The 72,089-nt window shown below is 36.1% G+C and overlaps 1 pseudogene; it reads left to right on the forward strand.

Moving 5' to 3' along the window:
• Positions 1–24,081: 24,081 nt before the first annotated feature.
• LOC136124318 (polyadenylate-binding protein 4 pseudogene) lies at positions 24,082–26,065 on the forward strand (annotated as a pseudogene).
• Positions 26,066–72,089: the final 46,024 nt, after the last annotated feature.

The raw sequence follows: 72,089 nt of genomic DNA on the forward strand, positions 1-72,089 counted from the left end.
TTTCTGACTGGCTCTTCCCCTGCAACCAATGACTTTAGGTGAGTCACTAGAATCTCTAGATTATGATGTCCTCAATTTTGCACAATGGGAAGAGCTTATTTAATTTTTGGAAGGGTTTAAAGTGATACAGAGGGTCAAAACAACATTTGGCATATATTTTGCCTTTAATAAAATTAGTGGAAATCATAATTGGATACCATACTTGCCACATAATTCTAAAGAGAAGAGAAACAAGAACTTGGTTCTAAAAAGAAACCAAGAACTTGCCTCTCAGTCAAGGCAACTTTTAAGCTGTTTTTACCCCCTTTTCTATTCTAGTGGCTGCTGAACTAATTCCTGACAAGGTTGATTTATAAATTCCTTTTTTTTCTTTGTTCATTTTCAGATAGACTAAAAAAGAGCAACAGAAAAATGTAATTACCAGGAAAGGAGGAAAAAAAAATTGGAGTTTGGTAAAGCAAAGGAACTCTACACAATTTATTTCTGTGATTCAAAGCCAAAACAGTGTTTTGCACATAGTCAGTTCACAATTAAATTTTGTTAAACTGAAAACAGACAAAAACTCTTGATGCCTCTACTTTAATAGGTATAGTGGGTTTCAAAAAGGCTTTATTTATTTTCTGGACAAATGGAAAAGCTTCAGGAATCATAGTTGATAATCAAATGTCAAAGTGCTCTAAATAACTTCTATTTGTTCTGCTACTTTTAAATAACACAGGAAGGAAAACAAGATTCAGAGAAATAATGTTTAAGTGGAACAAAAAAAGCACAGGACTCATCTGAAAGTTGACACATTTCCCATAATATTGACTATAGTGATAGGTAATTATTTTGAGCTAACATTATGGATACTAGAAAATACAATATGATGTTGGTAAAATACATAAAATATAATAACAGTGCTAATAATTATAATAATTATAACATTTCTGGAGTTAACCCATGGTTATGTATCAGGTACTGTTCAATATATTTCCATATATTATTTATCCTCATGAATACTGCAATAAACAACATGTGTTGTTCTTTTCCATTAAAGGTGAGGAAACTAAAGCACATGGAGGTTGGGTAATTGGCCCAAAGTTATGCTGCTCTTACATAGGAGAACTAGAATTTGAACCCAGGCAGTCTGACTCCAGGATATATAACTGTAATCACTATGTTGCAAAAATGTGAAAGCATTTTTATGTTCGTCTTAGAGTTTGCAACTAATTTTAAAAAAGACAATAAGGCAATTGACAAATATCCTTATTAATGGTTGATCCAAATTAATTTTAGCTACTCACCACAAGATAAACCTCACCATCGTTGTACACACCCCCAACCCCATACACACACATCAAACAACCTGATCCACACAACCTTAGCATTCGGAAACATTTAAAACATATCTCTTTATGACTGAAAAATAAGGTCCCTGCTCAAACCATTTTTATTGTCAACAGAAAAAAACATAAACCTTCGGGTAGTAATAACATTGCCTAGTTAACTTTTGTGTTAATCATACACTGGCTGCACTCTGAGCTTTTCTACAACAAACTTTATACCATAAAATTCTACCCCTAGAAGCTCTTAAATACTTAAGAGGGACGTTTGAACAAGGAGCTTAAGTGATGTCTAATGAAATGAATATGTACTTATGTTCTCGCATCTTCCCATTTAAGGTAACTTACATCAAAATGTCCATTACAGAAACTGCATTCCTATATTAATCTCACTATTTATTAAATGTGTTACTTTAGCTTAGATTCTAAATAGTTTATGTCTAAATTCCATCATTTTAAAAAGGAACTTAATTATCTTTGCAGTGTTATTGGTAGAACAAGTAACTTTGAAATGTATAATGTTTAGCTGAGTATGTGGTACACTAGAAGTGCTCAATAAGCATTGATGATAATAAGGCTGGTACTTTAGGGGAAGATAGAAACGTTTTTCAAGAAAGATATTCTAAAATGAACAAGGTATTTTAGCTGGGGTCTATCAAGCAAGACATCTTATAAAGGAAAAGAGCAATACAGTTGGAGTGAGAAAATACAGACTCTTTTCCTGGCTTTCAAGTGACCTTGGAAAGGTCTTTTACAGATCACACTGCAGAAGGATTCTGGTCCTGGCTAGCTCCCTGACACCCTCTCTCTCCATTCTCCATGTCCTCACTACCCTTCAGCTGACTTAAAAAAAATAGCTTTATTAAGGTATAATTAATATAAGAAAAACTACACATATTTACTTGGGTGACTTTTGTCTGTTCTGAAACCTATTTAGTACTTTACTCTTTAGAGCATTTACCTGGAAAAATCCCCTAAACCTACCCACCCAGATCTTCAGCTTGACTTCTCTTCATTCAAGTTCTCATCTTAAATAGCACCTTTTCATGGGAAGTCTTCACTGGCTACCCTTTATAAATCTGACTCAGCCCCCAACCTTATTGGCTTCTTAACAATCATTATTAACTGAAATTATCTTACGCATCACTTTGTTTACATGCTGTTGACTGTTTATCCCTGATAGAATGATGTCTCTGTGAAAGCACAGGCCTTGTCCACCTTTTTCAATGCATTATATCTGACACAAAGTAGATTCTCAATAAATATAGGTTGAATAGAAAAAAAAACACTACCCTATCATTCTGAGACAGTTATTACAAGGATAAATAAGATAACAGGCATGAACACATCTCCTGAACTGTAAGGTACATTACAAATTACTGTTATAAGCCACATCTTAACACGTTTATGCGACTTGCCCCAAGTTAATAAGAGCTATTATGTAAAACTAGTCTGAACCTAGACAGTCTGACTCAAAGGCCTGTAATCGTAATCACTTAGCAGCATTTCATGTGCAACTACAGAAACTAGGTAAGATAATGATGGCCAACCACTTCAAACAAAAAAATTTTCTTCATTAGCTCAAAGACATTTCAGCCTATCAGGACTTCCAGTAGGGTCCAACACGAGCTGGGAAGCTTTGTAACTCATTTTAACAACTTGGTATGGAGTATTTAACTTTTTGTTAATATCTAAGCTCTTTTGGATTGCCGAAGGCTGGTTGGGATCATTACAGTGAACAGTTCTTCCCTTTTTACCTTCCTTTGCCATGACTAAGGACATGTCAAGTAAGGACTCATTGGTGAAAAGAGAAGCAGGGAACTAGCTGCATGAAGCCTATAACTTTCAACCCGCTTTTCCATGACCTCCAGAGAGAAATGTGGCTATATCGAGTCTGATTTCAGTATGAAAACATATTTGCCTGGCGTGAACTCTCTTGGGATTTAATTCACAGCTGTTAGAAAGAAAATGACTTAAGCGAAGCCATATGTGCTTATTTTATAATTGTTTCAGGCACTGCTTGACAGAATTCAGGTTTTTTTAACCTTAAAATATTTTTTTTATATAACTAGCTTATATGGATACCAGTGCTAGAGTCTTTTTCATGATATAAGCAGGACATTAAGTGAGTATGACTTTTTCCTTTTCTTCTGTCAACGTCATTTTATGCTCATTTGGTTGTCTCTGTAGTTCTTACATAATGTTGAGTAAGTATGTCTCTTAGAGCAAACTTATATTTTGGTTTCTTCATCAGTTGCTTTATACAGTTTGCCAGGGAGCTATAGCTCTGAATTACTAATATTCCATCTAGAAAATAATGATGATCTATTAGGGGAGTTAAACACTAACAAAATTCAAAGGTTTACTTTTGGTCAAATATGTTAGCTAATGAAATGATAAGAACTGCATTATAAGAAAATCCTGATAAATATCTTCAAAAATGAAAGATTCAGGCATTAGGTAACAACTTTGCTCACTTTTTAAGAGGAGTACTGGCAAACTAGAAACATCAGAATGCTCAGAGAGCTTAAAAGTATATAGCACTAAGGAAACAGGATGTTTAAACTAGAACAGAGGAGATTACAAAAAGACTTATTATTGCTATCAAATATTGGAAGTGCCATGGGAACATGTATTGCTAATAACACCTTCTTTGAACCACTCTTTGGAGAGCAAGTGTTGTGTTAGTAGGTGGTGAGTTTTCCATAATTGGAAACATTTAAGTGTGAGATAGAAGACTGCTTACTGGAGATGTTACAGGTAAAAACTGATTTTTCAGATTGGCACATAAAGTTTAGAATTTTTTCAAGTCCGGTGCGTTTGAGGAATGAATAATTATTCTCAGGATCAGACCCCTAGATGTCAGAAGACCTGAGATGTATAACTAGTTCTCTCACAGACCTTTGGGGGTTATTGGCCCCATGACTTAAGCACAGTTTCATTATGTTTAGTAACTCTTTTATGTACATGCAAGCACTCAGGTGGGACTGTACTTTGGAGTATGTTTCTTGAAAATTTTAAGTTTTCCTCAATTACTTGGGACCAGCCAGGGCTGACAGTATCCAGCAGGCTGCCCCAAATCAGTGCTAGGACCTGTGTGAGTCCTACCTTCTAAGCCACTTCTGGATAATCTCTGAACTCTACCTCCATGCAAAAGGTTGACCAGATGCCCCAATAAGCTCCAAAACTGACACATATGCAGTATCTAAGGGCCCCATCTTTGAGTCCAAGCCTGGCAAGTTGATTGCTCCCACTGACCAGCATGCCATTTCTTTCCACAGATTGTATTAGATTGGGCTTTCCAAACAGTGCTAACATGCTGATTTTGAGTCATCTTTGCTCATGTTAGACACAGAGTGAGTTCAGGATTACCAATGCTCCACTGTCAAATGTTGGACTTAAGCCATGTGTGTGACTTCATGTGTAAGTTCTCATACATCTGTGTACCAAGCTTGATGAAGCCTCTAGTGTACAGCAACTGAAAGCAGCAGGGCAAGCAGCAGGGAACATTTACCTTATGTACTTCCTGTCACTGGGACTCATGGTGGTCACCTATACATTCTCTGTGATGTATTCTCTGATAGTGGCAGAACCTATTTCTTACAAGGACTTCCATGATTTTTGCTCCTCAAAGACAATGAGACCTTTCATGTGATGTCTTCTCTGCATCCGATCAATGCAGTGACATTGTGCTTCCCTAGGTCAGTCGCAAGCCACTCTGGATAAAGAACAGACTTTCCTTGTGTGAATGAAACCACCTATTGCTCTGCCCATGGACTCTTTCTCTATTCTTCCACTGTTGGTTGAGTGTGAAAAGCAGGGGTATGGGCAATATTGAAATAAATTACCTTCTAAGGAAGCAGTGGTCAAGACCTAAAGAGTTCAAGAGGATACATTATTGGGAGATGTGTTTTTCTATGTTTACACTGTATACATTTCTGAATGGTAAATTTAACATGACCATACAGTGAACTACTGTTTAAATTTTTCTGGTTAATCTGGATAACTCTTGCATTCATGATCATGGTCAATAATGCAGAGTAATAACCTTTGAGAGATTCGATGGAAGTCAGTATTCATGGGTAACACAATGGATAACCCAGAGTTATAAGAAATGAGGTAATTAGCATAAAATACATGGTATTAGGGAACTTCAGAGATAAGAAGTTCCATGCTATCTCAATACAAACTGGTCTGTAAAGCCATGGCATTGTGAGTAATAATTTGGTACATTTTTCTCAAGTTGGGAGATGTGAAATTAGCCGGGAACAGTATATGTCACAATATAGAACATGAAAGAGAATTTATAGGATTGAAGAGAAAGAGGTGGTGCTTGGGCACTAGGTAGAATCATCATGTCCACTGACCGGACAGTAATAAAAATGTGAGGAGCTCTTCTCCATTCAATTTTCTACATTTTTGTCAATAAATTACTACTCTTAGGGTTCCTTGAATCTTCTAATAAATGTTTAATTGAATTGTTTATATAGATGGGCATCTTACAAAATATTTGCTCAGGGCCCCACACACCCTAGCCGTGGCACTGCTCATCTATTTTAGAAATTGTCCTATATTCTATAAAAAAGTTCCTTTTAACTCTAAAAGGCATGATTTTATATTACCATTTTATTATCTATTCCATAAATATATTTGTGCATCATTTTTAGCAAACTTAATAAGAATAAGAAAGCTTAAATAGAATAAGCTTGATGTACAAATAAGGTGAGATATTATATGATGGGCAAGACCAAAAAACTGGGTCAGATTTGAGTACTGGTGAAAATAACAGTTGGGTCTTTTCTGAGTCTATTAATTAATTTTATAATTCACTAACAAACAAGTTATACAAAGAATTTCCGTATAAATTCAAGATCACAGTTAAGTGATAGTACAAATGGAAGTGACTTCTAAGTTTCTGATTGGTTCCCCATGGTTAAGTTTGAGAATTCACCGAGCATATAGAATCTGTTTACTGTGTTAGGTGACCCCATGATCCTGGGAGATCTTATTTTTATACACTTTAACCTAGAGTCTGCGGAGGGAAGAATGTCTTTGCTGAAGGGCTTTCCTCACTACCATAACCATAGCCAGACAGTCAGTTGATTTATTGGTGCACAATTCAACCCACTGGGTGGTTCCTCAGGCAGGTCTGGCTATAGCCTACCCTGTAGATGGTGACTCTTCTACTACACAGGTCCCTTTCATTTGCATATGTGTCCAATATAAGTGCCCCTTAAATTAAAAAACAAACCCAAGAACAATTAAAATATCAAGGTATATGTCAAAATTAAAACTGCCCAACTTTTTAGGGATTCCTAACACATGAAACAAGTTAGCCCCACACCTTCATCAGGGACTGATGGGTTTGATTAGTATTTAATGTGAGGACTCCTGATACTACAGTGTTTTTATCCTTGAAACATTGAGCATAATGTGATTCAAGGGCAGAAGTGTCCATAAGTGTTGTCATTAAGTCTAGAGCAGGAGCTGGGTAACTCAGATATTTGTAGGAGTAAAGTTAGTAAAGTAGCTTAAAAGATACAACAAAACTTATATGCCAGCTTTCATACTGAAATGGGAGGAACCAGAGATTCAGAGATTGCACAGCATAGTGGATGCATATGTGTTTTGGTGTCAGACAACTTGACTTTTAAAACTCATTTGTTATTTACTCGTGTCATATTGAGCAGAACTGCTGTGTATGTTTGTGCAGCTTGTATACAGCCCAAGTTCTCTCAGCCGGTAAGATTCAGCCAATGATCTACTTGCCAGGAGATGCTCAGAGCTGCTTCTACCTGGAAGTAAGGAAGCTTTTTTCTCATTCCCACAAAGGTATTTTGTGTCCTGAGGATGCTAGTTAACATCTCTGAGACTCAATTTCTTCATCTTAAACATGTACATAATACTACTATATTTACGTTGCGGAGTTGTTGTGATGATTACAGAGAATGTGTGTGGAGAGCCTCCCACGATACAGGCACCTAAGTAGCGCCTGTTAGAGTAATAGGACTATTGTTTATGCTCAGCTCTGTGTATGTATGGAAAATTATATGCATCATATGATGTATTCTGGGAGATTATGAATTATCTGTGGAAAAGATAATGTGCACATGAACCATATTGAGTAGGAGAGGGTCAGGGTGGCCAAGAGAATAAAGTTTCATGGCAGAGGCTGGGGCATTTTACTGTGTAATTTACAAATTATATCTCCTTAAAGAAATGTTTTTAAGAAGTCTTTTGTTTTAGAAAAATGTAGATTCTTTATGACTAGTAATAGGCAAAGTATCCTTGAAAAGAAGCCTGAGATGAAATATATCAACATGTTAATAGCATAGAAGGAGCACAGTGAGTGGACTAAAGTTAACAGAGTTCTTGATTTAGACCCTTTCTCTGCTGTTTATCAGCTTCATGCTCTTTAACAAGTTATTCTCTGAGCTCCCGTTTTCTCAGTAAAAGTAGACAATATAATAGAACCTATCTTAACACTTTTGCTGTGAGAATTAACTGAGATCATGAATTAAATAACTATAAACTATGAATAGTATCATTATCATCACTGAGCAGGAGCACCAAAGGTAATTGACTTCATCCATTTCTGAATTTTCAGTTTTTCTGTAGTGAGTATGACTTACATTTATAACAGAAAATTATAAACTTAAGTATAAAAACATTCCAGTAAAAGGAAAACTGTGATTGTATGTAAGAAAGAAGATACATTTCATAATCAAAAGCAATGAAACTTTCTCTGGGTATATCAAATGGAGTAGAGAGAAGTGCTTTCTTATGCATACCTTTTTTCAAGTGGAGACTTCTATGGAACCATCTTCTAGTAGATTACAGATCATAAATATTAGACTTTCATAACCCATCTATATAATAATTTGTAAAAGTTTTACACAAAAACAATTCTTTCTAAGGTGTTTGAAGTAATGCTTTCATAATTAGAATAAAAAATAAAGCAATAGGGATTCTTAACCTAAATTCTCCTTTACCCAAAGGAAAATGTTGATGATGAAAAGTAGAATGGGAATTTTCTTCCATTTCTTCATAAAGCATTTTTTTCAATCAACAAATTAACATTCTAATAAGAAATATATAGTTGGTCTTTATCCCCATTTTGGGCACAGAGCTCTTAAAACTCTTGGAATTTCCTAACTGATGACAGCGATAAAGGTATTTTTTGTTATGCTAATACAGTGACTTAGAAGATTTCCAAAAGTCAGATATCTACTGCTTTGAAAAAAAATTGTCTTCTTTGGTGTGATAAGGAAAGTGCTTTAACTTATATTTGTTAGCAGAAGATTTTGCCTCTTACTATATTTTGGTGAGAAGAAGTTTTTAGAGCAATTAATAATGCATTAACTGACACGTTATCATTGCTTTTTTTAAATCAAATGTCTCACCACACCACTTTGTAATTTTACTCTCAGCCATCTGCCAAGCTAGGTACTTTAACCACGTTTTGTTTTACATATGTGGCCTACTTTGAAAGTTTCAGCATTTTTCTGGCTTTGTTTTCAACAGACACCAAATTCAAATAACTGAATGTGTGAATGTTCCACATTTTTATACAAGTATAAGCATCACAGAAAATATACATACTATTATTACTTGAGAAATATTTCTTGTTAAGCTGTATTTAGTTAAGTGCTTACTTTGATAAAGTAATCTGAATATTTCTCTTTTGGTTAAAAGAATACTTCTGATGGCTGGAAAAGAAAAAGCCTTTAAGATTTTCCTTGACTTTTGGTTATTCTCAGACTTAGTGAAAAAATAATTTTTTCTGCACCCATTGCTGGTAGACCAGTCCCACAGATATGGCTTCAGGCAGTGAAGAAGATAAAGTTCTATATCTTCATGTCCACATGGTAGACATGAATGGAATAATCCATATTAAATGGATTGTATATGTGACAAAGAAAGCTTCCTAACATTTACTGAGCACAGTAGTAGGCTGAAAAATGCCCCCAGTCCACCAAAGATATGACCATGTCCTAATCCCTGGAGCCTGTAAACGTTACCTCATTTGGCAAAAGGGTCTTTTCAGATATGATTAAGAATCTTGAGGGACTTCCCTGGTGGCGCAGTGGTTAAGAATCCACCTGCCAATGCGGGGGACATGGGTTCTAGTCCTGGTCCGGGAAGATCCCACATGCTGCGGAGCAACTAAGCCCATGCGCCACAACTACTGAGCCTGCACTCTAGAGCCTGTGAGCCACAACTATTGAGCCTGCATGCCACAATTACTGAAGCCCACGCTCCTAGAACCCGTGCTCCACAACAAGAGAAGCCATCGCAGTGAGAAGCCCGTGCACTGCAATGAAGAGTAGCCCCCGCTCGCCGCAACTAGAAGAAAGCCTGCGCGCAGCAACGAAGACTCAACGCAGCCAAAAATAAATAAATAAATTAATTAATTATAAAAAAATGAATCTTGAGATGAGATCATCCTGGATTATCTGGGTGGACCTTAAATGCTATCAAAAGTGTCATAAGAGAGAGAAAGGAGAAGACTCACAAGAGAAGGCTTTGTGAAGATAAAGGCAGAGATTGGAGTGATGTGGATGCCAGCAAAAGAAGGTTGGGAACCACCAGAAGCTGGAAGAGGCAAGGAACACATTCTTGATTTTGGCCCATTGAAAATGTTGAACTTTTGGCCTCCAGAAATGTGAGAAAATAAACTTCTCTTGTTTTAAGCCACAAAGTTTGTGGTAATGTTAAGCAGCCACAGGAAACTAATACAGCAGCCGACTATGTTCAAGGCCTAAATATGTGGTAGGTGTTTTTGTTATGTTATCCTACTTACTTATTCTTCAGGATTATCTATAGTTTTGATGCCAAAAGCTCAGCCTCGGTGCAGCGGTGCCAAATTGAATCTCAGAGACAAAGTTTGGGGTGAAGTAGAAGAGAATAGCTTTATTGGTTTGCCAGAGAAAGGGAGACACAGCAGGCTCCTGCCCTGAAAAACTGTATGTTCCAACCAGGGAGGATTTGATGAGGAGTTTTATAGCAATAGTTCAAGGGTGGGGTTGCTGACAAGATTAGGGTGTGTGCAGGGCCTGTATTCTTCTAATCTGGTCTCAGGTGGTCTTCTTGATGAGCTTCTCTAGTTCCTTTAATGTAGCCTCAGGTGGTCTTTCTCTGGTATGAAGAATGTTGACATCTTAAAGAGTTTAAAGACATTGTTATATGTATCCCTTGAGGTGGAACCAGGACCTGCCCCAGGGCTGCAGTATGGTTTCTTGGCTGCTCCTCCCTTGTCTTTGCATCCCTTCCCTTCCTGGATTAGCAACTGTTTGAATCTGCCCTTTGGAACTCAGGGAAGTTCATGGAAGCCAGAGTCTGTTTCCTACAAGAAAACGGGACAGAAAGGCTTTTGTGCCCAGGAGCCCCATAGGGTCCTGCTTGGTTTCAGTTTGAGAAAGATTATATTTATCTTAATTGTACAGAGGAGGAAAAAGAGTGAATTTACCCAATGTCCCACAACTGCAGTGCATCAGGGTCAAGATACAAGAGTTTCTCTAAGTGGTCCCAAAATTTATGGTGCATTTACCTACTCATGTTTGCTTACTAATATATTATTCCTTTAAATATCACCCTAAGCGCTGGTGGCCTCTCATTTAAAGATCCCTTTGGTAGTAATGAAAAGAAGAGACAACCCGTATCTTAGATAAAGCTTTCATAGGTACTTGCTATGGAAAGGATAGTCACCATATATCTCTGGTATTTTTCTACTCTTTTTTCATCATAATAGTTATTTTCACACAAACCTAGCTAGCTAAAGATAGACCTGTTAGGTAGACTTTAAAATTGGTTTTGATCCCAAGAGTCTTGACAGCTGGAGTTTCTCTTCATGAAAATCATAGCTTTGCTCTTAAGACAGAGTTTGAGAAAGCCTGTTATTCAAGAAAATGATAGATTTTCATTTATGTTACCTAAGAAAAGAATAAAATCAAGGTGAGAGTGTTAAGCAGTGTGCACACATTAAATATATTCATTATAAAGTGACTACGTGTATGCATTTATGACTCAAATGGTTTCCTGTTTTAATTTAAATTGACAGAAAAATGTACTGTGTTTCTCTTCCCCATCTTGTTTTATTTCACCTGTAACATGCTAACAAAACACATTCTAGCTTAAATCTGATTTTGTTATTCATATCATATAAAATTAGTGTACAGGTGACCAAGGTTGTTGGTAAATTATAAATCAGTCCTCAAACTGCATTCTCCTTGTTCACTGGTCTACCTTCCTGCTGTTAGATTCAGTCTTGCTTTAGTTCTCAGGTCAGAATGGATTGTAGGGAGGAAGTACTATGTTTTGTGATCTAAAGAGTAATCTTTAGCAAAATCAGATAGAATCAATAAGTCGGATACACCCAGTATAGGTATCTGCAGCAATGACCACAGAAGTTCTTTCATTGTAGGTATTATCCAAAGTATTAATTGGAATATAATGAACCCATTCAAAAGAATGTAAAGAAAATGATTGTTTTATTATGTAAAATTTGTTTTGTATGGTTTTATTCACATGAACATAAATTTTTCCATGAGTTCATGGCTCATTGTTATTCAAGACACAGTGATTCTCCTTAACCTATTAGGTTGAGTCATAATCCTTACTCTGGATGAGGCTGGACCTCCACTTTTCTTGGGCTGCATCCACTGAACTGACCCTTCTTTCCTGAGTCCTGTGAAATCTGATCACATGTCATTTGCTATTGGGATATTATTTCCTCATTTCATGACTTGAATTATGATTTCAGTTAGTCCTTTTATGTACGTTCTTTACATGTTCAAGGTTCACTGTGTGTTCAGCCTTTGGAGTAATTTGGCTGATCTCCTTATGCTGTACACAAAGCTGGTGCCTTCTCTTCTGGGTAAGTCAGGAATGTCTTTTGTCAATCTGCTTGGCTTTGCAGCTTTCTCTCTATCTGGAGCACCCTGGCCTGCTCCATCAGTGTCCTGTGCTCTGCTGTGGCAATAACAATTATAGAGTATTTTCCTCTTGGCAGAAAGAGTTACTTTTTAACTAAAAATGGATTCTACCATGAAAACTGCCATGACACTTGCTGACAACATCACTTTGGCGGCAGTATCTTTTTATCTATGAGGTTAATTTCTATACAGTAAAATACACATATCTTAAGTTCAGTTTGACAAATGTTGACATCAAGGTATAGAATATTTTTATCCCCTAATATAGGTCCCTCATGCCCTTTTCTATCAACCCATCCCCCGTCCCCAGGCAATTACTATTGTAATTTTATCACATTGATTAGTGTTGCCTGAGTGTGAACTTTGTATAAATAGAATCATACATCATACATTATTAATACCTCATATATGCATCATGAATCTTTTGTGCCCGGCTTATTTTGCTCAACGTCATGTTTTTGACATTTATACATATGTTTACACTCATCAATACATGATTTTTGTTAACGGCTGAATGGTCTTCTATTTCATGAATATACTATAATGTATCATCTGTCAATTCTGCTATTGATAGATCTTTGGACTCTTTTCAGTTTGGGGCTATTCTGAATAAAATTAGTTTGAAAATTCTTACACAGGAATATACCTAAAAATGGAATTGTTGAGTTACAGAGCAGGTGTTTCTTTAACTTAATTAGAAATTGCAACATCAGTATTTTAAGAGCAGTTGTTAATATATTTTACGGCCACTCTGGACAGGCAATAAAAGTTCAAACCCCTGTAATAACACAAAATCAACAAATTGACTTATTTCTAAGTTTTTGAAATTGAATGTTTTACTCATTTATTTATTTGATAAACTTTTAACACATTATTGACTGGGGGAGTTTTGCAGAAACTAACGCCCTAACGCCTGTGGCCCTAATACGTCTCCAGTCAAAAATGTGTTGATTGAGAAAGAAAAGCAGGATTGTCATATGCGTAACCCTAGAAACTCAGGTTGCCTCGTAACAGATGGACCACAAGCAAGGATGCTTTTCTTTCTTTTTTTTTTTGGTGGTATGCGGGCCTCTCACTGTTGTGGCCTCTCCCGTTGCGGAGCACAGGCTCCGGACGCGCAGGCTCAGAGGCCATGGCTCACGGGCCCAGCCGCTCCAAGGCATGTGGGATCTTCCCAGACCGGGGCACGAACCCACGTCCCCTGCATCAGCAGGCGGACTCTCAACCACTGCGCCACCGGGGAAGCCCAAGGATGCTTTTCTTAATGGGAGGAATTGCACCCAACCTTACCTTCAGATGGGTGCAACTCCCTTCCTCTCTCTAGCATATGCGTTCTCAATTGTGGTGACATCACCCCTAAGGGCGAGTAAATTGGTTCTTGAGAGGGTGGGTGGTGAAAAAAACTTATCCTTTTAAAGTATACAGCAGAGATATGCATACAGAACATAGACAGAATTATAGTATATCTGTGGTATTTCTATATATTATATACAGGTATCTACAAAAGGCTCCCTATAGGGGGCAATAGTGGAAAAAAATGGTTCAGGAATATTGATTTAGTAGCTTAAATACGATTTCTTAGACCTTGCATTGGTATTTATATTTAGATTCTCTAGTGCCTAGGTTCTTTTGTACCTCACTTCCAAGGCTATTCACAAACTTGCACTATAAGAAGGTACATAACAGAGGACAGGGACCTTCCCTGGAGCACCATTGCATGGTATCACCTCCACCTTCATCTAGTTCTCACCTGGTTTCTCTTTGTCATGATGAGAGAACTTTGATGAAATATATGTCTATATTTGATAACCTGGGGGTTTTTATGTTTTCCCTACAAAGGGTGGTCTTAACCAATACCATGAGACCTGGTGTTATTAGCCTTTACCCACCTTGTCAGAATGTCTAAGTTGTATTCTATCTTGTATTCCATGTAAAACAATCCATACTAATTTGCTTGTTTGTAAAAATCTTCTTTGCCAAGAACCTGTTGAGAAATCCAGTCTTGTTCTTGTCAATTCTTCCCCTAAAACTAGTAGTCTGACCCCTGATCCCAAGTCCAGTGCTTCTAGTCATGGTTCTTCTTGAGCATACCTAACGAGACCTATTTTGCTGTCTGGGCATCCAGGCCTTTCCTGCTTTGCTCTACTGACTTAGAATATTGAGATTCTTTGATACTTCATGTTATTCCCCATTTTCAAATATTTACCTTAAGAAAGAACAGAGATTTCTATGCCTTTTACAACAAGCCATGCCAACACAAATTGACCTCCCTTGACACCAAATATGTAAGTCTAGCATCATGTCCCCATTTTTCTCCAGACTACTCTGTCTTGCTGCAAATATACTGCAATGTCTAGTAGTCAATTCCTCAATTCTGACAAGAGTAATTCTATAAAAATGGAAGAAGCCGATTTAATGCCTCTTTATCTTATCTGTGGCACATAACCTGGTTGAGAAATTTGCTCTGGTACCTTTCCATGGGTTTATCAATAAAGAATGACAGGTATTCTTTGCCTTTTTCCCTAGGGACTCTTTTTCCCTTATTCTCATTGAATAGATAATAGGCTTAGGGAAATAAATGCTGGACTGTCTGAGACTGGTTGAATTCTAGGTTTTGAAAAAAAGAGAGATGTGACTCCGAGAACATATCTATTCCCTAAATCTTGTAAATTGGGTGCTTTGAGGTTTGAAACAAACCTGCACTCCCCACTTCCACTCTGACCCAGAGGTGGTAGGAGTGTTTAAAGGAATATTTGGATTATTGGAGACTGAAATTTAAGTTGTAGAACCTTGGGAATCACAACAATGAAAAAGCTGGGATTTGCCCAGAGCATCAGCACTGTAATGACTTTGAATGGTCCATGCAGCCTCAGACAATGAACATCTTTGTGGAGACCATGACATAGAGATCTGTGGTCTTTTTTCAAGCTTTCCAAAGTTATTAAGTATGGAATCCTGCGTGACTCTACGGAAGGGAAAGGGTCTCCTACAAAATGACTGACTGAATTTCTCATTAAACATTCAAGGAGATGACAGAGATAAGGAAGTCCAAAGCCAAGTTGAACTCCATTTGGAACATGGGGAGAGAGAGTTCATGCACTTAAGCGTTGAGAATCAAATTTATACTTATTTTACATTTAACAGTACTGCCTCTGTTAGATTTTGACCATATGCTTTTAAATAGACCATCCATCTCAAATTTGTATCACTTTATCTTTTTTTTCTTCATGGCATTTAATACTATCTGGTGTAATAGTATGTTTGTTTACTGCTTTTCTCTACTAGTTTTAAGCTCCATAAAGGATGAAGCTTTGTCTTTCTTATTCGCTGCTCTATACCCCATACTTGAAATATGCCTGGCATATAGTAGGCACTCAATAAATATTTAATGATTGAATGAATAGTATTCAGAAGTTCTCATAGTAAGTAGGAAGAGATAGTGAAGAAGTGAAAATATTTAATCTTAAAATATTGACAAGATGCAGCTCTCTATGAAATGAAAAGGATTTCCTACCTTAAAAATAGTGCTATATCATCATTTTGTATTTTGCTTTAATACTCTCTTCAGTTTATTTAATACCTTTGATTTCCTTTTATGGCTTATTTTTGTTCAGAAGATGATCCCCCTAGATTGTATCAGCAATTGGGGATGTGTATGATTTTATTAGCTTACTTTATTTCTTTGACAATCTTAGACTTCCAGTCAGAGTGATCTTATGTCCCTCTTTGCATATTGCTAATATACCTTGCTATTTTTTAGTATAGCTTAAAATGCATATTTTATATTCTCCCTGTTTCTGATTTTCCAAAGTAATAATAGATCATTTTTATATGGTAGATGTTTAATATTCTTTACCTCTATAGTCTGTGTGGTATATTTACATTGATATCAGCATGGAATTTTTAAAGTACTTTGAAGCATAGAATTCATGTTAAAGGGATTACGACAACTCTCTTTGTTTATCTAGAGTCAAAAAATAAATGTGAGGTGGGGGAAAAATTGTGAGAATTTAAGAGAAGGAGAGTCCAACCTATCGGGAGCCAAATTCCAACATATTCTTACCAGCAGTGCATACAGTCTGAAGAAAAGAGAAAATTATTGAACTATAGGACTTTTCTTTACCATGAAATCTCACCAGGTCACATGTCTCTCCAACAGGATACATTTTCTTTTATTAGTTATCTAGTGCTTAGTAACAAATCTTCCAAGTATGAATGTCTTAATCCAACTATAATAATTTGATATCTTTCACAGTTTCTCTGGATCAGGAATTTGAAGGATTTGGCTGGGAATTTTTGGCTCAGTGTCTCTCCTGAGGTTGCATGCAGCCAGATATGGGCTGGGCTGCAGCCACCTGAAAGTTTCATTAGAGCTGAAGGATCCACTTTTAGGTGATTCTGTTATAAAGCTGGCATATTGGTACTGGGTATTATGAAGAGGCTTTACTTTTCACATGGGCCTCGCTATGGGGCTGCTTGAATATCTTGACATCATGATGGGTTTTCTGCAGAGTTGAGCAATCCAAGAAAACCAAAGCAGAAATTGCAATGCCTTTTATGGCCTAGCCTTGGAAATCACACTTCTACCATGTTTCTTGGCCAGTCCAGATTCAATATGGAAAGAAACTAGATAAAAATATGAATACAAGGAAACAGTAAGTATTGGAGTCCATCTTGTGGGCTGACTTCTACAACTTTCATACTTAAAACTGTCTCTAGACAGAATTAGAAAGAGAGAAAGCAGAAACTTATTTCCCCAGTTGTGAATGTCCACTTTATTAGTCTCTCTTAACAGTATTTTTCTGCTCTCTGAACTGCTAATCAAAATCTACAACATCCAGCCCTATGGTACCTTAGGGAGAATTCAAATGATATTCAAGTAGAGATGAAGGAGACCTAAATAGAATACACTGAAAGTAGTTTTTTCTTTTCTTTCTTTCTTCCTTTTTTAAATTTAATTTTATTTCTTTTTCAAATATTAAGCTTGGTAAAATTGACCTGTTCTCATTTAATATTAGAAAGGAGAAAAAAATAACAGAGTAATAATTGTACCACATTTCCTTAGTCCATTTTCTCTTCTCTCTTAAACTATCATTTTCTGGCTTCTTTCTCCTCAAATCGCTAAGCCTCCTTCTCTCCTCTCACTGTCAGATGATGACCTTGCCTCTTAACTCGTTAGCATTTAGACCCACTTTTAAATTAACTTTCCTACACATGTGTTGTGTACTCTGCCTCACTTCTATCATTAGGAAAAAATTGTGCTTTTAGCTACTGTCAGCCCTTTGCCTCATGTACTAGAATGCATCATCTCTTAATCATGGAAACTTCTCCAGCAACTGGTTTCTTTCTTTCCTCCATTTCCCAGTTTTTCTTTTTGGGGGTTATTCCTATCAGGTTAAGAACATGCCATTAATTTTCCCATTTTATTATTTTTTTTTTACTTGACCTCACATTCATCTCCAAATGTTGCCCATTTTTCTCTTCCCTTTTAAGAAAGCTCCTCAAAAGAGTTATGTATACTTGCAATCTCCAATTCCTCCTCTCCCATTCTCTCTTGAACCAACTTCTTTTAAGCTTTTTATTCTCATGGTTCCACTGAAACAGCTCTTGTTAAAGGCCAGTAATAACCATCATATTGCTATGTTTAAAGGTCAGTTCTAAGTCCTCTTTTTACATGACTTATCAGTAACATTTGACACAACCAATCACATCCTCCTGCTTAAAATATTTTCGCCATTAGGCTCCCGGGCACACAGTATACTCTTGCATTTTCTACCTGTAACTGCTTGGCTACAGCAGTTACTGCTTGTCTTAAGCTTGTGTTGTTCCTTCTTGCTCACCTATCTGATCTCTTCACAACAATATATAACAGAAACAATTACAGAGTCTCAAGAATTTATAGAATTGATGTTTCTACAGAAAAAAAAATCTTGAAAATTAGTATCATTTAATTGGAGAATTTAACATGCTCTCATTTCATGACACTCAAAGGAGAAATAAAAAGGGAATCCAAAATATATGGTTAACACAGTTATAATGCTCAAATAATACAGATGTGCTAAAAACAAGCCCTGACTGATTGTTACTCAGGAGGACCTCCCTGCTCCCTCGCTGGGAATTACAACTGAGTGAGTTGCCACACCCACTCTCCAAAACAGCCTTCTTTCTACTATGTATGGGATTGTTCACATTGCTTACATACAGTCTTACTCAGAGACTTAGGATCTTGTGGCTTTGTTTACATTATTTTGTTTTTATTGTTTGTTTTTCTCTGTTAGAAGAAAATAATAGAGAACTCAGGAAGGATTCCATTACATCTAAGGAGAAGAGCAGCCATTTCAGCAGCCACTAGTCTGTAAAGGTTTTGCCATCTGCCTACACCACTGGATATGTACTATGGGTGTAGAAAACCAATGGAGAAAGAGATTAACAGTATGAGTAGGATCTAGCATTTTAGGTGGAATTACTGGACATCTGTGGGTTAGGACAGAAAAACAAACTCATTACCAAAGTTTTGCACACCAATGGTTCTGGTTATAGGTAAGATGTGTGGAAATTTAAGTTTGAGGTTTCCAAGAAATTCTGGTTGTCAATAAATAGTATATACACTTTAATGTTTAGAATATATTTACTAATTAATGTTAATTCTAAGTTAGACTATGCCAATAGTAAAGAGTTGAGAAAGATTAGAAAGAAAGATAAGAATATTCTGTATAGGGAATGTGAGTATAAAAGTAAAACACTTGATCAAATAAAAATACAAGAGTTTTATAGTAGACTGATAAAGACTTGCCTTAGCAAGAATGATAAGTGACTGTCAGCTAGCTATTTACTTTACAGCCCTCAATTAGGTTTCGTTGTTATTTAAAAGATGAGTAAGTACCAGTATTATATTATTAAATGAGAAACGATAATAACAGTTCTTATGAAAAACACCTTCTTATTTTGCATGTAGAATGTACATTATCTTGAGCAATGCAAATCCTCTGTGACATTCGAATTAAGTATTTGCATTATAGTATACTCGCTTTTTCTTCACTTTTATCCTTAATTCATAATTATGAGCATTTTGCTTAGAACAGGATTAAGATCATTGTTATTAGGAAAACATTCTTTCCTACTTAGAGTTAATGAATTCACTAGAGATTGTTGCCCTCATGATGATTACTTGATTAGGTACACCTGGAAAATCATTACAGGAAAGAGCCGGAACAAGAGGGATTCTTTTTCTTTTTGCTGTTCAGACATATGCAGGCATGTCTGAGGATACTAGGGACACTCAGGCTATAGAAATCAAGCTATTTATTTAAAACATGAATCCATGACACTCACTGACACCTGTGTTCCCACAGCTGAGATCAGAATCCTACTGCATTTAAACTGAGCAGAAGCTGGGGCTAAAATAATAAGAGAATAGTAGTTTTATTTAATAATTTAAATTGCTGATTTTAGTGATAACCACCTGTTCGGATTTTCGTATTCATAGAATGAAGAATGGTATGGGAAATTTGATCCTTCTATAGTAACATCATTGAGAATTTTCTTTGTAAGTGGGTACAGGGAGCATAATCAATTGGAATATTGTTGAGATGAGGGGTGGCTAGTATGTATATCTTCTAATTTTAGTGATTAATTAAAGCCTAGAAAGATAAGAATTCGAAAGAAATGTTTTCCAAAAGCAATTGGATAAAATAAGCTAATTAACACATTTTAATTTAATTAATCAATATTTAAATAATTTATTACGTCTCTCTTAGTGGAAGACATTTTCTCAGGCATAGTAAGGCAGAGTGTTATTAAAAAATTATACAGGCCCTGTCTCTATACTCTCATTCTGTAATTGTGGTAATTTATGCTTTGATATGTACTTTTGGTAGTCAAAAATATAATCTCTATGAGGGTATTTTTTAATATGAATGTCATTATGCATGCTAGTCATAGTAATTTATTAGATCACCTTTGGGGATTACTTGGGAGTACAGCGTTATATTACAAGTATTATTGAGTCTATGGTGTTGGATGTAAATCAGTGCTACTAAAAGTGAAAAGAATCCTATTATGTAGAGAATGAAAAGTGGAATTCTGTGTTTGTTTGGTCTTATTTCTCAATTAAATGACAATGTGTTGGAATTACTATTGCTTCAAATAATATGTAGAACAGGATAATATTTGTGTTAGTAAATGTTTGATTAAAATTATTTGAACTAAACTGAATATTGAAATATAGCATTATTTTGGGATTTCAGTTACTTTTGATTAGGTGAAATTGGCTAGCAATTAATATTAATGGTGGTAACTAGCTTATACCTACTGGTAAGGGTGTGGATAGTGAGTTGAAAAGTAGTTCAATAAGATATTAAACTTATTTATTTATGCAATAAATTTATTAAATAATGAGGCTTTAGGAGATAGTTAATTCAGATTTTGTTTTGAGGCATCATACTTAAGGTAGGAAAGCAATTTTTAAAGTTGAAATGGGTTGAGAATTTTGATGTAAAAAACTGTACATATACCAACTACTCTTACAAGAAGTGTTAAGCCTATAGCAGCTTTCTGGGGTGCAAATATATAAGATGTAGTGCTTGATGTTAGGTTAACATTTACTTTTCAAAAAGCATTATAATGAACAAACAATATTATGCCCATTAAACATTGTAGTGAAGTTATATGGGATAAATTAAAAGACTTAGAAGAACTATTATAAATGCTAGTGAGAAGTTTATATTGATAGAGTTATTAGGTAGTTGTTATAACCCATAATCTGTGTCAAAATTATTTGTTTTATTGTTAAACTATGTAATTTTACTCTTATAAATCTTTTTTGAACTAATTTGTAGGTTGAGTCTTTGACTCATAGTATAAGAATAGCATTTATTTATTTATCTATTTATTTATTTACCATTTTATTTATTTATTTCATCTATAGGTTGATATCCTAAAAAGTCCAAGGTAGTGTTAGTAGAAATAAAATATGGGGTCAGACAGTAAAAATTTGATTGAGACTAGGAAACATTTTGTTGTAAATTGTAAGAGGAACAGTTCTAGATTTTCAAATACAAATTCATATGGATTTGATTTTTCTGTATATTGGTAGTAATTGTGGTAACCAGAATGTGAAATTACTAATATAGATGCTAATATTGTTAAATAGTCCTGAGTTGGTTGTACTAATTAGTACAACAAATATAGGATCAGTATCAGTACACTGTTATATAAAGAAATAGATAATAATTAAAAGGGTCAGCTTTAGGGTCAGTTTCAAAATTGAAGTGAACAGATGTAAAAATTTATTTGCCATATAAAACATATAATTGGGGAATATTTTACCATTTCCATGAAATCCATTTTTCAGAAGTAATACTGAGTCATAGATGCCATCATAATTAGTATATGATGTTTCATAATAGGTCAAATATAAACATCTATGATGATAAGTAGTGTTTGTAATATTTGTTTTCTGTGTATTTCCTTTAGACCGTGGGGGCTCTGGTGATAGATACTACAGCAGCTGGAAAGGGAAAAATGTTAAGAAATGATACTTCTAATGAATTTAGCAGTTTAGTAGTTTAATTCATGGTAATGATTAGCCTCTGTCAAATTTTGGCAGAAGGGCTGCACTTGAGTGACTGAAAGCTCAAAAATATCCTGCAATAAAATATTTCTAATACATTGAAGAGAATTATTTTATATTAAAGTTCTTTTTGTACAACTGATGTATGGGGATCTTGGAAAGTATCTTCTTAGACACTATCCATCCCTTCATTAATAACATACTGTTAGTGCATTGTTTAATAGTCTGAGTATTAATAGAGTTAATGATTTAAAATGGAATCTTTAACAGTGCAGATAAGGCCCCCTTTAGTGGATAGGAACTTAACTTTATTACACAGTAAGCATATGTATGGCAAGTCATTAGGTATTTTCTGTAATTGTAAGCTTCCTAGAGGGGTGAAGACGTGATTAAATTAGGACAACTGTAAACTCTAAAATTGTAAGAAGTATTCGAATAATAAACATGATTGAGGCTACTGATAGGAATTTACATTATTGATGTGGATCAACTTTCAAAGTATTCTAAACGTACTGTCTCAAGCACAATGTCTATGAAGTTATGGTTTTAACCACAAAATTTCAGATCCATAATTTTTTTTGGTTTTTAATAAAGACCGCTTCTAGTAGATGTTAATGCTTCTCACTTTACTTGTCCTGGAAAAGCAACTGTTTTTAAACCTAAAGAAGGAATAGCTCATGGATGGAGCATACTTTCTGATGAGGCTAATGTTTAGATTGGCAGTTCTATGAGGATTATTACATGACTATCAATTTCTAGGAAATAAAATTCTCTGAGGTATAAGTCTGAATCAAAGTTAAGACCTTCATAGTCTATATAATCATAAATTCCATTCATTGGCATCCTTTTGTTTCTATGGTTAGGAATGGGCTATTGTTTTTTCCCAATAATTAAATAATACATAATAATGGAAGAATAATAAGAATTAAGATAATCAAAGGTAAGATGGCTTATACTGTTTCTAATTCTTAAGCACCTGTTGTGCTTTTGTGAGTTAATATTAAAATTAATATTAGATGTATAATATATGTTAAAAGATAAACTGAGGCATATTAAAAAAATTAAGAATTTGAGCAAAAATTGATTTGAATTGGGCAGTGCCAAATCAGAAGTGGCCAGGAGTGCTTCACAACAGGAGGTTGGGGAGAGGCTTTTATAGAGAAAAGGTGGAAGCAAAGTAAGGAAATTATTGATTGGTTATAGTCTGGAGTCTAGCAGGCTGTTTCTGACTGGTTGTCCTTAGGTTTTGATTTTATAACCCTGAGGCATTAATTGATTTTTGTTTGTTTACATAGGCTGTCACATTAGAGCCACATCAATCTAATGATCTCCTTGTTTAATTAATAATTCCCTCTTTGATCTCTCCGCCCCGGGTCGCCACAGCCTCGGCTGCTTTCGGGCCTAGCAGCCTGAAGAAAAAAAAAGAGAAAAAGATAAAACAAACCGAAAACGCTTTAATATCTTAAAAAAAAAGAAAGAAAAAAGCGAATCCTCCTCGGAGAACCCGCGGGGAAGTCACTTTTGCATGCTTCCAGCCTGCCGGACGCCACCGCCGCCGCCGCCGCCGCCGCCGCCGCCGCCGCCGCACCTGGGCGTCTGTTGGTCCGCGTCCATCGGTCCGGTGGTGAGCCGCTCGCGTGCCCGCTTCCACGTGCCTCCACCCGCGCCGGCCCGCCACCTTCTGCCCCGCGCGCCGGCCTCTGCGCTTCACGTGTCCGCGCTGCCCTTCGCCGGCCCGGTGTGGGAGGCGGCTGTACGCTCCGGCGCCCGGGGCTTGCTGAGTCGGCACCGACAAATAGTTGGTTTCCCTCTTCCCCGGGCTGCTGTAATCTTAAACCGCCAGGAGCCCGAGGCCCATATTTATAGAGAAACGCACGTTCCAGAGGCCGCCGTGGGCACCACTAGGTTTCCTGTGGAAGAATTTTTGTAATTTGGAGGACAGTCCTTGTTTTAATTTTCTTCGTTTTTTGAAATTGGGAGCTTCAAGACCAGGACAGCTGAAAATTACAAACTCCCAGGGAGGGCCATATTATTTTTGAGAGCCGTTTGTCTGCGGTTTGGCAGTCTCAGTCTCCTCCGAGCCGTCCCTGAACTCCTCTCCCGCCCTCGGAGCTGACTCCAGCCTCTCTGAGCTTCACTGCCACCTGTGAGCCACGGCACGGGCCACGGCTCGGAGCAGAGCCCCCTTTGTCCTGTTTGGTCCCTCTAAGAAGCCCTCTTGGTGGGGCTCAGGGTGCTGGGGGCTGGGGAGATGAACGCCGCAGCCAACAGCTATACCCCATGGCCTCCTGCACGTGGGTGCCCAGCGCTCAGACGTCACCGAGGCCATCCTGTACGGAAAGTTCAGTCCTGCGGGGCCTGTGCTGTCCATCCGGGTCTGCCGCGATATGATCAGCTGCCGCTCCCAGGGTTATGCCGACGTCAACTTCCAGCAGCCGGCTGACGCTGAGTGGGCCTTGGGTACCGTGAACTTTGATATGATTAAGTTAAAGCTAATCCGTATCATGTGGTCTCAGAGGAATCCTTCTTTGAGAAAATCTGGCGTGGGAAATGTCTTCATCAAGAACCTGGACAAATCTATAGATAACAAGGCACTTTATGATACTTTTTCTGCTTTTGGAAACATTCTGTCCTGCAAGGTGGTGTGTGATGAGAACGGCTCTAAGGCTTATGCCTTTGTCCACTTCGAGACCCAGGAAGCTGCCGACAAGGCCATCGAGAAGGTGAACGGCATGCTCCTCAATGACTGCAAAGTGTTTGTGGGCAGATTCAAGTCTCGAAAAGAGTGGGAAGCTGAGCTTGGAGCCAAAGCCAAGGAATTCACCAATGTATATTTCAAAAACTTTGGGGAAGAGGTGGATGATGAGAGTCTGAAAGAGCTATTCAGCCAGTTTGGTAAGACTCTTAAGTGTCAAGGTGATGAGAGATCCCAGTGGGAAATCCAAAGGCTTTGGCTTTGTGAGTTATGAAGAACACGAGAATGCCAATAAGGCCATGGAAGAGATGAATGGAAAAGAAATCAGTGTGAAAGTCATTTTCGTCGGCTGTGCACAGAAGAAAGTGGAACGGCAGGCCGTGTTAAAGCGAAAATTTGAACAGCTGAAACAGGAGAGAATTAGTCGCTATCAGGGGGTGAATCTCTACATTAAGAACTTGGATGACGCCATTGATGATAAGAAGTTAAGGAAAGAGTTTTCTCCTTTTGGATCAATCACCAGTGCCAAGGTGATGCTGGAGGATGGGAGAAGCAAAGGGTTTGGATTTGTCTGCTTCTCATCCCCTGAAGAGGCAACCAAAGCAGTCACGGAGATGAACGGACGCATCGCGGGCTCCAAGCCACTGTATGTTGCCCTGGCCCAGAGAAAGGAAGAGAGAAAGGCTCACCTGACCAACCAATATATGCAGCGGGTGGCCAGGATGAGAGTGTTCCCTACAAATGCCATCTTAAATCAGTTCCAGCCTGCAGCTGGGGTCTACTTTATGCCAGCAGTTCCACAGGCTCAGGGAAGACCTCCATATTATACACCTAACCAGTTAGCACAGATGAGGCCTAATCCACGCTGGCAGCAAGGTGGGAGACCTCAAGGCTTCCAAGGAATGCCAAGTGCTATACTGCAGTCTGGGCCTTGTCCAGCTCTTCGCCATCTGGCTCCAACTGGTAATGCTCCGGCCTCTCGCGGCCTCCCAGCTACTGCTCAGAGAGTCGGGTCTGAGTGGCCGGACTGCTTGGCTATGGACTTTGGTGGGGCTGGTGCCTCCCAGCAAGGGCCAACTGACAGCTGCCAGTCTGGAGGTGTTCCCACAGCTGGGCATAACCTAGCGCCTCGTGCTGCTGTTGCTGTCGCTGCTCCTCAGGCTGTTGCACCTTACAAGTATGCCTCCAATGTCTGCAGCCCTCACCCTGCCATCCAGCCCCTGCAGGCACCCCAGCCTGTGCTTCACGTGCTGGGGCAGGAGCTGCTGACCGCCGCCATGCTGGCCGCAGCACCCCCCAGGAACAGAAGCAGATGCTGGGTAAACATTTGTTCCCGCTCATCCAGACGATGCACTCAAATCTGGCTGGGAAGATTACGGGGATGCTGCTGGAGATTGACATCTTGGAGCTGCTACACATGCTGGAGTCCCCCGAGTCTCTCCGCTCCAAGGTGGATGAAGCTGTGGTGGTCCTACAGGCTCATCATACCAAGAAAGAAGCTGCCCAGAAGGTGGGCGCTGTCGATGCTGCTACCTCTTAGACAAGGACAGACCGATTGAAAGGTCAAATAAACCCTCATGGAATTCAGCTCGAGGTTTGAAGATGTCCTAGCTTGTCCTATGGACCTCACCACCAAGAACCACAGATTGCAAATTTAATAGGTCATTTTGTATCTAAAGGTTAATTATGAAGTGCCTAGAATTTTTCAATTAAAAGAATATATTCTCTGAGTTCTGATATGGCCCAGTGTTAACTGTTTCTTTTTCTGTTGTGAGTTTTGATTTTTTCCCCCCAGAAATTTGTTTTATTTGATGTACCCAAGTCTTGTTTCTCAATAAAGAAAAAATCTCCATTAAAAAAAAAATTCCCACTTTGAGTCATCCTCTAATACATGAGATATTGACCAAAAACATTGGTATTAGTACCACTTTTATTCATCATCACAGTAAAGTTGCTGTTGTCTCATTGTAAAACTCATAGGTTATGATGTCAAATTCATAGAAGAATGGTTTTTGCTGTTCATTGTGTTGTTCACCTTGTTTCTGTTTCTCTAAACTCATTGAGACCATCTGAGGTACTGCTAATGGCAACAAACATGCCTTTAAGACTTTTGAGAGAACACAGCTCAGGAGGGAGATTACAGTGATAACTATGAGGAGGATAATACCAAGATACTGAAGTACATTGCTTAGCCAGGGCCCTCATGAACCAAACCAGTTGGTATCAAATAAATCAAATAATGTATTTACTGGGAGGATATCAACCTCCAGGTTTTAGCAAAGTTTGTTAATTTCTCATATTTGTTACAATACCAGAGGTGTTGATCCAGGTACAGAGGAGGTATTTGCTATGGCACAGACTTCTCCTTTTCAGCCAGTGAGTACTCTAAAGCAATTCTATTATCTAAAAGCACCTTACGAAGAAAGTCTAGAGATTTTTGTTGTGTATTAGGGAACAATGTCTTCCCATGCATTAACAGAAAAAGCAAGTAGCGAAAGGAATAAAGATTTCATATTAGAGATGAAGAAACTGATTTATGATTTTGGAAGAGCTGTTCCCCTCAAGATGCCATCTGCTTCTGGAGAAAAACTTCCCTGGAAGTCAATTTTAATTTTAGATCTCCAGCTGTGTTCAGTTCCAAGAGTCTGAAGGAGACCTTTTAAATTGGAGGAGGTGAACCTGAGGGTCAAGTCTCTGAAGTTTGGCTGTCATTTGGATAGCAAGGAGAACCTGGTATGGTCCCTTCCATGGAGTTCAAGGGAAGTCTTTGTTCTTAGTGATTCCAAATCAGAAGGGTGGGAGATCCCGTCTGCAGGCTCTGGAGGGAGGGGGGTGTCCCAGCAGGTCCCACCATGGTCACTAGAACCTGTGGAGGAGGAAGAATAATTTCCCCCCTACCCTTTATCGTGAGTGCTTGGCTGAGACCCCGTCCTTCTGCGGTACCTCATAAATGGATAAGCTTATCCTCTACTGTGGCCATTGTAATTCAAGTTTATCTTTGGTAAGGTTAACCTGATTGTTCAGCCTTAAAACAAAATTTTATTCCCCTGAGGCCTCAAGCTGGACCCAGTCCAGTTTAAGTCAGACACATTCTAACCTTGTACCCAGTACTGTTTCTAAGTCAGATCCACTCTGGCTCTGGACAGTTTCCAGAGCCAGTAGGGGGGGGAAAAGCCGTAAGTCAGAAAGCTCATAATGAAAAAACTGCAGAGGTAGGATCTGAGAGGGACTTACCATCACCTCCAGAGGCAACAAGACAGCAGCAAGCTCAAAGGGGCACAGCAGGTACCTTCGCCTGCTTGATCTTTGTTCCGGGGACTGTCAGCAGTCTCCTTCAGTTCCCTCTTCTGACATCAGAACCATTAAAAGATAAACTGAGACATATTAAAACTTTTAAGAATTTATTTGAGCAAAAATCTGTTTGAATTGGGCAGTGCCAAACTGAAAGTGGTTAGGTACACTCTCCTGACAGGATCTTAGGGAAAGGCTTTTATAGAGATAAGGGGGAAGCAAAGTAAGAAAATTGTTGATTGGCTATAACCTAAAGTCTACTTGGCTGTTTGTGATTGGTTATCTTTAGCATTTTGATTTTGTAACCTTGAGGCTTTTATAGGCTTATATTTTGGTTTGCTTGTGTAGGCTGTCATAGCATTAGAGCCACATCAGCCTAGTAACCTCCTTATTTAATTATTTTAACATATATAATACTAAAGAGCTAATTGAAATGCTATCATAAGACATGGTAATGATAACATTATTCTACAGTGGAATATATACACCTTGAAAATCTACAGTGGATATGCTAAGAGACACATTTTTTTCTGCAAAAAACACAATTTTAATCTATAAATTAACTTCGATAGAGTTAGGTAATATTTACCTTTGGTAATTGGTAATGGTTATAGTATCTTACTTGCTATTTTAGCTCATAAAGGTTATGATGTTGGCTTGAAACCAGTTAGATTTCATTCCTTCCTTTCTTGATATTTATGATTTTGTCTGGTGGGTTATTTGAAAGCATGATGTGTTGGAAAGCATCTGTGAAGTCACTCACTGTCTGTTGCTGTAAGCTCCAGTGCTGTTTTTGTTTTAAAGTAAAACCCTCAGATTATTAATATTTTATAATCATTTCTGTTAGTGGACTGATTCCATAGATGAGAGAGTGTTCACATTGTGTTAGCATCTGCATAGGCTAATTATCACCATCGCATGTCAGAAAGGCCAAGAAAATGTTGGGAAAAGAAAATTAAATTATTGTTAAATCTAAAATAATTGTTCAGCTTTGCCTCATATAGGATGTAGCATATATCTTGAAAATACTGGGAATAAGTAAACAAAACCACCTATGTAATAAATACTGCTTCTATAGATAGATGTGATAGAAATGAGCAACAACAAAATATGTATCTTGTAGAACAATATATAATAATGAATTAGATAATTCCTGTTAACCTGTTCACAATAAGTAAGAAAATAAAGCCTATGGCTCAGAGTATAGCTGGTGATCATTTATTACTTCATTCTTATAGCTCGTTGGTCAAAGACTTACCTTTATTTGGATAATAGTAATTATGATAATTATAGTAGCAGAAATGAGATATGCTTGCATATCTACTTCAATACTTAGGGTATAATAGTAATGTGATATATAATAAACCCTAAAATTCCAATCGATATTGTGGCTTAGACTATTTTTATGCAGCTAAAGAATTTTTTACTGAACAATACGTTACAAATATGTGAAATTATTCCAAACATATGTACTTCAGGATGTGTAATCAGTTAGAATGAATGTTGTTATTAAGGTCTCCACCTCCTGTGGGATCAAAAGATTCCATTTGGTTAAGATAATCTCTGCTACAATTATAGAAAGACTTACTACTAATAAAACTGCAATAATCAATAGAAATCAAAGAAGTGGTGTCTGGTATTGTGATGTAAAAGGTGACATTATGTTAATTACTTGCAGTAATAAATTAATGGTGCCTAAAATTGTCGAGACCCCTATTAGATGAGGGGAGTAGATAGGTAAATCTATTGTGCCTACAGGTATTAGATTGCCAGCTAATAAAAGGGCGCATTGTTCACCCTGTTCTTGCTTTGACTTCTGCTGTTGCTGATGCAAGTAGTAAAAGGAATCATGGGAGTAATAATCCAGAGCTTATTTATTTATTAGAATGCTATATCTGATGCACCTATCATTAGTGGTGTTAATGAATTTCAAAGTCCTCCAATCACGTTGGCATTGCTATAAAGAAAATTATTACTAAGACCTGAACAATAATAACCAATTATAAATTTAAATAATTTCTAATAAAATCCTCATTGATTAAAATCAGCCTAAATTAGCTGTCTCGATTAGTCATCTCTACTATTCTATCTGGTTTAAAAACCAAGTAGTCAGTATACAGAAGTGACCACTTTGTGATTTGTTGAGAATAGTCAAGAGTAGATAATTTATGTAAAATGGCTAATAATAAACTTTATATGGCAGATATAAGGGCAGAGACTAATTCTTCATTTTACCAAACTGGGACGTTTAACTTATATACTGAATTGCAAGTTCCAAGAAGCAGTTAAATAAAACCTTGTTTCGGTTTCTCCTGCCTCTCTCTACAAAAGTTAGAAGTAGATCAAAACCAGTATTGAGGGAAGGTAGTTATCAATGTAAATGACACATATGCATATATTTGTAATTATTATTACATATAACAGAATAATTGCTAATGTGACCTCATGTGGAAATTATATTACACACATAGGGCTCCGATTAGGGTACATTCTCAGCTTAACTGATTACATGGCTAAGCTTGATATGGACAAATGGTATTTTGAGATTTAACTCTGTTAGTAGATATGGTCTTAGTGTGGTCATTCAGATTGTTTATGCAAGGTCAGGACAAGAATAGTTAATAATCTATACTAGTATTGATAAAGTTAGAGGTCAAAGTTGTTCTTTGATGTATCATTTCATGACATCTGCAATTGGTTGAAGTCCATAAGGACCTACAATATTTGGTTCTTTCTGAAATTCAATGTTACCTAAATTTTTTGTTGAAGCATTAAGAAGGCCAAGGTAAATAGAATAGGGAAAATTAGTAATTATAAATTAACTAGAAACTTGTTTATTAAAATTAAAAGGTCAAACTCCTGAAAGCAGTTACATTATTACTGGATTCTATCACCTAGATGAGCCCAATTCTTGACTTATTTAATATCTAGTATCTGGCTCTTTTGTGGAATGGACCTTATTGCTTAAGTCCTTTCATAATGTGAGACATCTTTGTATAAAGAGGAACCAAATGGAAGTGTTCTGATCTGAATTCAGGTCACACAGAATTTTTAATGATGGAACAAAGGAACCTTTTAAATAGAAGTTACATTTTTAGAATGTCTGGATAAAACAATAAAACAATAAACTTTAACATCAATTTGACCTCTAAAATAAGATTTTATTATTTCCATTTGAGAACTCTGTTCCATTGGTGAAAATTTTGAGTAAATTAATAATAGTTATATATTTAGAATAATTAGTCTACATTTGATCATTTGGTGGCTTTTCTATACTCTGAGGTCACCTCAATCAAAATAATTAATTCAATTTATGATTAGTTACTTAGATAACTAATTTTCATATTCAATTAATAAATTTAAGTTTTATGGGTTTTAGAAAGTAGAGGGAAATTTGAATGTTTATTAAGTTATTTTAACTTCTTTTAATCTTTCTTTACTGCATATTTGTTTTAGGTTAACAGTATATTGAACAAATATGTTCAAAAATTTTTTTCTATCTATTGTCTAACAATAGCTTATTTATTTTGACAAGGGACTATGCAAAAATTTATTTCTTAATACTTATATTAATTTTTTTCCTGCATATGTAGTTAATCCAATACCGTGTTAGGAGGTGGTTTTGCTTGTAGGTATTTAGCTTGGTTGTGCTGGTGTGTATTTGTAATTGGTGCTGCTCTTAAGCCAGTTATAATTTTATGAGTAATTACTCTCCCAGGATGGTTTTATTCTGTTTCAAATGATCTGTACATCTTCTGATTAACGTTTACATTTACATTAGTGTTTATTCTTCTTTAGGTAAATTCAAAGTTGAACTTAAATTCTGCTTTGGATAACCAGCAATCACCTGGCTCAGTGTGTTTTTTTGTTTTTTTTTTTTAACCTCTACCTGTAAGTTCGTCTCATTATTTTGTCACAGAAAAATGTTTCCATATTAATTGTTTACAAGTAGCTTGTATGTTTTCTTTCTGTGTTTTAAGTTAAAGTTCTCTGTTTATTATGTTTTAGTTAATTCATTATGCCTAAGAGTTACTCTTCCCTTCTTTTTTTGGTTTTGAACCTTTAATGAGAAAAATTATAATATTGAGCTTGAGAGTGCCATGTTTGTCCGTCACTGGGTCAAGGGTTGGGGATTCAGCTAGAACTAACAAATAGGTTATATATAAACAAAGATACATGCGGTCACAGAATGAAAAACTGCTGCCTGGCACGATTACGTCTCAGTTTTCTTATCACTCATGTTGGGGATCCTGTAGCTGACGAGAATAGATATCCATACTTTGGGTGCCCTCCAGCACATCTACCTCCAGCAGCATGTGGTGAATCTTCATCAGAAATTTCTCATCACACTCATACCCTTTAATTAGCCCTTTGGGTACCTCGCCCAGATGCAAGGTATCTGCCACCTCCAGAAACACTGCTTACTCCACCTTGGGTATCACTCACCAAGAAGTTTAGATTGAACTTCGCTGGGTTGATGCAGACCTCGGTGGCCTAGAGACGCAGGAGGAAGCCATGGGCACTGCCCCCACCTCTCCTCTCACCTGTGACCTCAGAGAGTTATGAGTGAGCAGTTTACCTTAGCCACCAAGCCATCTTGCCAGGCTGAACAGGAAGTAGGTCGGCACTCCTGCCTGTGTCACTTCCGGGATGCTCCCCTTGCTATATCCTATTGGATGGCTGGTAGGAGCAGAAGTGGGGAACTTGCTGGAACTCTTTCCTCTTTTTAATATTTATTTATTTATTATTATTTTTTACTTACTGACATACTTTCCCTAACATCTAACTTAGATTTTTCTCTTCCATACTATACTTTTAGATATTTGGTATAATTATTAGTAATAGTTGTATTTGCTTTACTAGTAGTAATTGTATTTTTTTAGTTTGAGCTAGGATTGGTTCAGAGTGGTTTCAAGTTTAGTTTCAATTCCACAGCTGCATGCTTGGTGCTTTTAAGTTTAAACTGTGCTTTAGTTTGCTCAAGTGACTTTCTAGTGTACTTACCATGTTATTTTATTAGATTTTTTTATTGGAATATAGTTGCTTTACAATATTGTGTTAGTTTCTGCTGTACAACGAAGTGAGTCAGCTATATGTATACATTTATCCCCTTCCTCTTGGACTCTCTCCCACTCCCCCCCCAGCCATCCCACTCATCTAGGTCATCACAGAGCCCTGAGCTGAGCTCCCTGTCCTATACAGCAGGTTACCACTAGCTATCTATTTTACACATGGTAGTGTATATATGTCAATTCTAATCTCCCAATTCATCCTACCCTTCTCTTCCCCTCTGTGTCCACATGTCCGTTCTCTACATCTGCGTCTCTGTTCCTGCCCTGCAAATAGGTTCATCTGTACCGTTTTCCTAGATTCCACATATATGCATTAATATATGATATTTGTTTTTCTCTTTCTGGCTTATTTCACTCTCTATGACAGACTCTAGATCCATCCACATCTCTACAAATGATCCAATTTCATTCCTTTTTATGGCTGAGTAATATTCCATTGTATATATGTACCACATCTTCTTTATCCATTCCTCTGTTGATGGACATTTAGGCTGCTTCCATGTCTTGTCTGTTGTAAATAGTGCTGCAGTGAACAGTGGGGTACATGACTCTTTTTGAATTATGGTTTTCTCAGGGTATATGCCCAGTAGTACGATTGCTGCATCATATGATAGTTCTATTTTTAGTTTTTTAATGAACGTCCATACTGTTCTCAATAGTGGTTGCATCAATTTACATTCCCACCAGCAGTGCAAGAGGGTTTGTTTTTTTCTCCATACCCTCTCCAGCATTTATTGTTTGTAGATTTTTTGATGGTGGCAATTCTGACTGGTGTGAGGTGATACCTCACTGTAGTTTTGATTTGCATTTCTCTAATAATTTGTGATGTTGAGCATCTTTTCATGTGCCTCTTGGCCATCTGTATTAGATTTTTAGATTAATATTTTTTATTATTCATATTATGTTTGGATTTTATATGAGGAAGGTAAGCTGTGTGCACACTTCAAGGCCTGATTCAGCTGGCTTTTTAATTTGCTTTTAGCCTCTAATTTCCTAAAGTTTCTGTTAATGGACTCAGAGAATGTAGCTCATTCTCTATACCCTCATGTAACATCGTTATGATAATTCTTGTTATTTCAAAACCTTTCTTAGTGTTTGCTGTAATGGCATTATACTGGTTAAATCAGCATGTTGTAATGAAGATTTACTGATTATAGAACCGGGTTCTGTAGAGGAGTTTAACACATTACAAAACATTTTCAATTTTGAGCTACTGCTAGTAGTACTTTGGTCATTTTTTTTTTTTTATGTGTAACACTGTATGTCCTAATGCATTTATCCCAGCTATTACATTTGTGGGGATGCTTTCGATATATAGTTACAAAATGTTTTGTTTTGACATGTTTTTAGAGAATTCAATTTCAAAGTCAAGATTAGTTCTTTTAAAATCTTATCTATAAGATAGTTAAATTGGGAAAATCATTTTCCTTTAAAATATGTCTCCAGAAAAGACACAGGTATAAACATAACTTAATATTGTTAAATATATTGTAAAACTCTCTGAAATCCAAATAGATAACTTTTAGATCCATTGGTTGAATATCCATCCCTAGTAAAATGAGAATCTCTGCTGTTGGTGTATTATAATTTTTTCAACGTGTTAGCCTTGAATAGAACAATCTTATTCTCATTTTGAAACTAGGAATAAGAATAAGATGGCTTATGAATGGATTAGTGAAAGGATACGTTATTCTACTTATTTTTTATATGGTTTCTTTTCTTTTAAAAATCAGTATTAATACATTCATTTATTTCTTCTTTATTTTAATACACATGTGCATGCACGTAAGAGGAGGGAAAGAATCCTAAAGAATGAATAGGAGGAAGTCTTGGAAAAAGTGTAATTGAGGTTTTTCAAGCTCTGAGAACCGCTTCTGTCAACACTCATAAATTAGGAAGGGTGTATGTCTTTCAAGGGGCTGCACACTGTTTGGCAAATCAGGATGTCGAGCTTGACATGGGTAGTAAGGAAGTGGAAAATGATGCCAGCAGCTCATTGCTAGAAACTGACAGCTTGGCCATAGCATTCCCAACTAAACATAAACAACTTTCTCAGGATACAATCGATACTCAAACGAGGCCACTCTGTGACCACAATACAGTAAGACAAAAAAGGACACTTCGTAACCACAGAAGTAACTAAACATCCCCTTCTCCAGGAAAGCAAGAGTGACTACTGGTTCTTCACTAGTGACAATTCTAGGTCCACTTTGGACCCTCTGCCTCCTAGATAAAAAATGCCCAGTGACTTGTCCCTGCTGACAGCATCCCACCCCCAATTATCCACAGGTCTCTAAATCCTGCTTAAAATCTCTCAGCATGAATCCACATATTATAATAAGCTGCTCCTAATCTCTTTTACAGAGACACTTCAGTGTTCCTCTGATGTGTGTTCTCCCTCGTTGCAAGACGATAAACCTAAATTTGTTTGATTACACGTATGTGGTGGTCATTTGTTGGCAGGCTTTGACATAGAAACATGAGATGGTCCTGTATTGTTAGGCTAGAATAAGATAAAGGCATACTAGAATGTATAACGCCAAGGAAATGGCCCTTTGTCTTTTCTGCTATGGATGGTCATTGGAAGGTACAACAAACAGGAAAGAACATTACAGAGTTGTTGAAACCTTCATTTTGGTGGTAGTTTGGAAGATAAATTGTTTTAGGGGCAAGATTAAAAGGAAATAACTTGGGAGACAGTTTTAGCAATCTGGACAAGAGGTGATGAAGACCACACTTAAAGACTGACAGTGTGAATATAAAGTAAACAGAGAGGAAAAGCACAGTAGTGATGCCGTTTACTAAAAGGCAAGGCAATGTGTAAGGAACAGCTTTGGGGAAGGTTAGATGATTAGTTGAGTAGGAGTTACTTGTGAGACTAGAGTTTGATAGGACAGGCAGCAACTCAGTCCATTGATCTGAAACTCAGGAGAGATATTTGGGTTGGAAAACAGATTTGGTTGCTACCAGCAGAGAGATGACAGTTACAGCCATTTAATTTTTATGTGACAGTTATATCCTGAATGAACCCAGAAGGCTCTGCTATTCTAGTTTTTGCTGTCTCCTTCTAGCAATTAACTAATTGATGCATTCAATTCTAAAACACCGAGTGAAGTTGAGTAGGATAATTTGTACCTGCCTTAAGAAGGCAAATAAACTAGATTCAGGCAATTCATAAATACAACTCAGCTATGAGGTAAGATAATAAACACTCTTTCCTGTTCATGAATCCAGGTTGTCAGGCAGGAATGACCTGAGGGGTAGATTGCCCAGCTAATTTCTCAGATCCAGACAAGCCCATGGCAATGGTGGAGATCAGATGAATAGATGCGTAAGTGGAAGATTTCTCTGTGAAAGGAGTTTAATCCTTCTTCCTTTTCCAGGGGAGATGACGTACATGAATGAGTAATAGTTGATAATTCCCAAGGTGTAGCTGTGGGGAGGAGAATGTTGGTAATCCATAGTCAGAGGATTTTCAGTAATTATTCATTTCCACATTCATTCCACTCTGAAGAATTTTTTTAAGACAGCCGGTATCTTGAAGGGCACATGGATTCTTCAAGAATAAAACATTGTTAGTCCATGATTAGGCAAAGCCTTTCTATAGCTGGGTTTTGTTGTTGTTTGTATTTTTGTTCCCAGTAGCTGTAAACTGTGAATATTTATTGTTTGAGTCGACTTATTTATTTTCTTCAGTCACAGCTTCGGACAGTATGAGACTGTGTTATAGGTATAACAATATTGGACATTCATGCAGTAGGTACTATACTACATACTTTACATACGTTATTTAATTGTTATCCCAATCTCATGAGTTAGGTAAGAATTTCATCCTGATTTTGGGGTTGACATTACTGGGATTTAGAGGAATTGTTCATTATGATATAGCGTAGTAGGTTTTGGAACTGTTTGTAGTGGTAGAACTCTTTAGTACTACACCTTCATTTACATAGTACAAAAATTAGTGCGTAGTCTTCTGATAAGGAAAAGAATGTCACCAACGTAATCATTATATTGTTCTTATTTGATAGTAGTATTTATTATAATTTGCTTATAGGTTTCGATTGGTTTCAGAATATAATCATTGCCTGCCAAATTTTATAGATAATATAAATTAATCACTGGCATTTTACATAGTATTGTGGTTTCAGTTTCTCACTGAATGCAGTATCATAATCATCTTCTCTCTTTTATCACATCTTAAAATTGGAGAATCCTTTTATTATCTATTATAATTACTCTCCTTTTCAGGTATGTTCTCTTGAACAACAGAAAGCTTTGACATGGATGTATTAACCATTTCATTTTCTACTGTTTATTTGGTTTTAATCCTTATAGTCTGAGAAAAGTTCTCCTTCATCTATAACCTCACACCCTGCTTCTCCTTAGGTCACACTTGGCATCTTATCTGTGAATCTTGTTTTTAAAACTGAGTTTCCTGGACTCCACATTTTATATACTGAATCAGAGTCTCTAGGGATGAAGCCAGTGAATCTGGAATTTTATCAGGAATCTGATAAGTTTTATGTACACTGTAGTTTGATGATCACAGCTCTAAGGAGAGATGGTTGGAAATACTTTTCTAGATGTTTTACCCAGCTGCTAATCTTTAACTATATGATGAAAATAACAAAACATTTGTTTTTGTTGCCTCTGAAATTGCAAATAATACATTATCACTCCACATTCCTTACAATTATTGCAAGATATTTTTGGAAGCACATAATTAGTACATTAGTATAATCATACATATAAAACTCTACTGTGAAAAGATGAATTTTATGTAACATATGATTCAGTGTTAGAATTCATTAGCATGAACTAACACTTTAAAGAATGAAGAAGACTCCCAGCCATGGACACAGGGGCTAAAAGTTCTGTGCTGAAAGGATGAAGGAGATGATACCAGGTATTTCTTACCATATCATCGGAAAAAGTGTTTTTCTTTATTTCATAACTAGCCCAACTGAAAGGTGCGGGGGAATGGTAATACAATTAAATAAACCAAAGGCATCATGACTCAGTTTGTCAATTTCCTTAGAAGAAAACAAATAATTAGTCTTGCTACTTTCAAAACCAGTGTAAACATAAAATTACTTATAGTGAATAAAATGAATACAAAGGATATGTTGGTTTCATATTATGGTTAGGTAAGGAAATGAAAAAGACATGGAGATAACAAGCAGGAAAGGGAAGCCATAGAGGCCGAAAATGAGAGTGCAAAGATAGGGAGGCTTATGTGTTAGCAAGGGCAAAAGAGGCAAACTTCTGCAGAGATTAATAATTGCTGCACAAGATACATTTCCTCCCTCTTCTTTAGTAGAGGATCCTGAGTATTACTTGAGTACTCAGTATTCTCAGCTAAGTGACAACACTTCCCATTCTCTCTTGTGTCTGCATATAATATTGAGACAAAATTTGAGCCAACGTGATAGCAGGAAACCACAGATGTTGGCTAATGGAGTCTCCCTAGTTGGGAGAATCACTCTTTAGTCTTCTGTTCTTCCTCTGTCCTGTTGCCTGAATTGGGATGTGGTGGGCAGAGCTCCAGAAATTCTCTTGTACCATGAACTGTACTTGGGCACAGGCACCAGGTGAGGGTGTGGCAACAGAATGATAGGAAGAACTCCATCTCCATGATGATGCTCACACCAACCCTGTACTGCCCACATCAGGGATTTTTATGTGAAACTCTGTCTTTATTTGGCCTCTGTAGCTTTTGTGGTTTCTTACTTAGTTATTTGAAGGTGAAACAATTTGAGCTGTACAAAAGGTAGACACCAAAGAGAATAAATCACAATTTTTACTTAATTTTTCCCATCTTTTCATAGGGGTACTACAACTGACTTTACCACAACCAAAATCCTAGCCCTAACTTTGGCTTTAAACTCAGTTGTTTAGAAATTCTAACAGTAGAGGGAAGGCATCATATAGACTCAGGGAAAGCTATCCTACTTTGAAGAATCTATGAAGAGACTTGAAGAAGGGTGGCACTTTAGAGTTTCTGCTCTCTAATTTAGTTCTATTTAATATCATTTATAAAGTTCTCGGTCAATAACTTTAATTCCTCCAACAAACCATTGCTGACTCATATCCAGTACACAGTTGCCTGAGGACCCCAGACAAAATCCCACTGATATAGGTCCTGCTTTTCTTCATTACACTTTTCAAGCAGCTGCTTTATAATTTACCCTTACTATTGTGACCATTATCTCTTACATTCTGAAAGTGCTCTTTCAGAAAAAAGCAATGAGGAAAGACCCCAAAGCAGTGAAATAAGGCCCTCAATCTTAATAGCTGCTATAATATGGACATTTCTGAATGAGCTGTGTGAATTTTTTATTGATAGTGACAATAGATAGAGATGACCCATACTTGGCATACAAGAAATTGACTAAGAGTCAAATTGTTAGATTTCTTCCAGACATGAGGGAAACGCTACAGAACCAACTGTTTGTTCTTTCCATAATTGCAGTGTTTTGTTCTGTATAATTTTTTGTAAACTTAACTAATTCATAGTTATATAATGATATTTTGCATCTAAGGTATCTACTAATTTTCCCAAGTCTGCTAATATGATTACTAGAAGATGTAATTAAAGATAGTGATGAACAAATATTTTGTCTCTGTAGCCCTAGTACTAAAAACATTTACTAGACAATGTAATTGGAAATACATTTTCAACGAATTAGGAATATATTAAAATAACAAGAGGTAGCCAAGTGCAAAATTCATATGAACTCATAAAAGAGCCACACTAGAAATACAAATACCATTCAAATGAAAATCAAATGCATATAGTGGCTTTATTCATAATTAACACAAGAAAACAGGCATCTGTATGTTTACTGTGATTTAAAGAAATATAAAATAGTTACTTTTTCAGCTAAATTATTTCTGAAATCCAAAAATAGAGATACTTAAATACCAGAGCATTCCACTGAGCACAAGCGATTATTGAATTCATGTTTTCACCTTTGCTTTCTCCCAATACTTACAAATATTACTACAGTAAAATAATAGATGTGCCAAGACAAAGAGAATGAGAGCGGGTGTATCTGTGGAACATATCTGTGGAATTGGGGAAGAGGTAGATAAGTGTTCAGTTATTTAAATGATTAGAATATTTGAAATCCAAACAAGTGGTCAGGAAAGTGCAGAAGAGAGGAGATTCGCACTACCAACCACAGAAAGGCTCAGTTACAGGGGGCAGCAGGGATCTTCACAAGTGGAGGTCCAGGTGGAGAGGAGTTTTTAAAACTTTGTAGAAGATGCTGTTATCTGACCCCTTTTCACACTTTTTTTTTTTTTTTTTTTTTTTTTTGGTACGCGGGCCTCTCACTGTTGTGGCCTCTCCCGTTGCGGAGCACAGGCTTGTCGCACAGGCTCAGCGGCCATGGCTTATGGGCCCAGCCGCTCTGAGGCATGTGGGATCATCCCGGACCGGGGCATGAACCTGTGTCCCTTGCATCGGCAGGCGGACTCTCAACCACTGCGCCACCAGGGAAGCCCTTCACACCTTTTTTACCTGACAACTACCCTTACTCAGTGCCAGCAGAAGGAGCTTCACTCTGTCAACAGTCAAACAAGAGGGAATCCGGACTCTGGGATATCAGTCACAGATGATAAAAGGGGTATTAAATAAAATTCAATATACAGAACTATGAGATTCACCAACCCATTTCTACAATTACCTGGAACTGTCAGGCTTAAAATCCCTAATTAGTAGACTGAAGGATTCATTTCTAGAAAAAGCCTATATAAGATAATATATTCATAAAGATACTGACAGGAAGAGGTCCCTCATCAAAATACCTAGCCCAGAGCTCTGCATCACCCACCAGCCTGCAAGCCCTATACGTATATTCAGAACTTCCCATATGCGTCCCAGTGCTTCCTACTAAATAGGAATTCATAGCAAAGAATGATAAGAAATTTAGGTAAAGAGTTGAATATGAAAGACAAACATCAAAATGAAGAGGTATAAAGGAAATGATGGAAATATATATACATACATATATATATATATATATAGTGCAAGAAACAGGAATAAACATTTATATCTATCCATCTTCTTTTTGGATATTTAAAATATAGTAGAAATTAAAAATAAAATAATTGTAAATGAAATTGAGATATTTTCTCAAAGAGTAGGAAAAAAGACCATGTGATGATAAGTAGAAGCAAAAAATAATATTAGGGAATAAATATAGGCAGTCTAGCATCTGAATGATAGAAGTCTCAGAAAGAGAAGACTAAGAAAATGTAGGGGAGATAATTATGAAGCAGATAATTTAAAAAATTGTGTGTGTGTGTGTGTGTGTGTGTGTGTGTGCGTGCGCATTGGGTCTTTGTTGCTACGCACAGGCTTTCTCTAGTTGAGGCAAGTGGGGACTACTCTTCGTTACGGTGTGCAGGCTTCTCGTTGCAGTGGCTTCTCTTATTGTGGAGCACGGGCTCTAGGCATGTGGGCTTCAGTAGTTGTGGCTCGCGAGCTCTAGAGTGCAGGCTCAGTAGTTGTGGCGCATGGGCTTAGTTGCTCCGTGGCATGTGGGATCTTCCCGGAACGGGGCACGAATCTGTGTCCCCTGCATCGGCAGGTAGACTCTCAACCACTGCGCCACCAGGGAAGCCCCTATGTTAGCATTTTTATGCCACCTTCCTTTGGCAATCAATATTAATTCTATTTCAAAGCATGATACGATAATCAGTTCAAGAGTTATTTTTTCCAAGGGTTGCCTCCATAAAAATTTTTGAGAATCACTGCCACAGTCCTGGGTCTTTCCTTACATTTGCTATACATTTCTCAGTCTGAAAAAGGAGCCTATTACCGTGAATGTAACAACGAGCATCTAAAGTTTTGACTCAGACAATTCACTGCACTGTGAATGAATATGAAAGTGTAGAAAGAACTGTAAAGAAAATCTGGTTAGATTAAACCAGTAGCTCCCCAAAGTGGTCCTTGTACTAACTGTATCAGAAGCTCCTGGAGGTTCTTATTTAAAATAGATTTAGAACTTATCCCATAACTGTAAGACCACAACTTTTTTGAATGTGATCTGGTAACCAATAGATAACAGTTGAGATGTTTCAAACTACCTGCTTAGACTGAAATTATTTTTGTGTTTAACAAAGCTTTTGTTTACATTTAATTATATTAAACCGTCAATAATTATTATTGGGGCTAATTAGTTTCTGTCACAGTTTTAAGGTCGTTACTCCATAAGCCACAGCCATAATGGCTGAAGGTAGATCTTCCCTAGAGATACAACTTTAAAGCACAAGAAACCACAGAAACCACAGGAAAAAGAATGATTGCTTTAATTTGTCACTGAGCTTTGAGCTCTTGCCTTTTTTTTTTTTTTTTTAGAAATAGGAATTCATCCTCTAGGCTTTCAGGTTATTTTTTCAAGCTACAATTCACTTTTCAGAACCACAAATGAATGACTCTCCATCTGTGTTGTCTTTGATTTCTTTCATGAGTAACTTACAGTTTTGTGCGTACAGGTCTTCTGCCTCCTTAGGTAGGTTTATTCCTAGGTATTTAATTCTTTTTGTCGCAATGGTAAATGGGATTGTTTCCCTCATTTCTCTTTCTGATTTTTCATTGTTAGTTTATAGGAATGCAAGAGATTTCTGTATTAATTTTGTATCCTGTGACTTTACTAAATTCATTGATTAGCTCTAGTAGTTATCTGATGGCATCTTCAGGATTTTCTGTGTATAGTATCATGTCATCTGCAAACAGTGACAGTTTTACTTCTTCTTTGCCAATTTGGATTCCTTCTATTTCTTTTTCTTCACTGATTGCCGTGGTTAGGACTTCCAAAACCATGTTGAATAATAGTGGCATGAGTGAGCACCCTTATCTTGTGTCTGATTTTAGAGGAAATGCTTTCAGTTTTTCACCATTGAGAATAATGTCCAGGACTTCTGTTTTTTGGAAGGTTTATATCTTGTTCAGTGGGTGCCAGGAGCTCAGTTAAAAGCATTAAATGAATTAATTTCATTTAAGCCACAGAAAATCACATGAAATAAAGACTACCCTTATCCTACATTTCTAGAATATTGCCCTGAGGCTCAGAGAGTTTAACTTACTCTCCAAATTTACACAGCTTTTAGAGGCGGACTGATCCTGGAGGCTGTGACCTTAGTAACTGCACTGTGCAGTCTAAGAGTTGAGTATGAGAAAAATAGTAAGGGAACTCAAGCCCGGAATAAATAACATCCTCAGGTGCACAAAACTGTTATGAGAAAGAAGTGCTATTAAAGTAACATCTACATGATTTCATATACCTGTTTTTTCCTATTAAAAAAAGCTGCCTCCTGATTAAATTAAAATGGAAGTTTGGCATGATGAGGAAAAGCTAGAACTGAGTGGAAATAAGGTTGACTGGGCAGCAGGGTGAAAAATCAGTGGGAGGCTGAATAATTCCTAGTTATGTAAGCTATGTATTTTTATATTATAGTTTGACACCTTTTCCACATTTCAGTTTGCATGAATTTTGGAGGAATTAATTTAATGAAAAAGCATATTTAATCTTTCAGAAGAAGAAAAAAGCAATATTTATTTTTATTTCTCCATCCAAATATCACTAACTCTACAGTGACTAGAATCTAAATGAATACTTTAAGTAAATAACACTGTAAATCTTTCAAGAAATATGAGTTCCTTAGATCTTTGAGGCAAATAGTGCACTTTCCAGAATTGATGATGTGTACTTACATTGCACTTGGAGAGAAGTAACTCATTTTCCTCCAAGATGTTCCTGTAAGAAAACTGTGGATACATTTATGAGGTCTCATAATGGAAAAAGCTAAAAGTAGTTACATGGCATTTGATTAGTAGCTCCTGACTGCGATTCTCTTAACTGCAAAATAACTGCAAAATACCTGCAAAATACAGGAGAAAAAGAGATAAGACTTAAAATATTTTCAGAAATTGGTAGTAAGTTTCACTGACTCAATCTTGATGATTTTGGAATAAGTAAAATAGTTGCTGCCCTGCCCATTTTTCTCCTCATGACACAGGTGAATACCTGAGGACTTAAATAATGAAGGTAAGGAAATTTGTGCTCACCTACCCTGAATCAGATAGCAAGTTTCCTTATTCTACAGCACACTAGAATTCACAGATCTCAGATAATTGAATTTTATAAAAAGTGTTCTTGAATTGGAAGAATCAATATTGTTAAAATGACTATACTACCCAAGGCAATCTACAGATTCAGTGCCAGCCCTATCAAATTACCAATGGCATTTTTTACAGAACTAGATCAAATAATTTAAAAATTTATATGAAAAAAAAAAAAGACCTCAAATAGCCAAAACAGTCTTGAGAAAGAAGAACAGAGCTGGAGAAATCATGCTCCCTGACTTCAGACTATACTGCAAAGCTACAGTAATCAAAACAGTATGGTATTGGCACAAAAACAGTCACATAGGTCAGTGGAACAGAATAGAAAGTCCAGAAATAAACACACACACCTATGGCCAATTAATCTACAACAAAGGAGGCAAGAATATTCAATGGAGAAAAGACAGTCTCTTCAATAAATGGTGATGGAAAAACTGGACAGCTACATGTAGAAGAATGAAATTAGAACATTGTCTAACATCATATAGAAAAATAAACTCAAAATGGATTAAAGACTTAAATGTAAGACCAGATACTATAAAACTCCTAGAGGAAAACATAGGCAGAACACTCTTTGACATAAATCACAGCAATATGTTTTTTGGATCCGTCTCCTAGAGTAAAGGAAACAAAAGCAAAAATAAACAAATGGGACATAAATAAACGTAAAAGCTTTTGCATATTAAAGGAAACCGTAAACAAAACAAGAAGACAATCTAAGGCTTCCCTGGTGGTGCAGTGGTTGAGAGTCTGCCTGCCGATGAAGGGGACACGAGTTCGTGCCCCAGTCCGGGAAGATCCCACATGCCGCGGAGTGGCTAGGCCCGTGAGCCATGGCCGCTGGGCCTGTGCGTCCGGAGCCTGTGCTCCGCAACGGGAGAGGCCACAACAGTGAGAGCCCCACATACCGCAAAAAAAAAAAAAAAAAAAATATATATATATATATATATATATATATATATATATAGCCACCCGAATGTTCGTAAAGCACTGTTTACAATGACCAAGACCTAAGTGTCCATCAAGAGATGACTGGATAAAGATGGGATATATATACACACACACACACACACACACACACACACATGAATATTACTCAGCCATAAAAAAGAATGAAATAATGACATTTGTAGCAGCATCGATGGTTGTAGAGATTATCATACTAAGTGAAGTAGGTCAGACAGAGAAAGACAAATATATGATATCACTTACATGTGGAATCTAAAAAAATGTTACAAATGAACTTATTTACAAAACAGGAATAGACTCACAGACATAGAAAACAAACTTAGGTTACCAAGGGGGAAGGGAGGGAGGAAGGGAAAAATTAGGAGTTTGGGATTAACAAACACACACTACTATATATAAAGTAGAAAACCAACAAGAACCTACTATATAGCCCAGGGACCTATATTCAATATCTTAATAATATAATTTCAGATTTTAAAATGGAAAAGAATATGAAAAAGAATATATGTATTATCACTTGGCTGTACACCTGAATTTAGCACAACATTATAAATCAGCAGTACTTAAATTAAAAAAAACTGATCATCCAGTGGAAAGTACAGGCACTTTAATCTTTAAATTACAGACATGTTAATCTTTAATATCATTCTGTTAAACATCCATGGATTGAAAAATAAATCCTGGATGTACTGATGTATAATGATAAAGTGAGACAAGATACACTGTATGATAAAAGAGTATGACAGGCATGATTCAGGAACTGATATTGTAATACAGGTGGAAGAGGTTTTTGCTTTGGATCTCTATACTTTCAAAGAAGACGGAAATTAGTAGAAACTTAAACTATGTATTATGAAGTGTATATGCTGTAACCTATATATGTGTCAAGAATGTTAAAATTAAGAACTATACCAAAAAAAAATGCAGTTACAAAAAATATGGACTTCCCCTCCTTTTCTTTTTTTCCCTCCTTCCTTTTTCCTTTTTTATTTGTCATTTCTGCATTGGACAAGGTTTTTGTAGGTATAGATGAAAATGAGAAAAAGAACCAGAACACAAAAATTAAATATGCTATAATGAAGTAAACAAAACAAAACACGTCTTCATATCAAAAATCAGTCATGAAGTCATGTTTGTATAGGTGTGTGTATACATACATATATGAAATAAGCTTGCAGAACAAGTGAATGGGAACATCATGGAGAATTCTTAAAGAGAAAGGTCAAGCTATTGAAAATTAATATTAGAAGAAAAACTTAGAAAACTCTTGGACATACTCAATAAAATTGAAAGAAGAAATAAACTGATGTCAAAATATTAGGACCCCTATAAATAATATGAAGACTCAGAGAACAGACAAGTTTGACATATCAAAAACCAAATTCACATTAAAATGATATGGACGCTATGTGGGGGAAGTTTAAGGATCCTAAATATAATTTTTTAAAAAGGTATGACATACATTTTTGTGAGTCAAAGGTAATCTAACACTTCAAACTTGATCAACATTTGGCAACAGTAATATTTATCAAGAGGAATATACTTAAAACCTTCTAAAACACTTAACAAGTGGCCAAAACAATATTTTCAAGATTGAATAACCCAGTAATTCAACATTTAGAAATACACTTTAAGGAAATAATAAAAAAATTTTATCAAAATGTGTGCACAAACATGTGTATGACATCATTGATTATAATATTAAACTTTGGAAATACTCTGAATTTCCAGAATTAGTAAAGAAAATGCTACACAATTATGAAATAATATTGGGAGTATTAAGCCATGTTTTCAAATAATTCTATTTTCATGGAAAAATATTTAACATAATGTTAAAATGAGAAAAAGAGATCCCTAAACTATATATCAAATACTTCTAATTTTGCAAATGTATATAAATATGTGGTATTTGGTGAAAATTTTTATGTCTAGAAAAGATTTACTTCTATATGGCTGAGCAAGAGTAACCAGGGTCCTTTTTATATAATTAATAGCTGCAAACATTTTATTGAATTAGAAATACAAAAACTCAGAATCTCTTGAGAATATTGGATGAAGACAGGGAAAATTAGGCTAAACATGGCCTGTTATAAAATTTGAGACCAAACAGCTATTGTGGTATAGCTTTTTAAATGTCAGTTTAGGTCAACTGCGAATGCATTTACCAGAATTACCTTCCTTAACTTGAATCTGGATGAAGGTTGGGAAATTTGCCCATGATTTACAATGTGGAATTGATGCAGCAATCATGTGCTCTCACACAGGTCAGTGTAGGGTTAGACGATCCTCAGCTGGACCTGCAGCTCCTACAGCTCCTGAGGCTCTCTTCCTTCAGTTTTTTAAAATCCCGAGCTAGCTGCCCATGCAATTCCACGATGTAGCACACCAGCTTTTCTACTGGTCACTTGCATCATCCGAATTGAAGACCCAGAGGCATCTAGAGACCAGTGTGTGTTCCAGAGAAAGACAGATGCGGGGTTCGGTTTATACGCATGGGTTCAGTCATCCTCATGGGTTCTATTTTGTCTCTTTCACACCATATCTATCTTTCCTTCCCAACTGCCAGCCCTGCTGACCTATGGCCTTGTACCAGACTCAGATACAACAGACTGACTGACACCAGCTGCTTAATGAGCTCCCACAATCATGAAAGGTCTAATCTTTCCCTCCGATCGATTGGATCACTCTTAGTAGTTTTGCATCTCTGGGTGAATCCTATAAATGTGTTAGCCATGCTTGATCCTCCCATTTATCAATATTGATACTTACCATGTTGAATATACTGATCAGTTATCATGATGGCATAATGTATATGTGTTCATTTAGCAAAAGTAAATTATAACTACACTGTTGTATTAAGTCACTGAAGGAGCACTTGGTATAGAAAGGCCACAGTTATATAAAGAGTATAAAAATAACATTTCTAAAAGTAATGGTGAAAGGATAAAAAAAAAACTTCTACCATTGCTTCCTCCCTGCCAGATTTTTCTCTCACGTGCCTACAAGCATCTATGTTTGTAGGGAGAGTTTTCTGTCTTTTCTGATGTACTCTAAGGGTTATAAACACTTATAGTGGGCTGAAAAAGCAGTTTCTGACATCAGTTCTTTTATTCTTTTCCCCTTTTTGCTTGGGAAACTATTCCTGGGAATCCTTGATGTTCTATCTGTAGACTGACCTAGATGTATTCATCTTAACTTCTAACCTTACCACTTCTTGAGGAGTAGGAAGACTCTGCTCCCATGACTTTGTATTTTATTCAGGCAAATGCTGACCTGGAGGGAAATATTCTCAGATGTGCCTGTTTCCTTCTGATGTTCAGGAGTTTCCTAAAAAATCTGAATTGCAGGAGGGCAATAGATTAAAATTGTTTTTCTCGCTACACATTCATCTTCATTATTCTCTCAGTTTGGACAATTCTTGGACTCTCGGGAAGTGTGAGGAAGAATAAAAGGGGATCTTTGTATATATGATATTTCTTTCTGGAGACATGATTAATTTTTCTGAAAGAGCACATTTTTAAGATAGTTTTAATTTAGATACGGGTCCATAAATAGTAAGAATTAGAAAGTCCTGACTAAATGATGCAAAATGAATGGTCAAGTGAGGGAATCAGTAACAGCCAGCCCTCTGTTGTAAGACATAAAACTATTTATTTTAAAAAATCAGAATAAGAAAAACATGCATATAAAAATCATGGTTAATCATCCATTTCTATAGGAATCTAAAATGTCTGAAGTGTCAGCTTTCAGAAGAGTTGAACTATGGCAGAGTTTGCCTTGCTATTCACAAGAACAAAGCCTTACATCTTTGCTTTGTTCCGAATTTTATTGGCAGACCTCATCACAGTGCTACCTCAATCTAATTGAAAACATTTCAGTAATAGTAAATATCTGTGATATTACACTCCATGTAAAGTCAGACAAATGCTCTTTTATTGTCAAGATAACAAGAAATCTTGTTAATAAGATTTGTCAAGAAATATCTTGTTACAATACAGATGGTTTAGCCCTGGAGAATCATGCAACCATTTTCTTTTTTTGACAAGAGAGAATCCAATAGTAAGTATAATCCTTCAGGTGTGAAACATGCTTTAATTAGGATACTCCAATAGATTTAACCATGAAAAAAATTAAGCCTCTAATGAAAGGACAGAGGTCATTTTATTACAGAGTATTGCAAAGGTTTAACCACTGCTCACAATGTGTATAGTAATTTGTAGGAGTTATGTTCTGTCAAGTCACCACACACACTGACTCTGTGAATACTGAGCTATTGCTCCAAGGAGAAATACAGGGTTAAAAGTTCCTACAAACTTCTGGTCACCACATTTTTTTCAATTGAAACACCATTTGTGTTATATAGGTTTGGTTGCCAAATCCTCGTTGAACAAGTTAGTCTCCTCTTCCGCATAACTCTCTTCCTGTATAACACTTAGCAGGTATTATTTGAGCAGCCCTTTGATTTGTATAGCATCTGCCTCACATGCAAACATGTTTTCCCCACAATATCGCCTTTTGAAACATGTGAGCCAGTCAGCCCTGTTAGGGAAGGAAGGGTTTAACATTTTCCTGACCCTAAGTAATGTGACCGTAAGTTCCTTTGGCTTTCAGCCTCTACAATGCAGTCCAAATAGGCTTTTTAAAATTTTTATCTATTTATTTTTGTGGTATACGGGCCTCTCACTGCCATGGCCTCTCCCGTTGCGGAGCATAGGCTCCAGACACTCAGGCTCAGTGGCCACGGCTCACAGGCCCAGCTGCTTTGCAGCATGTGGGATCTTCCCGGACGGGGGCATGAACCCGTGTCCCCTGCATCGGCAGGCGGACTCTCAACCACTGCGCCACCAGGGAAGCCCCAAATATGCTTTTTTTATTAAAAAACCCTTCAGTTTCGTCTCATGAGTCCACAAATTCAGCCACTTTTCCATATACTCCACAATTTCATCACACGCTATAGATGTTACTATAGTCCTTTATGGGGCAACTTCACATACAGATTGGTGAATCTCCTCTTCCTTCTTCTGGATGTACCTTATTGTTGATCCAGTAGCATTGAACTCACAGCTGACAACATTACAACTCACACCTGAACACATTTTCTCCATAAGACACATCACAGCCTTTAGTGCATAGGAACACTAGACAGTGCTTCAACAGTATGCTTGGAGGCCATTGTAAGAGCAGAATCACCAACAAAAAGCCCCCAAAATGCAAAAAAAACAAAGGATTTAAATAACCCCCCTCCAAAGGACACTTGTTTCCAATAGAAGAACTGAAACAAGAAGGCAGAGAGTGTCACCTTGTCAACCTCAGCTGGGAATGTTTATGTAGGACAACAGAGTTTTTGCCACATTGCATAGACCCACAAATGACTATGACAGCACCCCCAAGTATCGATTTGGGGGTTACTAATCCATTTTAGCAATTAGGGGACTTCACAAATATGGAATCTGTAGATAGTGAGGATTGACTGTGTTAATGATAAAGATCCAGTTGAAGGGATGGTCTTGTTGCGTGTGCTTCATGAACTGTGAATCAAAGTTAGGTTTCTGCTGGCAGTCTCCTTTCCTGTTGGAAGTTGGATTTTTATTTTTTTGACTTTTCTTATTACTACTTTATGGAAGACAGAACAGTTTTGTCAGTGCAGACCTGAACCAGGACTTTTTTTTTAATGATTGAAATAAAAAATGAACTACTTTTGCCTCTGGGGCTTCTTTATTTCATGTTTTGAGGGTTTTATTATTCCCTGTACACTTTGTGTAACGCTTGGTAACTGTGGCAATTCACTTACACTTGCACCTTGAGAAATTATGAATTCATTCATGCGTTCTGCAAAGACATTCGTGCATAGGCAAATTTTCTTAGATAGAAATGCCAACCAAAATGGAGGAGTAAGGAATTCCAGGGCTCTGCTTCTCCACGAAAGCTGTTAATGAGCTGGCAAAATTGTCAGAATCATCTTTTGCAGAACTCTGGAATCTAGTCAAACACTCACAACCAGCAAGGGAAAGCTTATTGAAGAAACAAGCTGCTGCTTTACAGTAAGAAAGCACTGTGCCATTTTAAATTGCCCTGTGACTATGGTGACCATTGGGAACGCAGCCCACATTTCCAGGAATACTGCTGAGGAGCTTTGTAGAATGTTACATGGTTTCTGATGAGAAGTCCACTGTAATTGTTGTCCTTATTCCTCTATAGGTAATTTGTTTTCTGGGTCCTTTCAACATTTGTCTTTGGTTTTCTGCTGGTTGATTATGACATACCTAGGTGTAGTGTTTTTGGATTTGGTATCTGTCATTAAGTTTGGAAATTTTTTGATAATTATTCACATATTATCAAATATGTGTGTGTATTTTTCTTTCCTCTTTTTCTTTTATTCCAATAATGTGAATATTATATCTTTAAAAAATGTCCTATAGTTCCTGGATCTTAGATCTTTTTCATTCTTTTTTTCTCTTTGCATTTCACTTTGGGATGTTTTTATTAACAAATCTTTAAGTTCACTGATTATTTCTTCAGCCATGGTGAATCTACTGATGAGCACATAAAGACATTTTTTTCATTTTTGTTACAGCGTTTTGGATTTCTAGCATTTAACTTTTATCCTTTCTTAGAATTTCCATCTTTCTTTATACTACTCATCTGTTCTTACATGTTGTCTGTTTTTGGTTTTTTTTTCACTAGAGCTCTTAACATATTAATCATAGTTATTTAAAATTTTCTCTCTGATAATTTCAACATCTGCCATACCTGAGTTAGGTGTGACTATGATTTTTCTTGACTTTCTGTGTGCCTTATATTTTTTTTTGTCAAAAGCCAGACATTATATTACTTAGTATGAACTGAGGTAAATAGTGCTCTAATAGTGCTCAGATTTATGCTACTCTGTCTAGGAGTTGGGCTTTGTTTAATGTTCACTTTAGCTGTAGGTTTCAGAGACTCAAATTCTTCTAGGGTCCTTTTTTTCTACACTCTTGACTTTGGACTTCCGTGTGTACTCCTCCTCTGAGAGAGCCTGTGTCTTGTAGCATTTTCACCTGTAGTCCTCTGTTATTATACTAGGCCCCTGATGGTTGTCTGGTAATGTATGAGGGAGAGTGTACATTGTGTAATCTTTCAATTAAATCTCCATATTTCACTGCATTTGTATTTTTGACATATTCCTCTCATGAATGTTTTTTCTTGTATCTCCATACTTTTAAGTGAGATAGAAGGCTCAGTGGCACTGGGATGAGAAGAATGCCTCTCCCGCATGGCTCTGGGATAAGGCTGTAGTAAAGTCTTTCCTCCTACAGAGGAGACCTTTCCATGGAGAAGGCTCTGAGTGTGTAATAAAAGAATTACTGTCCCCTTCCTTTGCCAGACTGCAAAGGCTACTTTTTGGATCTTCATTTTGAGAACCTAGTGGATTTCCTGGATATGAATCCCATGAAAACGTGCCACCCTCCACCCCAATCCCTGGTGGCGGGTCACCAGGAGTTTTTCACTCTCAACTAATCTTACCAGTTTATGGTTCCAGTGGCTACTGGTCCAGGTAAGAGTCAGCTGTGACACTTTGGATTCACTTGTCTCACCCAGTTTGGGGATGATGGTTTGTCCTGCACATCCAGTTTATCTGATAGGTACAAGAAAACTCACTGATTTTCATTTTGCCCAAATTTTTCTTCTTGTAAGGATGGGAGTGATGACTTTTAAACTCTTTACATATTGCAATTGACACCCAAAGTTTTCATTTTAATTAAAAGTGTGTTGTTTAATTTTCAAATATTTTGAGGTTTCCCAGATACCTTTCTTATATTGATTACTAGTGTTTTGAGATCATAATTTGTATTATTACAATTATGTTAAATGTGTTAATATGTGTTTTTTGACTGAATATGTTATCTATATTGGTTAATATTCTATTCAGGCCTAAGAATAATGTTTACTTTGCTTTCATTGGGTTGTGTATTCCACAGATGTCAGTTGGATCAAGTTACCTGTAAATGTTTGTGCTTTTGACACCAAGATTCTAAACTATTTCCTCTTCCACTGAAAATATCACATAGTGGTTCTCTTTCATCCTTTCCTTCCATATGACTAAAACAATGTGTTTCAGAAGTGTCTGGGAGGGTGACTAAAGGGCCTAGACTTGAAAGATTTGCTGTGTTCAAAATGCCCAGCACTTTTTTGCTAAATTAAGCAAGTCACAACTGAATTTCCTTCTCATATATATATATTTTTTAGTTTCTGTTCTTCAATTTCTGTTCAAAAATTTTTATCTTATTCTCAAACTACAGTTAACCCCATCAAAGTTTGTCAATTTTATTTTATTTTTTTAATTAATTAATTTATTTTTGGCTGCGTTGGGTTTTCATTGCTGTGTGCCGGCTTTCTCTAGTTGTGGGGAGCTGGGGCTGCTGTTTGTTGCGGTGCATGGGCTCTAGGCATGTGGGCTTCAGTAGTTGTGGCACACAGGCTCAGTAGTTGTGGTGCACAGGCTTAGTTGCTCCGCAGCATTAGGGATCTTCCTGGACCAGGGCTCGAACCTGTGTCCCCTGCGTTAGCAGGTGGATTCTTAACCACTGCGCCACTAGGGAAGTCCCAGTTTGTCAATTTTAAACTCATTTGAATATTATAGAGAAGCGCTTTCATTTACTCATTTTATTTCTTTATTCAGTATATGAAAATCCCTGGTTCACTCACTGCAGTATAAAATTCCAGGATAGTAGGAAAAGTCTTTGGTACATTCATGCAAACTTGGAAAGCAAGGAGTTATAGCCTAAGACACATCAAACTCATAATGTGTTGCCACTTATCACAGATTCTGAATAATTCCACCTATCTCCTGGGTTATTCAACTAAATGAAATTTTGATAATTAAGGAAGCATTTCACATTCTGAGGATGTCAAACATAGTTGTGTGTTAGATGACTCCATAAAGTAACCTTCGTCCTGGTGGCTCTGGTCAAACCTTACGCAGTGTCCCAAAGAGGTTCATGTAAAAGCTATCCTTTTATGGCATCAGCAAACACATGGTATAAAAAAGTAAGAACTTGTTGCACTGAGATGAAAGGTGTTTATCCAATTGTATGCTGAAGGGAAATGGCATCACTTGGCATATCATATAACACATTTAAAAGCATTATCAGTGGTACTGGAGTATTTTGTAAAGGCACTGTTTCAGTTTTTATTCTCTTCTCCAAATCACAAACCAAAAATATTAATTCAGGAGAACTTCATAACTGTCTCTTCCACTGGTCAAAGTTTTTCTTTTTCTTTTTATTGATTGGCAAAGTGATAGGCAAGATGAATATGCCTCAAGATGCTGTTTCGAATTGGGGCAAATACACATTCTAGTGATTTTGGTACTTTGTTACAAATTGTGCTACAGTCTCATGAAAAAGTTCTCCAGTGCCTGATGTATTTTATGTACTTCTACAGCTATTAAGAGTTTAATATAAAAATTACATTAAAAATGGGAGTTTGGGATTAGCAGATGCAAAGTGGTATACATAGAGCAGATAAACAAGGTCCTACTGTATAGCACAGAGAACTATATTCAATATCCTATGATAAACTGTAATGGAAAAGAATATGAAAAAGAATGTGTTTATATGTATAACGGAGTCACTTTGCTGTAGAGCAGTAATTAACACAATATTGTAATTCAACTATACTTCAATAAAAAATAAATTAAAAAAAAAAGAATTGAGACCAGTAATTTCTCTTTAAAAATTTGATCTAGCCTAGTTTCAAATGCATAATAAGCTCTGTATACCAACAATAAGGCGAAAAAAGTAAGCTTCTTTGTGAGGTTTAAAAAAAAAAATCACATTTTACAGGATATTTTACTGTTAAATTAATATCAACATATATTAATTCTATATGTATTTATGTAATTAAGTATGTCTATCCAGAAATTTATGGTTTTATCAAAAATGCAAACTATAAAAATCGTTAACAAGGGAGTTTTACTTCATTCCTATAATATGTTATTATAACTGGTGATTGGGGTTTATTCCCCTAATTCCTTGTAAAATATGACCTTCCTTGAGATTATGAATAAAATAAAATAGAATGGATGAAGAAAATGTGGTATATACATATAATGGAATATCACTCAGTCTTAAAAAAGGAAATACTTCAATTTATAATAAGACTGATGAACCTGAAGGATATTATGCTAAATGAAATAAGCCAGTTGTAGAAGGACAAATATTGCATGATGCCACTTAAATGAGGTATCTAAAGTGGTTAAAATCTTAAAAGTAGAAAGTGGATGATGGTGGTTGCCAGGGTTTAGGGAAGGGGGGAAATGGGGAGTTGTGCACTGTACCCAACAGGCTTGGTGAGAGCAGTCTAGTTGCAGTAAAAGTGGACTATGGAATCAGACTGCCAGACCTCATGCCTAATATCATCAAAAGCATCTGTCAGTGGACATTTGGGTTGTTTCTATATCCTAACTATTGTGAATAATGCTGCAATGAAAATAAGGGTGCAGCTATCTCTTCAAGATCCTGATTTCAATTCTTTTGCAAATATTTTCTCCCTCTTTATGGGTTGACTTTTCACTCTTGATTGTTTCCTTTGCTATGCAAAAGTTTTTTAGTTTGGTGTAGGCGCACTTGTCTAATTTTGTTTTTTGCCTGTGCTTTTGGTGTCATACCAAGAAATTGCCAAGACCAGTGTCAGGAAGCTTTTTCCTTATGTTTTTTCCTATGAGCTTTATAGTTTCATGTCTTAAGTTTAAGGTCTTAATGCATTTTGAGTTGATTTTTGTATATGATGTAAGACTGGGGACCAGTTTCATTTTTTTTGCATGTGGATATTCAGTTTTCCCAACACTATTTGATGAAGAGCCTATCCTTTCCCCGTTGTATATTCTTGGCACTCTTGTTGAGAACTGGTCTAAGCAGTGGGAAGCCAGAGGAAAGTGGTGGAGGTCCTCAGTGGTTCTGATGTGCAGATTGGTCATCTGATTTGGGTACTGGGGCAAAAAACAAATCGAACCATCTCATGTAATTGCTGGTTCCCTCTAAAGCTTCCCTCAAGATAGCTGGAGCTCCGGCCTACTAATCCATGCAGTTTTATCCAGTAAAGTGAAATGACTAGAGGAATGTCAGAGTGATCTCAACCTATTATCAAACTTTAAATAGGTAAGAAACTCAGCCCTCTGGCAAAATATCTCTTGGGGGGAAAAAAATGAAAGAAGAGGATAAAATAGCCCCCCAAATTCAACAAACAAAACAAGCAAAGATAAATAAATAAATAAGTGGGGTAAGAAATCACAAATAAAGTTTGTATTTACCTAAAAAGAAAGTAAACAAAGAAAACATGTGCAGAAATACATACACAAACTGATTGCAAATTATAGGAATTTTACCTGAAATAATTTGTTAGATTACCTTTAGTTAACAAATTAAGCCATTTTGGGAACTAAAACTTTTTCTTGGTTTAACAGTGTTTTCCACCATTTAACTGAATGTCTTAACCCATCCCACAGTTCTGAGCCTGCTGTCTCCTCATACATAAATGTGAAGCTAGCTTATGGTATTTCCTAGAGCACACATTTTATTGTATTTTCATGATAACTTCCTGGCACCACAGCACACATGGTTAGGAGTAAGGTTTTTTGGTTTGTTTTTTTTCGGTACGCGGACCTCTCATTGCTGTGGCCTCTCCCCCTGCGGAGCACAGGCTCCGGACGCTCAGGTCCAGCGGCCATGGCTCACGGGCCCAGCCGCTCTGCGGCATGTGGGATCCTCCCGGACCGGGGCACGAACCCGCATCCCCTGCATCGGCAGGCGGACTCCCAACCACTGCGCCACCAGGGAAGTCCAGTAAGTTATTTTTAATAAGTCTTGGGAAACGATTATACTTTCTAAAAGAAAACTGTCCAAAATTGATAGAATTCAACCATATCAATAGATTTTTGATAAACATGTTTAATTATTTTTTTTTGCAAAAGTAGCATTTTGTTTCTTCTTTTATACTTGACAGCACTGCATTATGTATAACCCATAGGCCTGTAAAGTTTACAAGCATCACTTTGTTTGCAAGTGTCCCAGAAATACAACTGAACATATGGGAAATAAATACATTTTCCCAGGGCAAACTGATATACAACACCCAATCACAGAATGTGGATCACGGCTAGAGCTGGAAGTCCCTGATGTGATGATGCACATTTCCTCACTAGAGCAGTATGATATCTGATCATACAGAAGGAACTAATGAAAGATTCTGTTGAAAGGGAATGGTTTGCTTTGATGTATTCTACTGTAATTGTCCCTGAACATGGTAAATGATTTAATAAAAGGGAAGAGCTAGTAGATTGGCATAAAGACAACCAAACAGATACATATTCAAAAGTAAGACAAAGAAAAAAACCTTTGAAAATCCAGTAATCTCCATAGCAAGTTTTCCTTTAGCTTTTGTCACTCAGTGAAATTTGAAAGAGAAAATAGAATGAAATCTCATTATTAAATTATTGACTGGTTCAAAGGAGAAATAATCAATTAGGACAAAATAAACTTCTCCCACCAACAGCATTCATAGGAATATCTAGAAATCTATGCATATTTAATATAGATACTAGTAAAAAGGAGGGTCCCATTGTCTTTAGTAACACCATGCATTTTCTTTAAGTGTATTTTTTAAGTAAAATATTTATTAGGTTTCCTAGTTTTACCACAGTCTCAATATTGCATGCTTTAAAGCACAGCTAGAGATAATCTGAATATCTTATTTTAGAAATGAGGAAACTAAAGAACAAAAAATTGCTTGGTTGATTTGTTAATACAAAGGCCAGGACAAGGATGGAAAACCCTCTGACTGAAGTGGTCCTTAGACTTTATTAGAGGGGCTCTTTGTCAAATCTTAAGACTAAATGTTCATCACCAGAGTGACTTCTTTGCCTTCTGCCTGGTACTGCCAGATTGGTTATATTCTTGAAATATTTTTCAGATTTCCTTAGAAGTTTTCATCAAAATTCTCCATAGGTTGTATCTAACAACTCTGAATATTGGACATGTGCTCTAGTATTAGTTTTCTTTTAATGATTTTCTATAATTAACATGAATTCTTTTTCACCTATAAAATGTTATAAATCATTGTTAAAAATCTTTAAAGTGATATTCTAATTGATGTGTTTGACCTCTCATCATCTGATCTCTAAAGAATTAATTAAAGTAGTTTAAGAGTATAAGGACAGTGATCAACAGATCAAAATAATAGAATGTCCCTTTGTTTTGTTTACTTTTTATGTGGGGGTTACTTTTTTATACAGTAAAGCCATTCACATTCTTCACTCTTTTTGCATATTTCAACAAAACTCACGTGACTATCTTTTATCCTTGTATATACATGTCCTGCTATTTTGTTCTCTTAAAAAAACAATAGACATAATACAGTGATACTATCATCATGAAAGAATTAAGAATCTTTTGAAGTGCTTATTTAGATTCATTTCTCAGTCTGGAAGTTATAATTGTCTTATCAATAGGTGTCATGATTTGGAAATAATATTGCATTCAAAGTTAAATTCCTCTGGCATGTGACATCTTTTGTCATGATCAAAGTGAGCAAGACGGGGCTTCCCTGGTGGCTCAGTGGTTAAGAATCCGCCTGCCAATGCAGGGGACATGGGTTTGAACCCTGGTCTGGGAAGATCCTAAATGCCGCGGAGCAACTAGGCCCGTGTGCTACAACTACTAAGTCTGTGCTCTAGAGCCTGCGAGCCACAACTACTGGAACCCATGCGCCTAGAGCCTGTGCTCTGCAACAAGAGAAGCCACCACAATGAGAAGCCCATGCACCGCAACAGAATAGCCCCTGCTCGCCGCAACTAGAGAAAGCCCGTGCACAGCAACGAAGACCCAACGCAGCCAAACAATCAATCAATCAATCAATCTTTTTTGAAAAAAGCGAGCAAGGCATCATTGCTCTGTGATTCCTGAAGAGAGACAGCCTTCAATATATTTGTGTAGAAATCAGAACACTTGTAATAGGATGTTGTGCCACTGTCCATTATAAAGTTATTTTAGAGTTATTTTTTTTAATGTTATAGTGACCCATCACTTTTAGAGTATGTGATGAATTCAACTTTGTAATTAATTTAAAGGGTATTTTAGTCTGAGGATGGCAGCTAAATATTGCAAAAATATAGTTAAATGATACGCAATATGGAAGGAGGTAGGACAAAAACAAGGCAGAAAATTATTCAAAAACTGATTTGGACTCATCAATTTAGAGACTGAAGCCAATTAAAGGAAAACAGGAAGAAAGAGCTATATGTCAACACCTATTTCTTTTTAGATTTGTTTGATAATTGGTTAAATGTGAAATGGCTAATGGCAAACTTCTGTCAGAGCAAACTTACTTAAATTAACGATATTGATTAAATTTATTATCTGTAGCATTTATGGAAGTGAACTTTTACCATAAAGAGAACTGCTTTTTGCCTGCTTTCTGTGCAAATTTGACATTAGTGACTTGGGCGATTACCCTAATAGAAATGACCATGGTGGAATTGTGTTGAAAAGTCACAATTTCACCATTAAAATTAGGTGAAATAAGGTATTTTCACCTTAAAAGTTACAACAATAACCAACTAGAATGAACTTTTTATGACTTTTTGAAGTTCGAACTTGAATGGCTATTTTGAACCCCATGCCTTAGCAGTAATTCACACTTCTATCTCTTTTATTCTTTAAAAATTTATTGCCAGTAGATCAATGGTTAGAATTAGAACCATTGATAATTTGGTAACATTATTCTCTGAGAAGCCATATAAAGTGGACAACACTTTATTCTGCCATATTGCCACATAAAAAAATTATAGAGATTGGAGAAATTTGGGTTATTTATTAAAGAAGTTAGAGATTCATAATGTATGGGAATGGATAAGATTCCAACAGCTAAGACTAAAAGCTTAAACAGCTTTGTTTTTCACAGATTAACTATATATTTCATTTCATTTGTGGATCAACAATACTGGTTTGAATACATATATTTCACATATTTACTACTTGTATATGTACAGAATTTCCACCATGAATCTCACCATGATTTAGCACTGGGTATTATAGTGCAGAAAAAACTAGACAGTTACTACTTTCATGAAGCTTCATTTATGGAAGAAGTAGGCAATAAATAGTCATATATCCATATGTAATATATACACACACATGTATGTATGTGTGTATACATATCAGAAAGTATTGATGATTGCTGTGAAGAAAACAAATAGAAAAAAGGGATATCATTTTTGATAAGGTTATCAAGACATATATGATGGTCATTATTTTATATGGTGATCATTTAATAAGGTTAATTGGTAGGGCACATTCCTCCTAGCTAAGAATATGCTCAATACCAAATTACCCCTGAGGCTGAGCATATATAAACTAGATATCAGATTAAACAGTTACATAAAGAAATATTTGTTGCAATTGAAGAAGAATAATAAAAGAGTATCTTTTGTTTTTCTGTTTAAGGCAAGAGGTAAGCAGAATGGGAAAAATAGCTCTATTACTACTAAACTAGGTTGTAGGGCATGGATCTGAAATACCAGTTTTTTTTGTTTTGTTTTTTGTTTTTTTTCAATATTAGACCCCAGGATAGAGCTAGCTCATTCAAGCATAGATAATGTTGGAGAATTGGAGCTCTTCCTTACAGGCTCCTTCCCCATACCAATGAAATGTAATTGGTATTTTAACAAGTTTCAGTGTTTATTGTGTTCAAAGCACAAAATATATTCTAGTCTCCCACTCTCCCATATAATTTTACTGAGTGGAGAAAATCTTCCTGTCTCCTTGGATCACTACTCCTGTTCACTGTGATTTCTGCTTACTTTAGGATAACTGGTATGTTTGCAATCACTTTAAAGTCACAAACAATGTCAATTCTGTAAATAGAATGCCCAGCTAAAAAAGTAAAATACAAACTCTGAACTTGGTTTAATTTCAAATATTCTCCCTTTTGCTGGATGAGCATGCTTTCAGAGCAAGCTTTCAAAGAATAATATATTTAGCTCTCTCCTTACTCTCATTTTCTGGATTCTTTACTGGTTCCTCTGAGACAGAGAGTGCGGGGGGGGGGGGGGGGGGGGGACTTTGCAAACTTTCTAACATCCATTATTAGTTCAGCTTGTTTTATAGACTCACATCAGCATTTCCTGTCAGAGGATTCTTTTAAAGTCATTTGGTTTAGAGCTGGCCAAAGAGCATGACCTTGGCCTTCCTGAGGCATTCTCCCAAATCTGAAAGTTTTAGACTTGGTAATAACCTCATAAGGACACATTTGTTTCAGATTAGAAGCAGTTTATTTGCTCCAATTTCACAGTTCAGTCACGGAACACAAACTACATTATCTAAGTACAACAGAGACTCACTCTTCTTTGAATAACAGTAGATAAAAAGGAAATCAGTGCAAGTCACTTTTTTCAAAATCTTTGTTTGCAGGTCAGTTGGCACTTATGTGTAGTGCATCCTATCAGATAGATTTGCCTGAAAGTAGAGAAGATGGATGCTATCTTAGTCAGATTGCTATAACGTAATACAGAATACCGTAGATTGGTGGCTCTGAAACAGTAGAAATGTATTTCTCATGGTTTGGGAGGCTAGAACTCCAAAATCAAGGCACCAGCAGATTTGGTGTGTGAAGAGGACCGACTTCCTCCTTCTTACATAGACAGTCTGCTTCTTGGTGTGTTCTTATATGATGGAAAGGGCATGGGAGTTCTTTGGGGCTCCTTTTATAAGGGCACTAATCTCATTCTTGAAGGCTCCACCTTTATGACCTGATAACCTCCGAAGGCCTCACTTTATTCTTATACTATCGCATAGGGAGTTAAGATTTCAACATATGAATTTTGGGGAACATAAACATTCAGTCCATTGCAGATGCTGCTGTTGGGTCATGAAGAGCTAGCTGCCTGGCCTATGTGACCATCTTTTTTTTACCAGGAGGAGGAATGAGAACAGAGTTTGGAGAGGGCTTAGCTTTCTTACAGTTTCCTTTTTGCTTTGCTCTAGGAATCTGGGGCTTACTACCTACTTTCCATCTCTCTCATTTTCAATTTGCAAAGGAGTGCTAATTTTCAATTGGTTTATTTTCTTTTACTAAAATCCCATATTAAAAGCTAGAACTTGCATTTTATTGACTCAACTATTTTCTTTGGTTCAGGGGACTCATTAAAATGGAGACTTTAGTGGAAATTTTGTCTTCAGTGTGGAAGAAGTGTCTCTAAGGCAATGATTCAAAATGAGGCAGGTTAAAAGATTCAGCTGGATACTCACTTTCCCAGGCTGTCCTAGGAATGGTGACATTATTTTAGAATGTTTGTTATCCTATGTGGTGATCATTTTAGTATGTTTATTGATTATTTTATTTTTGTAAATATTTTTATAAGTGTTCAATTCACTGCTATTGTTGATTTTTTCACTAGGCTATTAGTGTTTTTCATAATAATTTATAAAAATTCTCTGTATAAATTTCTATCTTTCCAATATATAGAATAAATCAATTAGTTATTTTTAATCAGTTATTTGCCTTTAACATTATTTTAAAGGATATATTTTATTACCCAATATTTATCTTAATTCTTCTGACTTATGGTAATATATTCTTTCAGATCAACTTTATAAGCAATTATATAAAAATTAATAAGCAATGTATCATATATATGTGTGTGAATATACATCATACCTATATGTTATATATGTATTTTTTCTTAATTTTTAGCCATCTTTATTTTCCTGGAATGAGTCCCTCTTGAGTAATTTGATTTAATATTTAATTACTACACTGCTGGACTGTGTCTGTTGCCTTCAGTTTAGGATTGTTGCATCTATTTTGTAAGTAATGTAGTACTATATTAGATCATATCAAACAATTGATAGAATACCTAGACTATGTCTCCGAGTTTAACACATACTTAGCACACATTATATCCTCCATAAAGCTAAATTATTCTAAATCTGTTGCATATTGTACACTTATTCTGTGCAAAATCTAGTAAGGAAACAAGTTAGAAAGTCCCAATTGTTTCTACAGGTGGTTTAAATTTTAGTAGCTGGAATGAGAGAAAAAGACAAGTATTAAATAAAAGTGAAAGGCAAAAATGTGAGCTGTAAAAACGTTGAGTCAAAATAACCATAGAAAATCAGCTAAAATGAAGAAATATGCTGGTTTACATATATAGACATTCAGAAATGAAGGAATGATTAGATGGCTAATTAATTCAATAAACATATGGTGAGATGCTGGGTTTAAGATAAATAAGATTAATATAGCCACTAGCTTCTAATCACTCATACTTTAGAGGGAGAAACAAATAAGTAAATAACCAGTTATAATAATTTGATAAATTAAAAATGGAATACATAAATATAGGTACAGCTAACTCAGATATTGTGGATCAGGGAAGGTTTTCTGAAAAAAAAAAAAAAAAGAGTAGATTCTATATTGGGCTCTGAAAATGAGTAGGAATCATCTAGTTGAAGTGAGGGCTGTGTGAATGTACTTCTATACAAGCATATCAGTTTATCTGTAAAGGCACTGTTGGAACTGTGTCCTAAATATCTGTGTAACTATTTTCTGATTCCTTCACTTGACATTTATAACAATATTGTGCCTTTTTATCTCTCTGCTATATACTTGGCTAGCATTATCATGTCTGTTGCCTCGTTTTTGATACTTTTTGCTTTATGACTTAAAAAATAATTCAGATTTCCTTACAGGGAAAGGTAATGATAACAGTGCAGTTTTATATTACTTGTCCTCCAAATTGCTTAGGAAAACCAAGCGGGGGTAGCAAAATAAATAAATATTACATGGATAACATCAATAATACAGCTATGTGATAAGGAATCTCCATGAACCAAAAAATGAATGGACAAGGTAAAACCATATAAAACTTGACCTCACAAAGGAACAGCCCAGGTTTACTAGCAGCAGAGTGGTGGTGGAGTGATGAAAAAGAGAAGCTTCAACAAAGAGCATAGGAGCACAGTGTTGTCAATGGCTATTCACTTGTGAGCTGAGAGAAGCCCTTATCAGTAACTCTCGTAGTAACTCCATAAACTTCAGGATTTTTTTAACAGCTTTAACAGCTTTAACTCCATAAACTTCAGGATTTTTTTAACAGCTTTATTCAAATGTAATTTACGTCCATAAAAACTTACCTGCTTTTAATTTTTGGTAAGTTTATGGAATTATACAACTATCACTATAATCCAATTTTGGAATATTTTCAGCACTCCAAAAAGATTCATTGCATTTTTCCTAGTCACCCCACATTCCTTAGGCTAGTCCCAGGGAATCACCTACTTTATGTCTTCCTTATAGAAAATTCATATAAATTGAATCATAAAATATGGGGGATTTTTTTTGTGTGTGTGTGCCTGGATTATTTCTCATTGTATAATGTTGTTGAGGGTCATCCACATGGAAGATATCAGTACTTTCCTCCTTTTTATTGCTGAATAGTATTCCACTGTATGGATATACCACATTGTGCTATTCATTCACTGGTTGATAAGACATTTGGCTGTTTTTAGTTTTGGGGTATTATACATTTGTGTTGCTGTAAACATCACATATGTCTTTGTGTGGGCATGTGTTTTCATTTCTTCTGGTTAGATTCCCAGGAGGGATATTTCTGGGTCATGTGGTAAATTTACATATATCTTTAAGAAAATGCCAAACTGTTTTACAAAGGCATCATACCATTTTACTTTCTTTCCTGCAATGTATCCCTACCAATAGACATTACTTTTTGTCTTTTTAAATATAGCCAATCTAGTGGATGTGAAGTGGTATGTCATTATGCTTTAAACTGCATTCTCTTTAATATGATGCTGAACATCTTTTCATGTGTCAATTTCATATTTCTTTGATGAAATGTGTATTCAAAACTTTTGTTCATTTTTAAAGTAGGTCATTTGCCTTCCGGTTATTCAGTTATAAGATTACTTTATAAATTTTAGATAAAAGCCCTTTATTAGACATAGGATTTACAAATATTTTCTCTCAGACTGCATCTTGTCATTTCATTTCTTAAAGATGCCCTTTGAAGTACAGAAGATTTTAATTTTGACCAAATCCGTTATATCATTTTTTTCTTTTATGGATGGCACTTTCTTATACTATCTAAGAAATATTTTTCTAACCCCAAATCATAACATTTATCTCCTTATTTTCTTCAAATGCTTTATAATTTTAGCTCTTTCACTTATGTCTCATTCATTTTGAGCTCATTTTTTAGTATAGTGTGCGAGAATAGTTTAGAGTCATCTTTTTGTATTTGGATATTGAATCCTCCCATAACCATTTGTTGAAAGGCTATCATTTCTCCATTAAATTAATTGCCTTTGACCCTTTGTTGAAAATTCATTGACCGTAAATGTAAGTGTTTATTTCTGGACTCTCAATTCTGCTCCACTGATCTATGTATATGTTTATCCTTTTCTCAGTACCACACTCTCTTGATTACTCTAGCTTTGTAATAAGTCTGAAATTGGGAAGTATAAATCTTCCAATTGTGTTGTTCTTTTTTAAGATTGTTTTTGCTGTTTTGTGGCCTTTGCCTTTCCTTATAAATTTTAAGATTAACGTCTTAGTTTCTGAAGGAAAAAAGTCTGCTGGAATTTTGATAAGGATTACATTGAATGCATAATTGATCAATTTGGAAAGAATTCAGTTTTAATGATCTCAAGTCTCTTAATCTATGAATAGGAAAGGTCCTTTCATTTATTTAGGTCTTATTTGATTTCTCTCGGCAGTATTTTTCAATTTTCATTGTACAGGTCTCCATAATTCTTTTTATTTTTTTCCCCTATTTTATTCTATTTGATGAAAATTATTTAATTTCATTTTTGATTCATTGTTAGTTTAAATACATTTGAATTTTATATTGATTTTTGTCCTGTGAACTTATTGAATTTATTTTTTAATTTTAGTAGTTGTTTTTACATATTTCTTAGGATTTCATATATCCTGGGTCATATTATATGTGAATAAAAATAGTTTTATTTCTTCTTTTCTAACCTGGGTGTATTCTATTTATTTTATTTTCTTTGTCTGATTTTGAGAGTAGACACCTTTGTTTTGTTTCTGATCTCAGTCAGAGGGTATACAGTCTTTTACTGTGATGTATGATGTTAAATGTCAGTTTTGGGTAGGTGCCTTTTATCAGGTTGAAGAAGTTCCTTCTATTTTTATGTTTTTGAGTTTTTATCGTGGATGGATATTGGGTTTGGTTAAATGTCTTTTTCTGCATCTATTGAAGTTTTGTCCTTTATTGTATTTATGTAATGTATTACATTAATTAATTTTGAGGTGTTAAAACAACCTTGTATTTTTGCAATAAATTCAACATGGTCATTCTTTATAATTCTTTTATATTAGATTTACTAATATATATTACCTGTAACAAAATTGCATTTATTTCAATACATAATAAGAGTTTATATATCATACCTTTGAGTAAAAGCTGTTCTCTAAGAAAATATATCAAATTTATTCTGTGGTTTTGCTTTACCTCTGGGAAACAATTGCACATCTTTGGATGTATTAATATTCTGGTATGTATGCATGGGCATAATAATTATTGGCTTAGAAAAATAAAGAATTACTCCTGAATGGGAGAATAGTGTTGAACAGATAAAAATCTTGGCTCTGTCAGCAAGGGATTATGTGACGGAATAGTTGTTACATAGAAAGCCAGCAGGGTATAAAACTAGTTTAAGATATCCATCCACTTTTCCTATTCTCTGAAAAGGAAACACCTCTTCATTTTGAAGGTTTGTTAAAACATTTGAAAGACATCTATGCTTAGTGCATTTTAGGGTGAATTTAAATGGTATTGGGAAGGATATATATTATGATTAATTCAAGTTTACCAGTTTTTCCTAGAAATGATCATTTCAGTGAGCAATAGGGGATATGAAGAAAATGAAAATGTACAATGTGCTATTAGGTATTATTTAGAGGTGAAAAGTTGTTTAACATGAGAATGAGAAAAGGTGTGTTTGATCTGAGTTTTGTGTGCTGCTAAGAAGTCCTTGCTGAGGAAGAAGATCCAAAGTCTGAGAGAATTTCCACTTCCCTTTTGGAATGGACACAGTTGGTACTCATCCCAAAGAGAGAACCTATCTCACTTGCTATAATATTTTTGAATTTTATTTATTTATTTATTATACAGCAGGTTCTTATTAGTTATCTGTTTTATACATATTAGTGTATATGTCAATCCCAATCTCCCAGTTCATCTCCTACCCCACACCCCCACCCCTGCTTTCTCCCCTTGGGGTCCATGCATTTGTTCTCTACATCTGTGTCTCTGTTTCTGCCTTGCAAGCCAGTTCATCTGTACCATTTTTCTAGTTTCCAGATACATACGTTAATATATGATATTTGTTTTTCTCTTTCTGACTTACTTCACTCTGTATGACAGTCTCTAGGTCCATCCAGGTCTCTACAAATGACCCAATTTCATTCCTATTTATGGCTAAGTAATATTCCATTGTATCATTTGCTATTTTTATAGGTTGTTTTCCGGGCTTTTGTGTGTGTTTAGGTCTAATAGTATTCACCTGCAACTCGGAGAACTGCCCTCCATCTGCTCAAGCCACTTGCCCCTTCTGGAAAATGCCTGTGAGCCTGTTGTGGGACTTAATCAGTGACTGATGGAGGAAGAAGCATAACAGCACAACTCCTTTACGTCCAACTGGGAAAACACTGACACATAATGCACATTCCAGGGTTCCCTTTTGAGATCAGACTGACATTACTCTCTAAGAGACTTGCTAGAATCATATCCTTGCTTGGTTCAGTCTTCTTCTCTCTCCTGCTTCCCCCGCTCTTTTACGAGTTTCTCCTAAGAGCACATTTAATAAATCCCTGGCACATAAATCCTAGTCTGCATTTGAGGAACCTACACTAAGACACCTCATCCACAAATCCAGACAGTATGTGTGTATATAAGTATATGCATATGTAGGAGCAATGATGGGCAAGGGGTTATTTAATATTGCCTGATTTTTACTGTCATTCTTGGCCGATTACTGGCAGTGAAGCCTTGAATGAGGAGAGAAGTTAGTTCAACTTTGAGAAAACTAAGGAGAATAGAGACAAGGAAAATGAGATGAGACTAAAATTAATAAGCTTAAAGTTTAATAAGAAAAATAACACACAGTCCATTAAAATTACAGTATTGAACAAAGGCAATAGTAACAGGAATACACTAAGAAGAGACAGAGTTGACATAAAAATGTCCAGGTTTTAATTGATGGGAGTTCGAGAACTATTGGCAGGAATGCTGATGGGAATTAAACCAGTTTTTAAAGAGATGTAAAATTTGGATTGGTAGAAAGGAATGGTGAGAGTACTCCCTGTTGTAGCATTTTGCGGATCAAGATGTGAAGGCTAAAACATTCAAAAACCAGTTGATATTAATACATGGATAAAAATGACAAGAGTAGTATTATAAGGAGTCTAAGGCACATAGATGATACATAATTTGCTCAATGATATGTAGAAGACTAATATTCATAGATAATATGTTTCTGGAAGGAATATTAGATATTACTTTGGAAAAGTTGGTTAGAAGAAGGAGAGTTTAATTTTTACAGAAATGAGCATACCAAATGTTTAAATAGCAGGGAGAGAAGGGAGGGTGCTCAGAGTGTATGCTCTAGGTATGTTAGTTTCACCACACTCAGAAATTTGTCAGATATGCAAAATAGTTACAAAATACTAAGCTAGTCAAGAGAAGACCAAAAAAAAGTCTTTTGGAGCCACTTATTCATAAAATAAGGACCTGAACAGCCACAGCAGATGCTAAATTGTAAATAAAATAAGTGGTATGATAATATCTAGTTGCATCCATGTTGCTGCAAATGGCATTATTTTGTTCTTTTTTATGGCTAATAGTCCACTGTATCACATCTTCTTTATCTGTTCCTCTGTCGATGGACATTTAGGTTGCTTCCATGTCTTGGCTATTGTAAATAGTGCTGCAATGAACATTGGGGTGCATGTATCTTTTTGAATTATGGTTTTCTCTAGATATATGCCCAGGAGTGGGATTGCTGGATCATATTGTAGCTCTATATTTAGTTTTTTAAGGAACCTTCGTACTGTTCTCACTTTGCTGTACATCTGAAACTAACACAACATAGTAAATCAACCATACTCCAATAATAATTTTTAAAAAGGAATAATAAAATATCTAAGTCACACCAAGGGAAAAAAAAAGTTGTGCAGGATACAGTGCAAAAGAGAAATGAGGGAAAGAGGTGTGTGAAAAGCAATCAAATTAGAGCATTAAGAACTATATTTGACCGTTTTCACCTCTGCATCCAGATATGAGCAATAGTGATACAAGCCTCTGCATTACAACATTATAAACCTTACTTGAGGTCTGAAAATTCATTGGATATTAATTTATATCCATATTTACAGCTACTTCTCTGTGCATCACATTGAAGTAATATTCTTAGAACATTAATTAAATGTGAGTGAAATGCACAAAAATAAGCCTTCAGTAAATTCATTGGCTCATCAAACCATTTATGTTGGATATTTTCCTGGAATTTAATAAGTTATGAGAATGATTTATTGTTGGCATAATTCAAATTGTTGCAAATATTTTTTCGAACTTTAGATTCTGAATATTGTTTCATTAGTGCTACTGTTGTCTGCATAGCTGCCATGTATGTTTTTGATCATATGTATTGATCTTTATGTGATTCTATATAGAAATTCAGAATTTGAGAGCATACAGGAAGAGTATTTCTCGTATCTAAATTCATCAGCCCTTTTCTAGCTCCATATGTGATGGTCTTTGTCAGAGTGTTACTTTTCAGCAATTTTTCTTTTTATTCTTTGAAACTGTAAAATTAACGACAACCTCCACCTCCATGATACCTAAAATGATCTCAAATAAATAGCCATCCCTATTTTATGATTGCACTTTGTCTAGACCAAGTTCTGGAAACTTCCTTTGTTTTATTTCTATATAGTATAAGTATTCTAGTTTGCTTCTTTAGATTCTCTGTCAATAATGGCCAGGTATGCCCTGTCCTATACAAAAGTAACACCCACTGGGTGCCATATTTTTCTGAGTTTAGATCCTATATTGAATAATCTAACTGTAACTACCCCATGATCTTATATTTAAATTCTCTCTACCTCCTTTGCTGTGTCTTGTCTTAAATTGATTCTTTTTCATGAATCCCCATTTGGTTTTTATGCCTCTGGCATTGGATCCTCTCTTGACAACGGTTTTCATATTTCTTGTTTAGAGAATATTTTCTGGCAGAAATCTTGCCTATCACATATTTTACTATATATTTTAAATATCACATATATTTACCAGTAGGATGAGCACTAGCATGTCGTAAATATATTGTTAATGTCAATGTTAGAGCAAAGAGTAATTTTATTTAAGGAAAAATAAATTTTTTTTGGATTAGCAGAGAAATTGAAATTTGGTACAAGTAGACTATGGCAAACCGTAGGCAAGTCCAGAGAACAAAGGAGGGAAGCATTCTTTTATAAAAGAACGGAGGAAGAAGGGAGGGGTTGTTCTGAACCAAAGTTCATTGGAGAAAAATGAGAGTTCAAAGTGGTGGTGGCTTCTCCTTGCTGCAGATGAGGGCAGCTTGCTGTTGCCAGCTGAGGGAGGAAATCTTCCTTCTTCCTGTGGACCATGCAAGCTGAGAAGAGTGGCATGTGCTTGCAAGTCCTCCCTTCGTGACTTCTCGACTCCAACTTTGAGTTAGGTTTCCCTAACACATCACCCAGGATGAGTTATAGTCCTGGGACCTGTTCCTTCAGAAATTATTCAGAATCCCTGTATTGTATATATAGGGAAAATATGATTTGGGATTTGAAAATTAAGTCCTGTCTATGTCAATGGCAATGTTCTATAGATTCCTGTGGTTATAATAATAGGGTGATGTATTCTAATTTAAACAAATTAAATATTGGCTAAGACTGTTTAGATTTTACTCTAGACCACTATTGTTTTAAGTTTGGAGGCAACATATTCACTACCAAAAATCTATTAAGAAGACAGAGAAACTGTCAATTGTGTGTTGGGTATTGACAGATACAAGTCTGGTGACGTGTGCCATTTATTGGATCCTGTAAGCATGCGATTTTTAAAATAAGCTTTATTTTTTAAAACAGTTTTAGATTTACACAACAATTGTAAAGATAGTATAGAGAATTCCCATATACCCCACACTTAGTACCTCCTGTTATTAGCATCTTACATTAGTATGGTGCATTGTTACAATTAACTAACCAATATTGTCAAATGCATGGTTTATTTGTATTTCCTTAGTTTTTACCTGGTGTCCTTTTTTCCGTTCCAGAATCCTATATACAATATCTCTTCATATTTAGTGGTATGTCTCTTTAGGCTTCTCTTTGATAACCCTGACAATTTTTAGGAATCCTGATCAGACGTATTGTAGGATGCCCCTTCTATTGATAATTGTCTGATGTTTTTATCATGGTTAGATGGGGGTTTGTAGGTTTGAGGGAGGAAGTTTACAGAGGTAAAGTATGATTTTCACATAATATCAAGGTATTGATATTGATATCATACTATCAATATGATTTATAACTGTTGATGTTCACGTTGATCATCTGGCTGAGGTAGTGTTTGCCAGATTTCTCCACTGGAATGCTGCTCCACCTTCCTTTCCAGACTGTACTCTTTGGAGGAAATCACTATGTACGGCACAGAATGTCTACATAAATTATTTGGAATTCTTCTACATAGGAGATTTTTCTCTTCAGCCCCATTTATTTATTAGTGTGGACTCAGATATTTATTTTATACTTGGAGTTATTCACTTTGTTGCTCAGTTGTTCCAGTTTGGCTATTTAGAGTTCTTTCAATTGGATCTTGTGCCCCTTTGACATAACCCTATCTATCTGTCTATCTACCTATATCATCTATTCACATTTTTTAAACACTTCATTACTTTTTGGCACTATAAGATGTACCAGGGTCATTTTGTATATTTACTGCCCCACTTCTAGAATCACCCATTTCTCTATGGAGGCCTGGTTCCATTTATTTGAGAATGGCA

The sequence above is a fragment of the Phocoena phocoena genome, chromosome 6, assembly GCF_963924675.1.
Source record: "Phocoena phocoena chromosome 6, mPhoPho1.1, whole genome shotgun sequence".
Classification (NCBI taxonomy): domain Eukaryota; kingdom Metazoa; phylum Chordata; class Mammalia; order Artiodactyla; family Phocoenidae; genus Phocoena; species Phocoena phocoena.